Source organism: Electrona antarctica, assembly GCF_951216825.1.
Source record: "Electrona antarctica genome assembly, chromosome: 20".
In the NCBI taxonomy this organism is placed as follows: Eukaryota; Metazoa; Chordata; class Actinopteri; order Myctophiformes; family Myctophidae; genus Electrona; species Electrona antarctica.
In genome coordinates this window covers 17,810,472-17,882,560 of record NC_136801.1, presented here as the reverse complement: position 1 = coordinate 17,882,560, position 72,089 = coordinate 17,810,472, and the positions used below count along the sequence as shown (strand labels likewise).

The following is a 72,089-nucleotide window of genomic DNA, read 5'->3' as shown; positions in this document are numbered from 1 at the left end:
CCCAGCAGCGCCCAGTGCCCCCCAATTTAACATGTCTTTTCTCCCCCCCCACCCAGTGTTCCCCAACCCCCCCCCCCTCCTTCCTTCTCCCTTGCTACAGCCACGCCAGCACCCGTCCCGCCATCAGCCATCGCCCTCAACGCCCCCATGGTCTCCTCATCCCTCCGATCCCAAATCCTCCAAGGTATGGACACTGACCTTTCCTCCCTCATCCGCCCCTCCGCCAGCACCGCCCAACACCGATCCGTCACCGTAGAAGGAGTCTCCATCACTCTCCGCGACCTCTCCCCATCCACTTCCTCCGTCCTCACACCCACCGAGTTTGTATTAGCCTTCTCCATTTTCCGCGACATCCTCTGCACCACCTATCCTTCCCGCCGCCAAGAGCTCGATGACCACCTCTATCTGTGCATGGACCTTTGCGCCCGCTTCGGAGGCAGCCTTTTTTATGAGTATCATCGACAATTCTCTGCCAGGGCCGCCTCCAGACTCCAGCAATTTAATACAGGCACGTACTGGGGCTCCCTCGACCTGGAGCTATACTGCCGGATTTTTGCAGGAAAAACCTCCGAAGCTTGCAGTCTTTGCAACTGCCCCACCCACCCCACCACCCTCTGCACCTTCATAGCCCCAGAACCCCGCCCCCATGCTCCATTCCAAACCAGCTCCACCATCCCCTCCCTCCTAAGCGTCACCACCTCCACCAAACCCCTTCCCTCCCCCAGCCACGCCAGAGACAGGCGCAGCCGTCCGCTCCTGTTCATAGGGAGCAAGATGCTATGTAATAACTACAACGAAGGCGGCTGCGACATGTCCTCATGCCGCATGCTTCATATCTGCACCTTCTGTGGCAAAGCTCACACCCGCATCAACTGCACCAACAAACAGGCACCCGCGTTGCCCAGCTCAGCAACAGCGCAACAACAGCAGCCTGGGCCAGCAGGTCCATCCTGATCCACTCCGACAACCTCACTACAGTGCACATCATCAACAAAGAGATTCAGGAGCTTGGCCCCAGAAGCCGACCCGACACCAACCCCGGTTCCACCCTTTTCGGAGATGACCTTCCCCTAAACCACCCGTTTCACCACCTCCTCACCCACTCCCGGCACATGATCCTGCAAGGCATTGCCCCATCCACCCTCCCCTCCTACTGGACAGCCTGGAAGAACTTCCAGTCCTTCCACACCCTCTTCCACGTCCACTTCCCATCCTCGGACCTCATCACCCTCTCTTCCTACATCAGTTACCTCCATTCCACAACCGCCAGGTCATCAACCATCCGAGTCTACCTGTGCGGCATCAACTTCTTCTCAAAACTCATAACCGGCTCTCCCCATCCATCCATACAACATCCTCAGACCACCCTCCTACTCAAAGGCTTCCAGAGGATCGAGCCAAAACTCCCCCCCCAACGCCAACCCCTCACAGCCGAAATCCTAACCAGCTGCATCCACATCCTCCGCACAGGCTACTCAGACCCCCACACCGACGCCACGCTCGAGGCCATGTTCCTTTTAGCCTTTTTTGGGTTTTTGAGATGCTCGGAGTTCACCTCCTCCAACTCCAGGTTCGACCCAGCTCTCCATCCCAGGCTGGCCGACCTAACCATCCACAGCACTTCCTCCCTCATCTTCACCATCAAGCACAGCAAAACGGACCAGTTTGGTAAAACCACCCCCATCTTCCTCTACAAACTCAATGCCTTCCTCAGCCCCTACGAGCCCCTCGCTAACCACTCTCTCTCCCGACGTGCCCAGCGCGCTACACCATCGGATCCCCTCTTCATAACCAACAGTGGTTCAGTCGCCACCCGCACCTGGTTCCATTCCCACCTCCGCCTGGTCCTCACCAAAGCGGGAATCTCCCCAGAACACTTCTCAGGCCACTCCTTCAGAATCGGAGCAGCATCCACGGCTTCGAGCAAGGGAGTTCCCGACCACGTGATCCAGATCCTCGGCCGGTGGTCGTCCCAGGCCTACCACGGCTACATCCGCACCAACGCCCCGGACCTGCACAATGCCCAGCTCTCCATGGTCTCGTAACCCGAGGGTAAGATACTTTTTGGGGTTCCAACACAATCACACAGGCGCTCGCCTCGACCCCTAAGCCAAAGTACCTGGGTCCACGCCCCCTCGAACCTGATCCCTGTCGCCGACGTCCTGTGCTCACGTCGACGTCATTCATGCTGATCCCTGTCGCCGACGTCCTGTGCTCACGTCGACGTCATTCATGCTGATCCCTGTCGCCGACGTCCTGTGCTCACGTCGACGTCATTCATGCCCCACGCCCTGATCCCTGTCGCCGACGTCCTGTGCTCACGTCGACGTCATTCATGCCCCACGCCCTCACCTGTGCTCTGACCATCTAAGCCGCACACCGCACTCTTGCAAGAAAGCGTGTGGTGCTGACCTTCGATGATCAAGCACCCGATGCCATTCGTGCCCCGCGCCATCTAAGCCGCACACTGCACGCTCGCGTGCGGTGATGACCTTCGATGTTCTTGCTGAGCACCTTTAATGGCATCCCCCCCCCGACCTGACAATCCAAGCCGCATGCTACACGTTCGCGAGTAGTGATGCCCCTGGATGGTCACGCCGGCGCCCCATGTCTTGCGTGCCCCGACCACCCAAGCCGCACCCTTCACGCTTGCGTGGGGTCGTGACCTTGGATGATCAGGCCCGCTATGGCATCCCCTCCCGCCCCTGGCCATCTAAGCCGCACACCGCACTCTTGCAAGAAAGCGTGTGGTGCTGACCTTCGATGACCATGCTGGCTTCACCCTCACCTGTCCTGCCGTGGCCGTTTATGCCTCACGTCCCATGCTCCTCCCCCATGCGACGAGTACATAAACGTCCACGCGCCACATCTATTCAATAAACCATCTAAAAGGTACTCATGTCTGATGTTTGGTCTTTCCTAGTGAACAATAAGTAAATAATGACGACGGCAGCTTTATAAAACCATAAAAAAGACGCCCGTATCCGCTCGCCCGAGTTAACTGATGACATATGTCACCCTGATTGTCATTGTCATTTCATTTTTATTTTGTTTGCCTCCTCTAACTTTTACAACCCACACTAGCAAGCTGGAAGAGAGGGGGTATGTTTTCACAGGAAATCTTATATCAGTAAATTCTGGTATCATAATCTGATCACACCTGCTGTCAGTGGGGAAATGGGTTCACAATACATTGTTTGTTAGTCTCAGTGAGACTGTGTTGGAGGAAGCAGGAGGAGAAAATAGTTGATTATGCCGTATTTTATAGGCCTATTGTCGTACACACACACACACACACACACACACACACACACACACACACACACACACAGAGAGAGAAATGAGATACATACATTAATTTATGTGTATAGATAGAATGAAGGAACATTAAAATAGGTGTTAAACAGGAAATTGCACAAACTGTGCCCAAATGTTCACATTATGGCCGCAAAAGGGAGCATTCGGGCATGATGACATCAGAGATCTCCATATGGGACTAAAAGCGACAATGACCTACAGCTAAAGAGATATCATATGGTCATGAAAGGGACAAGGACTGATCTCCATACGGGCATATCAGTCGAATTGGCGGTGCAGCATAGGTGTGGAAGTAACACTGCTCTATTTAACACACATAACAATATTCCATAGATTCAACATATTCCACAGATTACATTATATTAAAAACTAGGTTATGCTTTCCCTCATGATATTTACTCAGGGGGGCAATTTTTCAAACAGTGATCTGACATGCACGCATCCCTGGAGGTCAGCTCCGATTTGCACGTATTAGCTCTAGAATTACGACAGTTTCACTATATAAGCTGCTTGTAGTTAGACATGGATGGCTTTAAGACGGGTATGAGCTACATTATTATGGCCGCCCAAGGCGGAAAATAGAGGCTTGAGCTGTGGATGTCTGATCACCCAGCCCCTCTCTAAATTGTATTCATTTACCTATGGGGATGGAAATAGGACCCATCCCTGTCAGGGAGAGCGAAGGAGTGAGTGACGGGAGAGAAATAGTTGTAGGATGGGAGGCCGAGAGGAGGACAGAGATGGAGAGGGAGAGGGGTGAAGAGTGCATAAATACTTATTACACCTCTACCGCCTGTCTGCTGGTGTTTATGTGGTGATCCTCCGCACTTGTAACCCTCCGTGATGTGAATTCACGGAAAGTTTGTAGGACTCTCATTTTGTAAGGCGCTTCGCTTAACCAATCCGTCAAGCTGCTTCATATGAAAGAGAAAAAACATTCTACCCCGCCCTGCTTAGTTCTCGACACTGTTATGGCACTGGCTCCTGTTTCATGATCGTTATAGGTCACAGGAACCTTGTCTCTGAATGTTTGGCTCTGAATAATTTACACCGTACTATTGATTCCTTACACTTTTTGAGCATCCAGGAAGTGATGCTAAAACCTGCTAAGACCTCCCTACTCCAAACAAAGCCAAACAAACAGCTCTAAGGCAGGGGGGCTTGCCTTAGAGGTGTTTGTACCTCCTAACCTCCTCACAGTCCTCAGCCATACAGCCTCTCTTCAAAACAACAACAAAGATCTTTTCTGGTAGAATCAATTAAGCCTTGGGCAGGAAAATTAGAAATTATTGGAGGTGCAGTTACTCCCAAACAGAACATCGAAAAGGCATTTCCGAAGCTGAAAAAAGTTTGTGTTTGGTTGGTGTATTATGCTGCAGCCTTTACTCTGCAGTTGTTTTGCTGTAAGTCAGTCTGCATGTGCAAGTCAGCTAAATGTTAAATATACATAGGCCTATATATTTTAGCATAGAATATCGTATCTGGTACCCAAACCAAACCTCTGCATTTCCATGCCAGTTAAAATATGACCACTGTGCCGGGTTGATTAAAGTGGTTGCGGAGTAGCTGATGCAGTGCATATTCAACCGGGTGGTTCAGTCAAGCCTCTGGCAACACACAAAATGCAGAGGGCCTGTCGATGGCTATGATGGGGCTGTAAGAAGAAACAAATTATTTTTTCTACCCACCCCTCCCAATCTGTCAGTGGCTCACTTTACTTGGAAGCTGATATGTACACATTGCCATGACCGAGGAGGATGTCACACACTTTTTGAGGTGAAGCATTTTCTCCCTCGTCTAATTGGTTATCCACTGGGATTTGGGGGATGCTATACAAAAACACAGGTAGACCCATGCATTTTTCCACCGTATAGGTGCAGTGTTTTTACGTGTTCTCATTTGCATACAGGAACTGCAAAGTGTCTTCCAACAACTCTCACAAACACCCCTGCAGACTAATACTTGTCTTGAGGTATATGCAGTAATGTAAGATAAGGCAGAACTTTCTCTCTCTCTCTCTCTCTCTGCCAACTCACAAAAGTCACAATAGTAAACTCGTACTGTATGAGGCAACACCTCCTGGGTTTAAAGAGGTTGACTCTTGCTATTGATCTGCAGGCGCTGACCTCCGAGGCTGTTTGGGAGAACAGTGAGCTGTCACCATGGGCTCTAGAAACCCCAACATTTCATACTGTAGTAGTGTACACTGTACTGTACTGTACTGTAGGTATCGCAGGCCAAGGAGAGGTGAGCATGGAAGGAGGTGCTCCGGTATCACAATCAGTGATCAGGTGTGGTGGTAGTGGTGGTTACGTAAAAGTATCAATACTGCAATGTAGAAATACGCTGTTACAAGTAAAAGTCCGGAATTCAAAATTGATTTGAGTAAAAGTACGAGAGTAGGCCTATTGTATGTATTTGCATTACTAAGCTGATAGTAATGATGATGATTATGATTAGCTCGTTTTATGGGATATTATAGAATTGTACTCGAGGTGTTTCCACCTCCCTTCTCTCGCTAGGTGAGCTTTAATGACACCATCACTTTCGTCTGTGGCTGGCATGGCATGTCCTCAGCCTTTATTACGCCCTGGGGCTACCGCGAGGAGGTGGAGAAGGTGACTGCTTGTGTCAAAGGGACAAGGTCCCACGCGGTGCCTCTTGTAGTAGGCACACTGGCATGCGGAACCTGCGGGTGAGTCATCCCCCGGCCCCCTCCCTGATTATGGTGAGTTTTTCAAGAAACATCAAACAAGAAAGATTTAAAAGAAAACAAGTACCTGTAACACAGGGTGCAGTGGAGACGTTTTGCAAATGTGGCGAGCGAGACAAGCGGGGCGAGGGGGTCGATTCTTCTCGCTTCAAACTCTGTGACAATTAAAGGTGTAGTGAAACGGAAACGGTGGGCAATTTATTTTGAAGTTTCAGCCTCAAACGCTAGGACCTTAGTTTCTGAACCAATCAGAGCACCACATCCCTCCAGGCTATGGGACCTCCTGTCTGTGACTTCCTCTCACGTGCAGTGTCGTTTGTAAACAAAGTGACAGAGAGACGTGGAGCAAAGCCAGGGGATTATTTCTAACCTAATACCTATACACAACCTATATACATATTTTAGCGTGATGATTATCACGCTAAAATATGTTTAAAACGAGTCTGGATGTCATCTTGAATGGGAGTAGTTTGTAATCAAAACCAGCTGTGTTTGGAGGATGATGTAGCAGTGGGACTCAAACAGGTGAGCTTCATTTTTATTGGCTTTTATTGATGTGGTCCTCGACAGGTCATCACGCTTTCGTGATGACGTTTTCGTTTTCAGGAAGTAATTACAATTCTATTTTTATGGACTTTTTATATAAAAATACACAAATGAAATTTTTGCCAATTTTTTGGCATCCATTGTTAGGTATGCTCATATGATGACCAAGGATGTGGTCTAAAAGTGTGAAAAACTTATTTTTAATTTCACTACACCTTTAAACCCACAGGACTGAGAGGGCTGGTTGTGGCAAAAGTTGACAAGTGGTCAACTTTGGTAGCCTACTGCAAGCTTGGACTCCCTAACCTTTCATGCGGGAAACCAACCCCCCTGCCTGCAGCAATGGGGATATTTGGCTTCTGGAATTTAGGCAGGACTTCTCCGCTACAGTACATTCACTATTCTTTGACCCCTTCTGCTATTTGCTTTACAATTTTTTTAAGTTAAAATTTGTTTTACAAATGAAAAAGATTTTCTGACTCAACTACACCCGATCCATTACACACAGTACAGGTTCTTTTTTTCCTCCATTTTCTGAAAAGTATTGGACATACAGTACAAGGAGCACCTGACAGCAAAGACTTGCTGCTACTGTCAAATGATGAATAATGGTTCTCTGAGTTATACCTCGTTCATTAAAGGAGAATTCCATGCTAGAAGGCTTTCTTACCTCTATTTGTAGTTGTTATACCTGTTGCACCAAAGAGGTCCAGGTGTTATTTTGTGCAAAAGCGCATTATTGGCTATTTCCCCTAATATAAGCCCTCAATGAATTGCATTGAATTGAATGGGGCATTGGGGTGTTGTGCTAATTCGCTTATTTCCATCGCTCAAAAATCAATTATTTTTGTCGTCCTCATAATGTAAATAGTATACCAAGTGGCACACTAGCACAAAAACTGAACCCCCATTGAGGGCTTATATATAGGGGAAATAGCCAATAATGCACTTTTGCACAAAATAACACCTGGACCTCTTTGGTGGGGACGTAACAACTACAAATAAAGGTAAGAAAGCCTTCTAGCATGGAATTCTCCTTTAACATCTTTTTAACCTCCCTCCATAACGGAGGGAGGAGTGCGTTGTGCGTGTGGATTCACTGGCTGAGCAAACACGCACGCACGCACGCACGCACGCACGCACGCACGCACGGTTCTTTAAACTCTTTGTCTATTCACTCGTTTGACAAGCCAGAAAAGAAGCACTTGGCCTTGGCTCGCTTGCATTCTGGGGTCAAGAACGTCTAGGTTTTTATTGTCGGAGCTTTTTATTATGCGCCTCACCAAGGATTCAAAGTTTATTCCTTCAGGCAAGTGCTGGCATGTGCTGCCACTGTGGAACCTGCATCTGCCATGTCAGCCACTTAGTTCCAGGGGATCCTACATGTGAGGTTTGTGATCCTTGCACAGTACAATACTGAGTACCTTCCAGCTACAATGTATCCTGTGGAGGGCTGTCCAAGAAGGCTTGTCTCCAAGGGAGTGTGAGCTGAGCTGTGCACAACTCAACCTCTCCTTGGTGGGGAAGGCCAGCTAGGAAGTTATAGGAAATAGACACACAAGGATATCACTGCTTCAGACAGGGCAAAAGGGTCTCTGTCCATGTTAATGCAGCCCACAAACGTGCTGTTCCCTTATTCGATTTCCACGCTGATTTCCCGCGCAGCACTGAACATCGGGAGGTTCAGGTTGTGGGTTCGAATCCACCATGGTGTAACTGGCTTTGTCGGGTGTGTACATGAACACAATTGGCCTGTGTTCGGGGGAGGGTGACAATTGTCACTGCACGTAATCCTACAGTCTGGGGCGACACCTGTTACTGTTAGCAGTGCTGGAGGAGTAACAAAGTCTCTATGTCTTCCCGGTGGGTGCTCCTATGGGCGTCCAAAATGTTCTCCCTCTCAGCAATACAAAACCACTGAGTGGCAGTTCATGAAGTCTGAGCGCACTCGTTCTATCCCTCGCCCATATATACGTTTTAACAATGCAAGGGAAATTCCAATGAATCTTAATTTCTGTGCGTCCCCTTCTCGGAGACTTCTGCTTTTCATATAGCCATTTTCAACCTAAAGAGAAAGAAGACAACACAGCCTTTAGAATTATGGGAACTAATGGTCGCTTGACACTTGAGTTGCTATGGATGTATGTTAGTTTCTTAATACTTCCTGAGAGGCGCCTATTTCTGGCCTGGTGTGACAGCATGGGGCTTTTTGCCCTGTGAGAGGATAACTATTATACATTGTCACAGTATGTACAACATGTCTGGGTATCATGTTGGCATTGATTGAATGAACTGCTTCATGTGGTATTCTGTTGGGAAGACAAAATACAATTAATAATGTGGGTCAAGTGTTCAAGCATAGACAGACAATAACATAATATATTCAGCAAAACTATATTATCACACTATGCCATAACTAATTGGCACTTTTTAAGATTAATGATATGATTAGACAACAATATAATTGAAGAGGATATAAGCAAAGGATATCTCAACAGAAGGATATTCCAACCAAAGTCCCCCTTTTCACATGGGTCTCCCACGTGAACTCAACAGCAGGGAGTTACACTCCTCTGCCTCGTTGGCAATCTGTCCTCAAATGGTGGAATGATTGTTCTCCTCATCCTCTTCCTAGCACTTCCATTGAGGGCTGGCTCATTGAGGGCTGGCTCTCTACCTGTAACAGTGGCATCTGATAGGGAGGGGGTACACTCATCTTTTCGGTCAAGGCACAAAGCACGTATGCAGGGAATACAACAACACCCACACAAGATCAGGATAGAAGCTGCAAGAAAGAAAGAAAAAAAGGAAGGAAGATACGTAGATGCAACAAAGCCCTTCCATTTGCCAAACCATTTTTCCATCCACTCAGTTACTGGGTTGTTTTCAGCTCAGTGGACAGAGCTCTGAGTCCATCCAGCGCCCTAGACACGGACCCGTCGGGTGCAATGGTGTTGGGGATGAAGACATTCATCGTCTGAAAATAGAAAACCTCCCCCCCTTTCAGCAAGCAGAAAGTCAACAGCTAGCCTGTTTTAAAAAGTCATCAGAGAGTTAACATGCAGTTCTTCAGCTGTGCCAGTAATATCATCACAAGTCAGGTTAGCAAGGCTTAGTTTGGACATTGGAATAGACATAGTTTATTCTATCTTGAAATGAGGTGGGCCTTACTGTCAAACACAGCACATTACTGGAGGATGTAAAAGAATGTGAGAATGAGTGGATCTATTACTGAGCGGTTGTTAAGTGGGAACAAGAGATCAAAGAGAAGATATCCTAGCATTTAGAAACCATACAACACATAATGCTTGCATACAAAATATTATATCCTTGCAAACCTTAGTGAGTGTGCGTTGTTCAGGTGGGAGAGCTGGAGCACACTAATTCAGATGATACCACGTTACACCTGACTGGCTCTTCTGCCGCCTCCTGGTCAGCTGTCTCCTGTCATTTCGCCTGTGCCTGTTAAAAAGACAGACTTCCAATGCAGTTAGGATTTTGTAATACATTTTTTACAGATTTTGCTTGTATCCAGGGGAGTCCCCCTTAGAGCTGGTCCAGGAAATTGTCTCCCTGTGGTTAGTTCATATGGGGAATAACCAGTACTGCGGTTAACAGATGCTACTGGGCTGATGGGCCTTTTTCAACCATACCACATGACATTGTTTCAAACTTGCTTTCACTTTCAAACTTTTGCTTTCTTGTTTGACTTCAGTCTCAGTCGTGTCTGCACAGCAGTGCATAGGGTTCATGTATGCTCTGATCTGTCAAAACCACAAGGATGACAAACTCAAATGCAGAGTGGGCCGAAAATAAAAACATTGTACACTCCTTACTGGCAGGTAAGCAGTGTATACAAGAGCAGTGACAACAAGCAAACAAGAGGTAAAAAGCAAAAAAACAAAAATAAAGTAAAAGTATGTCAATTGGTCAGATGGTGCCCAAGTTATGGGACAAACACCCACACAAACAGTTTTCTGAATTTCTAGATGGATGTGCTTTTCCTTCATGACATAAAAGGTATTTCCCAACGGAGCAGTAAAAGGAACGAATCGACCGATCCTGCTGTCCAGTAACCTTTCAACGGCTTTCTTTCCCTGTCTGACAAGGCCTTGGTGTGGTTGCGATCACGGTGGTCATGTCATTGTCTGGCATGGTTTTGGCCTTGGTGTGTCTTTCCTGTTGCTATGGAAATGAGTCACGGACATCGATGGGTGTAAGTAGCTTACCCACTTTCAGAGAAAACTCAAAAAGAGGAACTGGAACGGAGTGAGGACGGTTCGGCCTGCCAGTGCACAGCCCTTTTACTCACTGTAAGGCTGTCAATATTTGTCTGTTTTTTGGCTGCTGTTTGGAACAAAGGAGCACACATGTGTTTCGTGGCTTGATGATAATGGAGCATACTATAGAAGTCCTGATGTCCAACAAAATCTCATGAACGTTGTTTTTGAGGGATGCTAGCCCCCCCTATATTTAGCTATTAGTATATATTTTCGTCCTACACAAACTAAATTAAATTCCCATTGACAATGAATGGAGAATTTACGTCATATGTGGACGAGCAAATCGGCTATTTCTGTCCTACCATTGACAATGCATGAAAAACTTTGTTTTACCTTTTCTTTCAACTCAACAATGAACTGTTGTCAGCAGTATTATTACACCTGACTCATTCTCCTTTGATCCTAACTTGCTATTCTTCTATCTATAAATGCATGGGATCTCGGTCTGTTTGTCTGTTCCCAGCATATCTCAAGAACCGTCCAACCGATTGACTTCAAACTTGCCATGTCTGTCTGTCTGTCTGTCTATCTGACATCCTATAACTGGCGCCATGACTCTGAGGAAGATGTCTTCTTAGACATTGAAGCGTCAGTCACCCTTGCTATCACCTTAAAATAAAAAGGCTTAAATGTCCGAGCTGCTCCAGTGTCATCTCCTTCCCTGCATCGTATAACTGACATCATAGCAAGTACTATATGCATATTCGGTAGGCTACTGTACTGCATAACGATGACCATTGGGAACGCATATCAACAGGCATCTAACTATACGTTGTACAATATATTCCCCCCAGACTCAACATTATTTTGTGCTAGTCTGTAGAGTGGTCTTTTATAAACCCCCCTTATAAAATAAAATGAGCATATCTATGCTGGCACATGGTTAGATATTGTTATTCAGGTCTCAGAAGGAAGAGAGATGGCTATTTGAACGCCCTGCATGATCCATTATTATGAATGCTGGTGGTGAATCAAAGTCGAAATATTAGATGCACCACCACTGCCCTCTAGAGGAGAGGAAATGGTACTTTCGTCATTCCACATAATGACAGCAATGAGGGCATGTTCTCTCTTTTAGATTCACTTCATCATACAGTGTGGCTCATAGTAGAAGCTACTTTTTATGGCTTTATGCTAACAGAAAAGCCCTGCCTCTGGTGCACCCATGGTGCTTTCATGGTTCATCGGAAGGCCTTTGAATTTACCATACAGTGAAATCCAAAATGTGGAGTACTGTTACTTCCTTGCACAGCTTAAATTTACAGCAGGCTAGGAGAGGACGGGGTATAATGGAATTGCAGTTCACTGGTGCGTTACTTGGATCGGATCGTGTAAGCGCAGTGAAACAGTGGGGGACTCTCAAATCTAAATGGATATTTGGGTTTCATTTTCTGCCCAACAGATGGCTGCTGATGACCTTGCTGGGGGAGTTTAGTAAAAGCAAAATTAATCATAGCTTTACTCTCTAGCCAAAGGAGCCCCCTCTCCCCTCTCCCTGTGTCACAGGACAGGCTCTGACTCTAACAGTGGTTGCAGTGCATTTGGTGAAGCAGAGAAAATGACTCCATATGCCTCTTCCGCCATGCTGCATACATTCCCTCTCATCTTTGTCCTGTGGAAAATGTGATCTGTGTGAATATCACAGTCTCGCCCATCCCAGTGAAGAAAGGGGAGTAGCCTAGGTAGAGGCAACCCTGCCTCGCAACAAGGCTATGGAAGGAGAATGGGAGGGAGGGTGGATGGGCAGTTGGGCACCAGGCAGCCAGCCAGCCCAGGAGAGACACTTATATAATAAAACGTGCTTGGAAGCACTGTTGCTATTGCTTCTTGTGACTGAGCGTGTTTTGCCAGTGAGTGGATTGATTAAATTACTCCTACTTAATGTGACTGTTGTTGAACAGTCTATAGCCATGATTCACATGAGTTTCCTTCGACGGGTGGCTGGCATTAACCTGACTCTGCTAGATCGAAGACGTTTGCTTCACAAGTAGGTTTCACAGCGTACTCCCATCTGGCGGAGTCAGGTTAGGCTGGCATCTCCCTTAGGGATAAGGTGAGAAGTTAACACGAGAGACTCGGAGTAGAGTTGCTGCTTCTTCGTCTGGAAAGGAGCCAGCTTAAGTGGTTCAGGCATCTGGTTAGGATGCCTCTCGAGCGTCTCCCTAGGGAGGTCCTCGAGGCACGTCCCTATGGGAGGACACCCCTGGGCAGACCAAGGATGAGATGGAGGGCTTGCATCGACTCACTGGCCTTGAAATGCCTCGGGATACCCCAGGAGGAAGTTACTAATGTTGCTCTGGAGAGGGAAATGGAGCTCTCTGGTGGAGCTGTTGCCCCCGCGACCCGACTACGGATAAGCGGTTGAAGATGGATGGATGGATGGTTCACATGACGCTCGTACTTCACAAGCGTCATGGCGAAACTTCAGCCTGTTTTTGAGACCACTACATTTACAGAGCAAACGTGTACATAAACGTTCAGATTTCAAATACTCACCACGGGTGCCACGATTGTTAGAATTTTCCTAGTACGGCTATTAGCACCTGTGCATTCTGCGTTATTTAATAAAAAGCATTTTTATCTGAGCTGTTTTTTTCGCCATATTTCAACTACTCGCCCCTATCGGTTGGGAGTTGTGTTGCACTCTGACACACTGGGTGTGTTTGTAGGCACACTGACCGCACTGGTACCAGGTCGTCTCGCCCCTTTTCCAACTCGCCCCCGCGAAAAGTGAAGACGGCTCGCCACAGAATTTCGAAAAGTGAAGACGGCTCGCCACAGAATTTCGAAAAGTGATGACGGCTCGCCCCGAGCCGTGGAGACAGGTGGATTTTTGAAAATGACTAAAATCATGAAGGCAGCGTGCAATTTACGTGGAATCTTTCAGCTACTATTGTGAATCAGTGGACCATGACAGCTTAAACACAACTCTTCTTTACTTTCAAACTCAGAGTCAATAATAAGGCAAAGCAACATCATCACACATCATGTTGTATGTATGTCAAGACTGAAGGGGCGACCGCTCTTCCCGTTGGGGCGACCGCTCTTCCCGTTGAGGCGACCGATCTTCGCCGCTTTGGGCGAGTTGGAAAAGGGGCGAAATAGGCGAGTGTGCTCCCGGTGTGCAACAGTGAGTTTTTTTTCCGAACGCACGTATTAAACAACGCGGAATTTGACCAGAAAATGTTTAACATCCATAGCACCCATGGTGAGTACTGAGTACTTTATTTCGTTGCTGTCGGGAGGAAACCTCATTCCTCATAACTCTTTTTTTTTTTTTGCATAAATCAGTGCTAAAAATATTGAACCAATGGAAAGTATAGTAAATAGTGCTTTGGACAAAACCTCTTAACTCCATTGGACCCTCAAAATGTCAGCTAAAGCAACTAACTCCTCTCCCCCTCTCATGGAAGTAATTGGCATTATATAAAGTTACAACGCCAACTTTGATGAGGCTGTATTTCTTTGTTTTAAAAATATAAGGTTTTCTTTATTTCCTGTAAAATGTATGTTTTTAATTTCCTGAAAAATGAACATTTTGGAGTTATGAGGTTTCCTCCCGAGTCCCGACAACAGAGATATTTTAAATCTGAACGTTTATGTACACGTCTGCTCTGTAAATGTAGCCGCGGTCCCAAAAAACTGTCTGAAGTTGATGCATGACTGCCATGATTATAGTCATGTTTCAGGGCTATATTAATAGCCTATAGTTAGTAGTGACTCGTGAGTCAACAGAAGAACAGAACCTTTCATAGCCAAAACTAGAAAGCATGAAAACATTTATGATGATGATGATGATGATGATTTAATTCATTAATAAACGGGTTCGGGTCATAAGAGTTGATTCGGGTGGGAGGGGACCATCGAGCTCATCTCCGCAGGTGATTGGTGGCTTTCATCGTCCAATCACAAGCCGTCTGCGAAGTATCTGCTTGGTGGTCAGTTTGAAGCATTTTTTTTTAATGTATTTGTAGAAGTAATGTTCCGTTATCGAGCCTTCTCAGCCTTGTGTGACTTTCTACCCGGTAAACACATTAACCTCTACGCGTTGAAGGATGTCTGTTGACCAGTGGCACTCTCGGGCGAGTTTATCGTACTTTAAAAGAAAAATCGGAAAGCGTTTTCCTCGGAAGCGTCTCAAAGGGAGCTAAGCAGCCCTTAGCAAAAGCTAGCAATGACAGCCAGACGAAGAAGTGCCATCCTCATCCCCAGCGGGTTGGAGCAGCAGCCATCAGGTATAAGTTGCCACTCAACTTTCTCTCCGTTCGTTCCACGGAGTCGACATCCGCACTGGTTAACTTCTTGATAAAGTTCGTGTTGTTGTGTGATTGATTAGATTAAACTGTTTCTGCTTTTGTGTCTGTAAAAGTGGTAGTTGTCAAGCTAATGGCGCAGGGTCAACTGTTGCATCGCAATCGGCGACCTATTGAATTCTGTGTCGCCAGGCGTTGTCGCTGTTTGCTTAGTTTGGTGCAAATGTTCTGTCTGGAATGTGGGCGAACATAAAAAAAATAGAAAAGAATTTCATTTTCCACAATCACAAGTGCTACTCTCTTATGCTATAATAATTGTTGTCTGTACATTACCAGCAGGTATCTAGCATTATTTGCAGCAGCGACCTCGTCTCACAATTCAATGTGTCACCTATTTCGGTGTACCATAGGGCTAAATAAATGGCTAACGTCATACAGATGGCTTCGGTGGCGCTGTTCCCTTGACAAACAGCTGTGTACAACAAGACAAATCCACGGTCTGTCGCGTTGAATCTACATGAGAAAGCGTAGCCTGCTGGTTAAAAATTGGTGTTAGTTTTCCATTAACGTTAGCACCTTGTTGTTTTCGTCCATGTTTTTTTTTTCTCGGTTGTGTCTTTGCTGTAATTCTATTGCTTTATGTAGGCTACTGTTTGCCTTGAAGTGCTCGTGTCATGAATGTTGTTGCGGAAAGTACTTGCACACAGGCTTACATACAAGAATAAATGTGATTAATGTCTCTTATTGCCTTTGCTGTATTCACTATTCAGAGAGTCTGAATCGGACTACTAGGCCACATGAAAATAGGCCTGTGCTTTTATACAATGTACAGATTGCATTAGTAATGTTTGTTTTGTTTATATGTCCCTTTTTTGTCACAGGTGACTGTGTTCCTAACCAGACCTGTGCAGTGCACTACAGTGCTCCCCTGTGGATGATGGACATGGACTACCCATACCTTATTTGGATTAATTGCTGGTTCCCATGGCAGCAGCTGTCACCTATCCGATTCCTCACAGGTTATTTGCACATTATCTTATTGTTTCTTATTGCCTCATCCGGCAGATGTGTTCCCTGTGACCTCCCATCCAAACAGAGTAAACATGGTAGCCAGGGAGCCACAGGCCCAAAATTGGACGGGACCTGTGATGTCATGCCGTACTTTTTGAGTGGTGTAAACCACTCCTACAACTGGCTTTGTTAGTTTACGTGTCTGTCCGTACCAAAAAAAATGAGCATGGTTGCTATGGTCACCCAGTTCACCCGGGTGTGATTTCAGTTAGTTTACGTGTCTGTTCGTACCAAAAAATGAGCATGGTTGCTATGGTCACCCAGTTCACCCGGGTGTGATTTCAGCTTTGATAGTTCACGTGTCTGTTCGTACCAAAAAATGAGCATGGTTGCTATGGTCACCCAGTTCACACGGGTGTGATTTCATTACGTCAGACATTACGTCAGACCACAGCTGATCAGTCTATATAAGACCTTACACCACTCAGTTCACACGGGTGTGATTTTTATTTGTGTTTTTGAGTGGTGCAAACCACTCCAATAACCAGCTTTGTCTGTATCTATGTATGTGTGTACTGTGTACCTGTACGTGGTGAGCATGGTTGCTATGGTTAGTGTGTGACGTCACTGCACCACTCAGTTCACACAGGTGTGATTTTTTTTCTATTCATTTGGTCATTAAGGTCCACATAATGAGAGGCCTGCTCTGCCGGAAACATCGCAAAAAAATAGTTATGGCCATTTTTGTATACCACACCATAGTCAACCATTAACCAATATAAGGCAAATTTCATCATGCTTTAAGTAGCATGTGACAATTGTGACATGTCAAACTAGGGGGTTTTCATGATTCTGAATCCATTCCAAGCATTATGCACGAAAAACACTCCTTGGCCTAAATTCGGCCATAGCCACTTTCCAAAATGTGCCCAAATGTGCTGACCTCATCACATTTGTGATGACGGCTATGGCCATTTTTAGGCCAAGGAGTGTTTTTTGTGCTAAACAAATGCTTGGAATGGATTCAGGATCATGAAAACCCTCTAGTTTGACATGTCACAATTGTCACATGCTACTTAAAGAATGATGACATTTGGGACATTTTGCCTTATATTGGTTGTCTATGGTGTGGTATACAAAAATGTCCATAACCTTTTTTTTTCGCGGTGTTTGCGGCAGAGCAGGCCTCTCATTCTGTGGACCTTAATGACCAAGTTAATAGAGAAAACACAAATAAACTACGGCATGACATCACAGGTTAATCCTTAACCGTTGAGCTTTTGGGCCTGTGGCTCCCCGGCTATGGCCTGAAATTCATGTTGTTTAAATGGGGGGGGTAAATGCTGGCCTCTGTAACATACATGACAGTGTTCTACCCTGGATTCTAACCTCGGTCTCCTGCGCAAGTGCTTAACACATTCCATCCGTAGGACGTGGAAACGTCATAGGGAATCCAATCGACGGATGCATTGGACGTGTGTACACGTCCTAGAGCAACCTCAATGATGATTTTTCAGTCGGGCTCTCGGCCACCGTAGACCGCACGCTTCACTCTACTACCATATTAACTTCCCGTTCACTTGTCTTAGCTGTTAGCACGGCAGAAAGAATGCCTCGTCTCTCCTAATCCAGGGCGCTGTCCGTGGTTTTGATCTGATGGATATACTAGCGCTTCATTTCTGCTCCTCATCCGCCTCTCGTTCTAAATATGCTATTTTACAACGCTTTTTGGATTCATGTATCGTATAAATTAAGTAAGTAAGATAGCAAAATATTTCTCTGTTTTTTTTCTGGATTGTTGCCGGGGGGGGGGGGGGGGGGGGGGGGGGGGGGTTCAGAGTAAAAGCGGCCATGTCTTTCCGGCACCCCAGAGCTCCTATTTTGAAGGAATCCCGGGAATGATTGTGTTAAAGTTCGTCTTTGGTGCATGAGCCGGTTTAGCCCGCTAGTGTTTTAAAAGTGTATTTTCTCGTTCTATAACCATAGAAGAATATATAGAATGTGAAGAAATGGAAAAGACAACGGACTGCATTGTGATGAGCTGTGTTTTGGACTTTTTATATACATCAAGTTTTCTTTTTTGGATTCCTCATTCACTGTTTTTTACAAACAAAAATTATATGTTGGTCAAAGACATCACCGGGTAGGTAAACGATAGAAATGAAGTAATTTCCTGAATGAACTATTCCTTTTAGTCTTAACATTGTCATTTCCGATTGCATGCTCTGCTCCAATTTTAAGGTTGGGTGTGAAAGCAAGAGAGCACAGGGGACAGTAACTGTAGTAACCTACAGTTCTAATGTAGGTTAGAAGAGGGGCTAAAAATCTGTAGAATTAGGTACAGTAGGTTAGGCTATGCATTTCTGTGCCCAGACTGCAGTACATGTCTCCTACTTTACGTCTGCCTAAATCAGATTGACATGGGTTAGGAGCTAGACAAGGGCAGGCTCTGTGAAGAATAATAGACGGAACTGAGAAATTAATATTCATTGGTCTGGTGCTTTAATTTTTACAGAGTGGCATTCCTTTCGGATAAGGTATTTACATTTTAAACTTGAATTATACTTCACTGTACAATGGTGGCGTGCGACCAGGGCTCCAGCGTGCGACCTATTAGGTCGCATATGCGACTTAATTTATTAAGGGTGATACTTAAAATTGAATGAGGTCGCACAGGTGCGACTTGCTGGAAGGATGAGTGGAGGAAAAAAAAACATCTCGCAGTGCTTGCCCGTTCCATTGATTGAAAACATTGGACGTTCGCCTGACGCCCAGTGTTCAAAGAACGATCGTTCACGAAAACCCACAAATAAGCCCTTCAGATTTGGATGGTCAGAGCGGCGCGATTACATACAAAGTCAATTCAAAGACGAGAATTGCGCAAACGGGCGCGGCGCGACCTGCCGCGGTACAAACTGGACGAACCGAGGCGAATATATATTCAGGTCTGAACGCAGCTTATCCGACACAAATTAACTAATCTTTCTCAGCTGTACAATTTCACTGGAGCGCGCAGCGCGCATATCTAACTGCATGATGATCAGTCATGATCTACACAGACAGCCGACTCCCGACCCAAACACTGAGTGAAACTTAGTAAACGTGTTGTTTGATTAAACATGTGCCACGAAAAATAGCTTCCAAAGCTTGTTATGTTTGCATCGAGGAGGTAGCCTATGTGTCCATACCATACGTGAAAATAGCTGATCTACAAGCTCACAACGCGTCGCGTCTGCGACGCGTTGTGAGCTTGTAGATCAGCTATTTTCAGCACGCGGAGATATGCAGGCTCTGAGAGCATTCCGAAACTTTTGCCTTCACAATAAAAGCATGCAGCTTTCACAAGTTGGCCCATAAAGACAAGGAAAAGGATTAAGAATTTGGTGGCATTTCACATTGCAAAAGATTTTTTCCAAAATGTAGAAATATTATAATAAGGAATTAATTTGGATAATGGTAATGGAGATATTGTACAAATTGTCACTTTATTAATCCAAAAGGTTTGGACTGCATTTAATTTTCAACACAAAACCTTAAACTGACTTTCTGTGTGTGGAATATAAATATTGCCTTTATTGACTGAGTGACTTTGTGGTGGGTTGAAACCATCTACAGTGTTTTGAAGTATAACCAGGTAGGTTGCTGTTTTTTACACAGTGACCTTTGTAGGGGGTTTTATGATTCAAACCTTTAATGGTGGAAACCACTACATAAATAAATGGCGCCCGATGTGGGGGCATGATAAGATCATGTATTAATACCACGCTATACAAAGAAAGAAATGGTGCTACCTAATTTGTGGTGGCGCTACCAAATGAAAAGGTAGGTGGCACCAGTGCTACCTGTGAAAAAGTTAGTCTGGAGCCCTGCGTGCGACGAAGTAAAAATAAACATAACCAGCGAAAGGGGAGGTGCATTGGCTATAACGATGGGCAGATGCTCTAGTCTGTAGAGTGTGTATGGGGTCTGTGCCATAGATATAAAAAATCACCCGTGTGAAGTGAGGGGCGCTAATATATTAAAGTCTAACTCATGTTGATTAGGTGATGTAATGATGTAAAACAAACAGTCCAAACACAAACATTAAACGCCATTAACATTAAAGAGGCAATATGACAAATGACGACCCATGATGTAAATTTTCCCTTCATTGTCAATGCGTTTACAAAACAAACATTGAACTAAAGACAAACATTAAACCTGTGTATAGGAGGGGCTAGCGCCCCTCAAAACCTAGATGCCTCGTTCACCGCTACAGTTCATTGGAGCGACCTGTATTGCACGGGTAGGTGGAAGTCATGCGGAACACACACTGGCACTCAAAGTGACTACTGGCCAATCACAGCGCATCTTTTCCAGGACTTGTCAAATCAAAGGAGCTTTATTTGCATTAGAAACCATACGTTTACATTGCCTCTTATTGCCGAACGCCCCCTTCTGTGCATCACAGAAGCTTGCCTTCCCTCGAGATACAAACGCCCCAGAGCCGAAGGAGGCGTCTACCTGTATTTTGTCTGTGCCAGTGCCAGCCAGTACAGAGTCCTGCATTCATGTTGGCTTTGATTTAAACATCACTAGTGTAAATATTTGCGGGAATATCCCACATAAGTGCTACATTTGCAGTAATCAAAATATGCGTAATTCTCAAAATCCTGTGCCAAATTTCTGCTACTGTACTGTACTTTCGTTACTCAGAGGCACTTTTGGATAAAACTGTCCATCCAATGGAGATGGTCTCTCCAGGGTTGTAATGCAAAATACATGTTTCTTATATGTGCCCAAGTATCTTAGCATGAATGAATTGAATGTCATGTGGTCGTGACAGTGGCCCATTTGTGGCGGCCATGGTAGTGGTTCCCCAAAGTCCCCATCTTCTTGGCATCAGGTTGAATTGTCCTTGAGCAAGAGTCAGACACTGTACCCCTAACTGCTCCCAACAAGCAGGTTGCTTTCAGACGCTGTAGAAAGAAATGCAGAACATGAATATTGAATACATATATATAAATAAGCAATCTGTTTAATCCCTTAGTCCAGGGATTATCAACCTTGAACTAATAATCGCAGTAATTAGCGGTTATATCATTAAAATCAGAATTCATAATCTTATAGGTTTAATTGTATTTTCCACCCAAAATGTGTATTTTCATTCAAGATTGAACTTTTATTGTATTAATAATTAAGATGCAATTTGATTATTAATGTGGAACTTTATTGTGGTTAATCCACCCACTGTTATCCATCAAGTTTTTATGAGCTGTAGTTTGATCATTGTATAATGCCACAGGGTGGCGACATTTGCACACAATAGATTCTAATTGTCAGCGACGTTTTACTTTGGTTGTACAATATTTCAAACAACTGCCATTAGTACAGATTTCTTTTTTTTAAGTGATTTATTTAAGGATTGCAGAAGTCACTTGCGCGAGTTTTACAATCCATAAAAAAGGATGTTTTGTTGTTTTGAAAGAAAGTCCCTGTTCTATGGATACCAAAGTGGCTGACTGGGTAGAACCCCGGCGAAAATAAACGTGGCACCCTGCAGGTTTGTATCAACTTTGGGCAGCCGCATCAGGCATCACGCCGCATCACACAGCCACAGGAGTGGAGTCAGTGAAGTGAGTGGGACAAAACTGGACATACCTTCATCTGCACCTTGCGCGCTCCCTCGCTCGGTCCTCTCCATCGCTCTCGCCCACCCCGGCCCGGAGGCTTCGCGAGCGCGCACGCGCGCCCCATTGCGTGGGAATGGCTGTAGTGTAACCGAGGGGGCCGGGCCGCCAGGAGTGAGCACTAGGATTGCTTGCGAGAGTTTGTAAATGTCCGCCATGTTGGCCATGGCGCACTGAGCCGCGGAGGAACAGCGGAGCCTGCGAGAGAAAGAGACCGACTGAGGGCGACTGAGATCCGGGGCCTGCCCGGCTCTGCTCGCCGCTGCTGCCGCAGAGCTTCCCCGCCTCTTTAGATCGCTCGGTGTGACTCGCTAGAGAGCGCGAACGGCTTCCTCCATGAGAACTCTCAAGAGAGCTGCTGTTGTTCTTGGCAGACATACTAGATTTATGCCGCATCTGACGTTATAAAAATGAGTAAATTGTCGTTTCGGGCGCGGGCGCTGGACGCTACGAAGCCTATGCCAGTCTTCCGCTGCGAGGATCTGCCCGACCTGCATGAATATGCCTCCATCAACAGGGCAGTACCGCAAATGCCAACGGGGATGGAAAAGGAGGAGGAATCGGTATGTTTTATCGCTGCACGTCTTATGCTGGGATGTAGATTGACATTTTTCACATTTTCAAGGGGTGCCACTATCTTTGCCTGCGCAAGCTAGTGGAAAATGGCCGCCATGTCTCCTTTTTTTCGTGCACACGACGGATCTCAGTGAATACTGTATTTAACGACTGCGCTGTGCCGTGGTGGTTGTTGTAATGTTGCGCTGATGTGGTATTTAGTTGACATGTCTTGTTGTGTCAATTTGCATCGCTTGAAATCGCAGCCGAAAGCACAAAGGAGTCACGTGACATATGTCGCTTCCACCATTTTGTTGACTTTCTCTTTGGTAAAGGCAACCGGGATGGGCCTGGGGGTGGCTGTACTTGCTGTGAATGAACACCACGGGGCGACTATGAGCCCCGTCGTGGTTTTGACAGCTAGATGCTGTGAGAATGACAGCCATGTGTGCAGTGGTGGAAAAAGCGACACATTGTGAACATGTAGATAGACTATTTTCAAATGGCCGTAATGTGTATATAGGGCTGAAGTGGGTAATGTATGTTTTGTAATAATAATCCAAATTTACAAAGTAAAGTTTTCAAATTATTGTAGTGGAGTAAAATTACAATATTTGCCTATGAGAAGAAATAGTACTCTGAGAAGTAAATGTATTAAACTGGAAATACTCCAGTAAAGTAGAAGTACCTCAAAATTGTACTTAACCCGTTTTAGGCAGGAACCCCTTTTGGTGTTTTAAGCATTAGGTTATGCTTTAGCTATTGAAAAATAGCAGGTCTACAAGCTCATAGAGCTTGGTCTACAAGCTCATAGAGCTTGGTCTACAAGCTCATAGCTTGTAGGTCTGCTATTTTTTTTTAAAAGTGAAAATGTAGCGCAAATCTTTGTGTGTGTGTATTTATATATATATATATATACACACACTTCTTTCACAGCGAACGTTTTTAACTCAAATCCTTGCTTCTGGGAGGGTCCCTGAAACATATTTTCAGATGGGGGTCGGTGGCCAAATACATATCATTTTATGAAAATGCAGAGAACCACTGACATAGAAACATGAGGTTGTTCAGAAAACTGTCATGATTTAGAAGACATTTGTAGAATCGTCCTCGGGTCTAAATGGGTTAAGTACAGTTCTTGAGTATTTATGTACTTAATTACTTTACACCACTGCATTTGTATCTGTTGTACGCTGCGCTGCACTTTGTATCTCCTTGCTGAAGATCCCAACATCTCTAAACACGTTTGTTTACATTTGAGATCAGAGGTATACAGCCAGAAAGACTTGAGAGGAGTGCAATGTTATATCGTTGGTTTAACTTGATGCCGTTTTTTAATTCTCTTCAATATGATTGTGATTGAAACACTTTGGAGGCGCTTTCTGATATTCTCACATATCAAGGTGTTTTAGCTGACGTTCTACAGACGTGCAAGCCGGAGTTAATGGTCTTTCTCAATAATACTTTTAACAGGACATTTGGCAGCAGCATCAATGGTCTAGAATCGGGGAATCATTCAAATCAGCCTTTATTTATATAGCACATTATAACGCAACCAAGGTTGACCAAAGTGCTTCACAACAAAGAAATTAAAGCAAAATACAAATACATCAAGCAGAGCATAGAACAAATATATAGCATATAAAATCAAATAACATTGAAAACCAACGAAAAAAGGTGCGTTTTGAGTAGGGACTTAAAAATGGCAATGGCAATCTAAATTGTCGACATTAATCCATTTAGAACTGAAGCCGACTGTTGCTATATACTGTAGATCATGGCAACAAAAACCCCGAAAGGGGTTCCTGTCCTGAATGGGGGCCTGAATACAATATACGACGACAAAGAATACGTTTTGTTAACACAATCAATCCAGCACCCGCGTCCACCTGTGCTGTGCTCTCATTGGCTGTAGCACACCACCTCCACCTGCTCTCAGTGCTGGTTGAAACTTAGTTCTTACTGTATGAATTCAAGTTGGCCCAGATATCAAACATGCTAGATGTCTGGAGACGCTCCCCAAGCCATCTCCCGAGAGCTGGAATCGCCGTCTATCAGCTGTTTACACACAGAGCAAAACCTTGGGTAGCGAAGCCCAATTTTGCGCCAGTCGGACTTGTCGGCGAGCGCCAAAATAGGTCGGCGACAGCATAGCCTCTGAAAAATGACAGTCACCGGCATGACAGGACATCGCAATGAAGTCAGCAGAATGACTTCGTCATTCAGCTTCCCACCAGACTCATCTCCCCTCCTCCTCCCCCCACCAGCTGTACACATACACACAGCAGTGTTGCATAACGAGGTGACAGACAAGATGAAGAGGGCAGTTTTACTACAGGTCGTCTATGCACAGCTTAGCTTCTTGACCCACATCCTGCACAACGAGATTGCTCTCCATCTGTACTAAGCTGTCTGAGTGGCCACATGCTGGTCTGTGACATAACAATGAGTGCTGCGGCAGTATAATAATTGTATTTGGCCGACACTCCTTCAGAGGGTATGCAATAATCGGGCAATTAGAATGAACTGCTAACTTGTAGCTCAAAACCTTACATGTGACTAACTGTAATGTGTGATAGAATGATGACCTTGGTACAATCTCTATGAGCTGAAAACACTGACTGGGAGCAGTGGGGGCCTCACGTCAGTTGCCACGGTAACTTTTATTGGAGTCATCTGCTCTTCAGGGTAACGTTGAATGGAAGGAACATGTGGCAGCGTGAACATATAGATTTATACATTTTGTCTCCTCAGGCGTGCAATGCCGTGCATCTGTGCCAGTGAGGCGAGCACAGAAGCAGCACTAACACGGTGCGGAGTCATCGCTTTATAGATGAATTTATTTTATTTATTTTAAGCAGTGCTAGCCCACTTCTGACTTTGTATGTCTGTATTCTAAGGCTGAGCGATTAATCATTTTCAAACAAAGTGTGATTTGAATTGAAACCATGTGATTAGCGAATCGCAAAAGCCGCGATTTATATTTATTTTATCATAATATTCAACAGGAGCAAGTCTGATCCAGTGTTTATGAGTACGACACCGCTGTGCTCTCTATTCTAACCAATCAGAAGTGTCCCTGCAGTGCAGTGCATGTAACAGCACGCGCCCAGTGCCCAAAACAAGACAAGTAATCCTTTACCACTCGCGTTGGTGGCTGGCTGCTAGTAACAGCAGCGGCAAGCATGCATGCCATCTGCAGAGCCTGAGCCCCCCGATTCAGTCCGGTGCGGCTATTCATGTCGGTCTAACCAGACAACATCCATGCTGAAATTAAATGAAACTTGTTTGATTTAGATTCCATTTTGACTGGTGTGGCTTCATGCAGTGCATGCACAAGTTAGAGAGAGTGTTAGCCTAGCCTCCCTCTCCTGGTCTGACTGTTGTGGGCATATCTTTTAGCCTGTGTGTGACTGATTGTGTGCATGATGTCTTAGCCTACTGCTGCTTACAGGCAAACTAGCCTCGCTTAGCGATACGCAATATGCATTGCAAAGACAGTTAAAGGCTGGCTAGTGGCTATGCGAGGCTGCAGGCAAACCGTGTGTGTGTGTGTGTGTGTGTGTGTGTGCAGACGGGGGTGGAGAGGAGTAAAAACAAGGCTCACATGGCTTTGGGGAGTTTGGGCAGCAGATTTACAAGCTCTCAAGTCATGCTGCAATGCGTTGTGGACTTCTAGATAAGCTATTTTGATAAAAATGGATAAAATAAACTTTTTTTAAATATTATTATTCCATTTCCGATTTTCTTTTTTTAAAGTTCGAATCCCGTGCCATCAAACGAAGCTTCGAATATTTCATGTTTTTGGGGTCAGGCCTACTTAAAAATATATATATCGCGAGTCAAATCGCAATATTGGTCAGAAAAAATTCAATTAATTTTTTTTCTCAATCGTTCAGCCCTACTGTATCTGTATGTATACTACATTACTATTTAGAATGGAAGGAGAGGGACAGCAGCAGCCTGCCTGATCCTTTCACCGCTTACTTCACATCATGACACTACCTTTCAAGGATTTGGCTTGACAAGCTGATAAATATGTTCATTGCAGTGGTGCGTCAAACATTTCCATTTGGTGCACCACCATATCATTTAGGCAGCGGTGAGCTGGCGGTAGGGCTGCCCGAGGTGCCTCCCCGGTAGTTCTGAAGCTGGATGCACGCACATGCACGACAATGCGCGTTGACAGCATGCTCAACACCTAAAACAAAGCAAGCGGTGGCGCCGTCTATCTAGCTGGCAGGCTCCTGATGGCATTACCTGATGTTCTGGTTTTTGTGGAGAGGTTACTTACTTACAGTAAACAACATTAAATGTCCAGCCCAGTGTCTTTGCCATGTTAACACTGTGTGTTTGACGGCCCGTCGCTTGTCGTGTTAGAAGTAATCATACCTCCAGTGGTTGTCGATCCTCTCGGGGGGTCTTTTGGCTACATGCTAGCACAACCATTATGTCGTCTGTCTCACCTTGAAATGGGCTCTGAAGATGCAAATTGCTGGGCGTACTGATTTAATGGTTCCAAATGACCCTGGGCGATAAGAGTGTTAAGTTACAATGTCATATCCAATTTGTAGCATTAGCATAAATCAACTGATGTCAGTGTTGACCACAATGACCAGCATCAGTTATTACTTGTGAAAGCAGAGCACGCAAGTACTGCGATCAGCTGTTGACTATGGTACGTTTCAAGGTTGGTATGATGTCAAGGCTAGTGGTGAGCGCACCTCATGGCGCGCTCTGCTTGCGCACATGTAGGCCATACATGGCCTACTTGTGCGTAAGGCGCAAGTTGGGATCTCGACAGAGTTCATTTGTAATTTTCACTGATAAGCCACAGATCTATGAGCACTAACATGTTGTATAGTTTTGAGGTTTCTAGATCTGGAGACTAAATGTCAAACTGCGTCTTTCTCTTAGTATGTTTCAGTTTCTATTTTTCTCGCGCTCAGTCTTTCTCACTCCCCCCTGAGTCATTTCATATGAATGAATGACTGCAGGTCGCCTTTGGTGTGAGTGCACCGCAAAACCTTGAGCATTCTGTCATACACTAGTAACGCTACAGACCTGAAAAGTTTATGCCGCGCATGTAAACTCTATAGCTGGAGCTGTGCTGAATAATACCATGATGCAGCTCCATCCAGCCTGTACTCAACGCCTGTCTGTACTCTCTCCTTTATCAGGAACACCATCTCCAGCGGGCCATCTCAGCGCAGCAGGTGTACGGGGAGAAGCGAGACAACATGGTCATCCCCGTCCCCGAGGCAGACAGCGACATCAACTACTACGAGTCGCTCTACCCCGGGGACTTCAAGATGCCAAAGCAGCTCATTCACTTACAGCGTGAGTAGACGGAGGAATCTTCCATTAGCCCTGTGTGTGTCTGTGTCCATTATTATTGTCATGAGGGCTGTCATATTGAAAGAGTAAATGATTAGATTAAATAAATATGAATTAAATAAAAAACATATTTCAATGTTTTTGCCCAATAGTAACTACACAAAATCTCAAACTTTGTGTTTATTAGTGTAGTTTTCCCCCCAGAAACATTCAGCAAAATGTTGCAGCCTCAGCCAGTGAGCCTGTGTTATGATTTGGAAATGGCTTGTCAGTCCTGTGCTTTTTTTTCTTCTCTGTATTGAGGAGACGTCATATTGATTACATCCTCTGCTGTGTTCAGTGGCCAGTGGGTGTGCTGTTTATCTTGGGATCCAGAGAGCTGCATGGGGCTATATTGGGATGTGTTTGGCGTAAAAACTAAAGGGGAAGTATTTACATAGACGGCAGAAGCTGCATTTTGTTTGTGTTTGTTGTGTGTTTGCACTGTGGGCGTGTGAGACTTTCAGTGATGCTAGAGACACGTGCTGCATTTCTGATAGGGCTTGCCCTAACGGTTTGTTGGTTAATTTACATTCAATTAAAAGGCGAAGATGTTCGGTCATAAAAATAATAATAACCTGGCTAGCAATCCTGTTTAGAGAGGATGCATGTTTTTGGCACATTACCAGATACAGTAGGCATAGGCAGGTTCTAGACTGGATAGAAGCACTGAGCTGTGAGTTTCTATTGACCTGGGGCTGCGTCGAGACGAGTGGAGAGTCACAACGTAGGTTAATTAATGCTCATTTATTAATCTAATAATGCTGCCCGCTGAATATACACAGACACAAATCTACACTTCATGGAGTTCTTTTTTTTGCACCTGGTGGTCTGATATAAATGAAAAAATACTTTGAATGTGCTCCTGCTAGGACAACTATAACTAGCAACATGATTTATTCATCTGATAGTGTTGCCCGCCGAATATAAACATAGATGCCGATGGATCTCCGTTCTACACTTGTCAGTTGTCATTTATGCTTGTAGATCAGCCGTTTTGGGCGCTTTGCTCATTTTGCTGCCGTGTTGGGTCAGACTTGCTCCCGTTGCATTGAGAGTTCAGCCTAGTGTCAATTGAATGTTGTAGTACTCGTCTCAAGTATCGGGCCCGATTCCGATACAGAGTACGAGTACTTTAGGGGAAGTATCGGCCGAGTATCTGATACCAGTATCGGTATCGGCACATCTCTATTGCAAATGACAGGGCAGATCCGGCAGACATTAACTTGATTAGTACTAGTATTTATACACTTGACTAAAATGTGCACAATATGCCAAATGGAGCAAATGTTAATGGCTAGAAATAACCCACATCAATCTCTGCACAGACAGCATTGTAGGTCTGCTGGAAGACACGATTAACAAGATGGCTAATTGCTTCACTGTAACTTCTGTCATCAAAACCTGTGATTCAGATGACCCACGGCCTACACTACCTATTCTGTTTTTAGTGTTTTATATTGTGCAATTGTATGCCGTTTTGAAACCAAATGGGGCACCTGTCACTGTGTGATTCATGCAAATCCGTTGAGAAACGTGTTGGGGGGGGGGTTGGTCGTGGCCCCCGGATGATATTTCTGACAGACCGTAATGACATCATTCTGCTTGCAGCCAGGCGAGCTGCACACACACGCATGGTAATTGTCAACAAACTACAGATGGGTTTCCTCCGAGGTGGAAAGCCTGGTGACGCGAGGTTAACGGCTAGTCTGGTTGAGTGTAGGAGCAGGTTGTGCATTAGCATATAAAAATCGGCAACCTACGGCTGTGAGTGCACTGCAAATCAATGTATTAATCTCATCAGGGAATTAATATTCATATCTTGCTCAATGCTGAGTGTATAGATTTGTACTGATTGACTCAAGTGTAGTATAAACTTTATAGTGTACCCCCCACCCCCCAAAATGTGTTTTTGCACCCCTAAACCCCCCCCGTGGGCTTCGTAATGATGACCGATGCACGCTTAGCAATGATGGCCGGTGTGTGCTTTCACTGCTTTGCAATGATGGCTGTTGCATGCTTTGGGGGTCCCGCATACTGTCACCTTTTTCACCCTGGGCGTGTTTGCATGCCTGATTACTTACTGTCCTTATCATTTAGGCCACTTCTAAAACGTGGGGTGGAGAGAGAGACACACACAGGAGTGTAGCAGTCCCTGGGGTATATTTTAGCATCTCTGTGATCCCAGAGGGGTCTGAAAGCATTTGAGCAAACTGGTCCAGAGAGAAGGGTAAAACAGGAGGTGAATTATCGGTCAGGCTGTCAAATTGAGCCAGACTAGAGGTGCTCCCTCTGGACCAGCAACCTATTTATCTGATGGAACCAAACACTCTGCTCCACAAAACGATGTTTGGCGTTTCAACTCGGTTGTATCCCCTTGAAGATGGGACCTTTTTTTTGGCATTTGATTCGCATAGGGAGATCAAGGAAAGCTGTATTTGTTTTCCGGGGACTTTCTGGATGGGTTAAACCCAAGGGGGCAGTGAGGCTATTCAACGTTGAAGCTCTGGGTCCTAGTGGTAGGAGGAGGGACTACAGGCGGACCCGTGGATTCATGACCGGGAAACCCCGTGCAGCTGGGCTTTAACGTTGAGCGCTCGGTTGCCCTACGTCACTCAGGACCTCAAAGTTGAGGTCCGGGGAGGGACTTCCGGCAGTCTTCCGGGTGCTTCAAAACGCCACTGAGCAACTTCCACTGACATGAATAGCTGGGGGGGCGGAGCTTCGCGCCAGTTCAGTCTCTATTATATATATACTCTATGGTTAAACCGGATTTGGATCTCCATCCCTAGTTTGGAGTCCCGCTCACACAAATACTTGGATTTTTCTCAGCAATAGTTTATTTTGTATAGGACCACTAAAGTTAGAATTATTGTCCTGTTACTTGTCTGATAGTTGGTTGAAATGTAGCCTTGTGCACCTGCAGTTCACTCCTCACTCCTGCGTTCACAACAGCCTGCAGCAACATCAAGTTAAAGTCAGAGTGGTATTTCTTTGCAGTTAAATGTGATGCGTTGTGGTCAAATGTTGTATCGTATATCACATCCCTAGGGATGAGAGAGATACTATATGATTGTCTGTTACAGTGTTGCAAATAGGCTGCGTTTTGCATCCTTAGACACAATAGATTGATAAAGGATCAAAAGGCCACGTAAGGACAATGTGGCTGAATTTATGCAAGCTAAGGCTTATTGCCACTAAGAACTTCCCTCTTCATCTGTCTGTCTGTTTCCCTTCACAAATGCAGCTTTCAGCTTGGACGCAGAGCAGCCCGACTATGACCTGGACTCGGAGGACGAGACGTTTGTGAATAAGCTGAAAAAGAAGCTTGAGATCACGGCTCTGCAGTTTGAGGAGATGGTCGACCGCCTGGAGAAAGGCAGCGGGCAGCAGGTAACGTGTTCTTGTGACTGGACAAAGTAGGAAAGTTGCTAGAAAAGGCTGCACGGTTAATCGAATAACATTAACACGTTTATGTATTTATAATGTAGGGTACACACTGTAGATTGTAATGACCGCAGGGGGAAAACGTAGTCTAGGTGGAAAGTACTGGACTATAAACACGTATTAGGTGAAAGTTTAAGTCATTGTTGCTCTTCTTTTGAATTCCACCCACCGGCAGTCAAACGCATACCTTCCGACAATTTGACTGCTCTGCTTATTTTGAAGTCCACTAACCAGAAGTCAAACACTTTCGTATGGCTTGACGAACGTGCTAAGATTTTCAGTGGTCAGAGCTTTAGAATTTTCTAAATTGATTTGGTCAGTTTCTGTCATTCCTACTTTTCATAAGGAAGGCTCACTACATTCAAGTGTTTTCAGACATCGCCTCCTAATTTATTATCAAAGATAGGCCAGTGTGCAGGTCCTCTGAAACTGTCACGGTCATCCCTGCCCGTGCCAGAGTTGAAATGTCTCTTTAACTTTTAAATTACTATGCAAAGTGAGAAAGTGGGGTTGAATGAGCTGAACTTGAAACAAGCCATTAAAGATGCCCCAAGAATAATGAGACGAGTTGGGGATCTGTATCAACATTGCAACAGGCAACCATGTGACGTTATCTTGTACATTCATATGTAGATTGCAGTATAAAGTTCAGCCATGCTCTCCTGTTAGGGTATTGGACGAGTGATTGGTTGGTGTCGTGTACCTTTTAAAACCTAATTACATTATACTATTGTGGGTTATATTGTTTTTTTCAAAACATTTAGTCTCTGGCTAGTGTTGGCTAGAATATTTTTTTATTTTATGTTGTCATAACTACAGATCAAATATAGAGAAATCTCTCATTTCCTGCCACACTTGCTACTAGAGTAATAATCTAAGTAATGGCACATCTCACTATCAAGGCTATAATTGAGAGAATCCTGTCTTGTGCTTTTGACTGTTGACAGGACCAGCCATTTCTTTTGTCAGTGAGGATAGGCAAGGATGTCCAGGTTTACTTGACGTCTTGTCTTTCCATCGTTTCCCCTCCTGTAGCTGGTTAGCCTGCAGGAAGCCAAGCTACTGCTGAAAGAGGATGACGACTTGATCAAGGAGGTCTTCGACTACTGGAGCCGCAAACGGAAAGGCTCCAAGAAAGGCTGCCTCGGCGTCAATGTCAAGCAGGAGAAGCGGGATGGCTCCAGCACCAGTGATCCTTATGTGGCCTTTCGCCGGCGCACAGAGAAGATGCAGACTAGGAAGGTGCGAGTCCATAGAAACTGGCCCACCAGCTTACCAAGAGAATAACATTTTCCCCTCTAGGGGAATCATTTGTTTTACAGCATTCTAACTCGATTCCACGGTCCCATTTACTTTTGCAGAACCGTAAGAATGACGAGGCATCATACGAGAAGATGCTGAAGCTGCGTCGGGACCTGAGCCGAGCCGTCACCGTCTTAGAGATGATCAAGAGGAGGGAGAAGAGCAAGAGAGAGCTGCTGCACCTCACATTGGAGATTGTGGAGAAGAGGTAAGAATGTTAACCAGGCAATGGGACTGTAGTACAACCATCCATATATACTTAGGGAGCATATAGTGATGCTTCTCCCCAAATGGGATGCCTCACACATGTGCAGTCCAACACGTACAGACAAATGGGAATAATGCTGGCGTGAATTAGAGCCTAATTTTTCAATAAATGCTAGCGGGCTAAGTGTTAAGGAAGATCAGCATGCATGTCAACGTGTTCTGTTTGACTTTTCGCTGACGAGAAAACCCTCAAACACAGATAGCACATGGCTAACTTGATAGCCGTAAGCCGTGCCAGTGTGGGGAGACAGATTGGAGGAGGAAGAGGCGGCGGCGGCGGCGGCTATAAACTTTCTCCCTCCAGGCCAATAATGGATTTAATAATGCCAAGTAGCTCTCTGCATTGATACGGTCGACATGTTGTGTTAATCTCGTCTCGCTGTCACTCACTTTTAGTTTTGACTACTGCAAAGCTACCGTTGTAGCTATTGAAGTACAACAGAGAACCTTGCGCCATTGAGGGGGCAGAAAACAGCGCTTGAACGCTGTTCATGTAGCCTGGAGTGTGACAAGCTGGAGTTTGAAATACCTTGTTTTCAACGAGGGTGGCGCAAATATCAGCAATTTTAGGCATGTGTGCAACATGACAACTGTTTTAAAGTATTGTACAGTGACAACTAAAACTAAAAACGATCTAAAATAAAGGGATTTAAGATCAGAACACGCATTTATTATTATGCTAATTGACCGTAAAGCTGATAAGCATACACAGATATTTCTTAACGGTCGGCTAACCGGCTATCCAGTTACCCGTTGACATCCCTAACCTACACTGGACTCTTTGTTTGTCCTGAACATCTACCATATGTGCCAATGCCATCATCATTTTTCGACTGTGGTCGAGATCATGGATTTCACAATGCCATGCCAGACTTCCCGGTCCTTCATTGCCATCCCCAGTTCCTGCTTACTGATGCATGTGTCCCTAGCGATGACATCAGGGAACGACAGTTTTCTACCTCTGGTCTGGTTTGAGGCAGGACTCCAGATAAGAAGGGAAGATATAACCTCATTGTCAGCTCTGTAGCAGTGGCCGGCAAACTGTGTTCTTCTGGATCGGACTAGTGAAGAAACACGAGGAAGGTTGCCGTATATTAGATTAGTCGATGGGTGGCTCTTCCAAGACAGATTTTGCGCTCTCATTAGAAGGCGGGTGTAAGTGCCATCCAACCGTTTCTCTAGTTTCTTTGAAAGTGTCCATGTCTCGGAGCCATAGAGTAGAATCGGCTCAACGGTCGTCCTAAATATTTTTTACTTTTAACATCTTACTAAGCTGGGATGACCAGATCTTATGCATGTCATTGCAGGCTGACCAGGCCATACCCTTCCTAGTTTGAAAGTAATTTTGGGAAGAAGATATATATGAACCCAAATACTTGTAGTCATCAACCTGTTGCCAATGCCATAGGTATGGACCAGGTGTTCAAGGTGGATGACATCTGTGCTTAATCCTCATTCCCTGGGTAAATAAGGTTTAAACAAAATAATAAGCTAAAGCCTAAGGAGAACCGCTGGGGATTGGGGATGTTGTCGTATGATGGCTCATAAAGCATGTCGTTTTAATGGAGTCTGGCACTGTTGGTCGTGTTAATTTGTGGTGGCAATTACGTTCTCGCCCTGTACACCGTTTGGCACGTATTGCCAATTTATTGAGTTCACCTTATTTGTGCAGTAAGGTCAAACGGAAATGAGCTCATTGACTTTGAGCTCCCTCCACAAACTTGGACCGCTCGCCGCTAGGCAGGGCAATATACCAGGTGGTAGCATTATATTATTTTGTGTTCACCTTTTTTTTAATATACATTTTAGAGCTCCTTTTTGAATTGTTCCGTTTTCCCAAGTGCCAAACATACAATCCATCTGGACATGACAGCCGAATAGAAACGAGTTTCCTCTGGAAGTAGCTGTCAGCGTGAGCCCAAATTGAACGTCCTATCCTTGGAAGTGCTTTTGATTTGTAGTGACATTTCAATTTCCTCCTGTTAGCGGCGGCGGGGAATCTGTGCCTGTGCATACCTTCACTTCCACACTGCTCGTTTCTCTATTTTTGAAAGATTGTTCCTCTCACCTGCTGCTCCAATGTAGTTGAGAGAGCCTTGTGTACCTCCATTAGGTGTTGTCTGCAGACAGCCAAGTCATCTTTCTTTCTTTTTTTTGGGGGGGGTGCTTTTAACCCCCTTTTTTATGTCAATTGATTCCTCGCAACACTTGTGTGTTCAAGTTGTCACTGCTGTTGTATCCTACTGCCTCACCTGCCAGTGAGGAGCCCCCACCGGTAGGATGTAGAGTCTTTGCCCTACTCCTCCCGCCCAACACTCCCTGCTGACAGTTTTCCACCCTAGCTGGATGGTACAGTTTATTTTAAAGTGAAATAACCAAATGCTGTTTTTTTTCCCACACATCAGGAACACGTTGCCTGACTTAGGCAGTGAGGTGATGGCTGAAGCCCTGGCCCAGCAGGCCCTGGCGAAGCCCGTCTACACCATCCCTATCCTCCCCCTGCCCAGCAACAACCAGTACCACCTGGACATGAAGGACTATAAGAAGGTAAGCTTGGGGACATCTACATCTATCTATTCATGAGAGAGTGCTTTTGAGTCCTGTTTGTATACAATTGATGGGACCTGGGAACCTTCCATCATGGATCAGCTTGCTACCCAGTAGAATATAAGCATAGAATACGTCAAAACCCGAAATGGTTAGGATTCTAGGGTCCCAAAGAATACTGTGTGGAAAGAACCCGTAGAGCCGTAGCGATATATACCGACACTAGACTCTTGATAATCATAAGTTATGCACCAAACAAGTAAGCAACACGTAATGTATGCAGTAGTGTGCAGCTGTCACCCTTGAGTTCTCTTAAAGCGGCGATGTTTCTTCTTGCACAGAGTTAACTGATGCAATGCATGTTTCAGACTGTCTGTGCTTCATTTAGAGACTGCTGACAGCAGAGGCAAACTCCCATGTCACCACCAACTATTATAACTTTACCTACAGTTTATTTCACATACACCCCTTTCCTGTTTCTCCTACTGTTCCATCTGGTTGACTCCGGCATATTGTTTCAGGACTGTCTCTTCTCTTGCTGTAACTTTTACTTATCACCCTGGCCTCTATGTTGCATATGCAACATGCACCCGAGTCGATGTGCGCACATACATACTAAAGTATAGATGCTCCACTGGCGTATGACTGGTATGCTGTAGCCCACCCATGTTGGAGGCCCCAAATAAGACTTGCTTAAATCAGAGAGTGTGCGTTCAGTTGATTAGGGGGGATTTTCTCCAATAATGGCAAGGCGTTTTTGCTTATTAGGGGTGGGACTTGGAGTGTAGCAGCCATCTGGCTTGGCAGTGGCATCTGTCGTGTGCCGCCATCTGCATATCAATGACTATTTGCTCACTGCTGTTTCCAAACATGCACACACTCCTCAGCATGGACAACAAGGGCCTTTTGTGGCCTTGCAAATACCATTTGATGAGTTTCCCTGCATACCACATGTGCACAGATCAAGTGTGGCATGTCACAGGATTGAATGTGCCTCAGGACGTGTCATTATGTTTCCCCCACCGTAATGTCAAACAGAGATGAAAAAGTTGGTCGGATAGGCAGTTTTCCAAAACCAACCGATATGGACGTATACTGATTACATCAGGAAACTCCATATATGGGGATAAAACGGTCACAGACAAAGCAATATATGGGCATAAAAGAGAGACAGACAGAACGTACAACGGGTGCCATTCAAAGGGATTGTATAACAGTCTGGGGCACACATTTCAACTTGCATTGTTCCTAACTTGCATAGTTCCTGTAGTTCACTTATTGACATTACATTTATTTTATTTATACACCATTACACTTATTACCTTACATGTTGGGCAATGGTCCTTCACTAGGATACTTGGCAAAAAAGTTCAGTGTGTAGATCACTGGTTCCCTTGAGACCCAAAAGATACATTTGATATCTCCCCCAGGACTCGAGCTAGTTAAAATAGCAGATCTACAAGCTCACAGAATACTCATTGTGAGCTTGACTACACAGTGGTGTGAGATAGTTGGATATAGTATTGGTGCTCCCTGTATTTGGAGACATACAGTATGCACCCCTGCTTTCTCTGGGTTAAACCCAACCAGAGCTTCCCTCCATCGGTTCTCAGCTGTCCTTGTATCACAAATGAATACATTGGGAAGGGGGGGCAGCCATAATAGTAAACCTCATTCTGTTTCGTCAACCAGCCAGAGAAAATGGAGGTGGTCCGAACCAAGAGGAAATACGAGAAGAAGCCCAAGATCCCTCCTTTGGTGGCAGCCCAAAATTCAGGCCCCTCGGTGTTCAACCCCAAGGACCTGAACCAGTATGACTTCCCCAGCTCGGAGGACGAAGCCTTCTCTCAGGTAAAGAATAAAATGTCACGTTGGTTTGCGTGTCGGTTCTTAGTAATAGGCAGTGTAGAATTATGATTATAAACGCCGCCTTACGTATGTTTTGCTTACTCTAGGAACACTTCTTGAGGGTTCATAATGTGAAATCATGATAGAATCAGATGGGTTTTTGGCGCTAAATCCCAGAGTAGTTTAACCCATTAAGACCTGAGACCGATTCTACAAATACCTTCTATATCAGTAATTCTCAGACGTTCAAGATTTTCAACAACTTTCTAAAATTGCTTTAATGGGTTGAAGACGAGGACCTATATTTGATGATACTACTTCTTTCTTATACTGTTAAAACTATAGCAGATGCATTCTGAATGAGTCGAATGAGATTTTCACAGAGGCTGGGTTTTCTCAAAATAGTATGAACAAGATTATACTCTTTATGTATTGTGACATAATTTAATTTAGGTCCATTCACAGCACAAATGAAGCATTTTGACTGGGCTGAGCTCTGTCAGCAGTCATTTCATCTCAATTTGCTGAAATATGCTATTACAGGCCATCGGATCTTTGTTGTGATTGGACTGGTCTCAATTCCTGTAGATGCTAATTTATTGATTGGACAATCAGAGATCTCCACCTACCGAAACACCTGGGGAAATCTAAGTTCAATGTATTGGCTAGAACCGCTGGGCAAAAGGGTCTACAACCGACTGTTAACAAATCATAAATCCATCTTAATATGACGGACCGGAGTCTTTGCATTGGTCCTGCAATGTAGTTGGTTATCCAGCCAGCTAGTGTTTTCCTTACTCATTTTGACAGCTAGAGTGAAAACCACCACTCAACATGTTATGTTCCTCCTTTTTATTAGATCCATTCAGGTTCGTCGGAGGCAGAGGAGGAGAATGACCCAGACGGCTGCTACGCGTTCAGGAGGAAGGCAGGCTGTCAGTACTACGCTGTGAGTGCATTTGTGAGAGACGCACACACACACACACACACACACACGTCTATTTATAGAACCCCAGGTCGCTTGCCTGACCAGACTGGCTGGCCTGCCTCATTACTCCCAACACCCTCTGATCCTCAAATCAATGGCAGTAACCGGAGACATCCCCTGTATTTATTTAATCTCATTTCCCTTCTTTCTTACAATACTTATAATACTATCAATACACATTCCAATATACATTTGTTTGTGTGTATGTTTTTCTGTTGTGTTTTCACTTCTCCCTTCTTTCACTGTGATTTCCTATCTAGTTTATCCTCCTGCCTGCTCTTTTGTTCTTTTAAATTCTAATGTGTTCTAACAAATGTCTACAGTTTGTTTTCTGCTTTCTTTCCTTTCCTACTCTTAATTCTCAATATTTCTCTCCTGATTTTCCTATGCTTTCTGGCCTCTTCTGGCTTTTCAACTTTTCCTTTCCTCTCCCTGGTTTTACTGATCTTCCTCTCTCTCCAGTGTCGTGCGGACCAGAGCGGAGGCAGCTGGCCCTGGGTCTGTCCGTCGGAGGGCGGCACAGGCGACCGCCGCTTCCGCTACTGTCTGACGTCGTTGATGTCGCCGAGACGCTGTGTGGGACTGGCGCGTCGCCGTGTGGGCAGGGGGGGCCGGTGAGTGAGTGTGTTGCATGGCAACTCTCGCGTTTGATGCCCTCACAGCTTTCCCCTCCCATTCACACGCCCATTTTCATTTGTCACCATGAAGAATAATCTTCAGATGCAAGCAGGTTAATGGTTTGAGAACTTTGTGTTGACTGCTACCATTGCCCTGTCCATATCAGGATGCGTCCTCTCGGTACATTAGCCACACGTTAAAATCCACCTAAGGAATTGTGATGGTTGAATTGATCTACTTTAACTCTGTGTTAAACAAGTGTACAACCTCCAGACATTAGCTATTGCCAGCCAATGTTTCAATAGAAGATCTAGGTAGGCCACTCTTCTTTATTGACAATATCTAACAATGTTGTGTACGTAGATGTACCATAAAGCAAGGATCCAGTGAGATCTGATTCCGTAGAGAAAACATCTTGACCACTTCACCAGCACAAGTACAGGGAAGACGTTAACTATCTATAATGACGCTTGTGTTCTTTTCTTGCAGGGTCCTGCTGGACCGGGCTCACACAGAACTGGATGGCATCTTTCACAGTTTAGACTCAGACCCGGAACCCGAGCCCGAACAACTGACCGCTGCCTCCTCCTCCTCCTCCTGGTCGTCGTCACCTGTACCCGCTCCAAGCTGTCAGCTCCGAAACCCCAACGCCAGTACCTCAGAAACAAATACCTCGGACCCAGCCGGCACCCTGCGTCCCCCTTCCAACTCTTCGGCGGCGGCATCCGTGGACCTCGGTCAGATTCTGTTGAACATTAAAACGTGCCGCTGGAGGCACTTTAGACCACGGACACTCTCTCATCACCCCCTGGGTGGAGGGGAATCGGGGGCTAGAGGATTTAGGGGTTTTGGCCGGTCGGGGATGGCCCGGAACCAGGCCTCTGGGGGAGCAAATAACCAGAATCGTGCCGGACCGCCACCCACCCCTGTTAACTGTGAGTTAATCCTGATCTTCATTTGTATAAATCATGTCCTTTTGCAGGCAACACAAATGCATGTAAATAAGACAGAGGAGACTGAGGAAACTATAAGAAGGAAATGTTGGTATGGACAGTGGCTGCTCACCACCATCACCCATGCATACAAAGGCGATAACTATAAGTTGGTTTCAAAACATGGTAAACTAGAAAAAGTGCCCTTCTGGGCACAGGTCTCCACCAGGAGGATAGGACTGTGTGAGATGTTTGGCAAATTGTTTAGGATTAATATAAACATGTTTTTGAGGCATTTTGTTCCAAAAATGTGTTTTGCAAAAATCAACCTGTTGGTGGCGCTATAACAGGCCAATGTGAAAAGGGTGGGATATATTCCTCAGCCTAGTAAGAAAATGTGTGAAAGATTTCACGTAAATTTCATGCTGCGTTCCTGATTTGAGGCTTTTGTTCAAAACGGGGCAATCTTGCAAACTGTGAAAGCTAATTATAGCCAATTAGGATGGAATATGAAATATCGGACAGATCCGACTTGAGCACATGACCATAGAGATAGTGTGTAACGATTTGTGATATTTTTGGACAGAATCTGGAGGAGTAATATCAAAAAATGTGTTTTACAAAAGTCGGCCTCCTGGTGGCGCTATAAAAGGCAGATGCGGAAAATGCAGGTCAACGGTTTGTCCTTGGCCTCTAGGGAGTGTGCATGCAACGTTTCACGCAGATCGGTGCAGTTTTAGGTAAAACATGTGAAAAGCTGCCTCATGGTGGCGCTATAACAGGCCGTTCTGGAAAATGTGGGGCAGAGGTTCATCGTTGGCATCCAGGGAGCGTGTGTGCAAAGTTTGGCATCGACCGGGTTAACGGTGCCGGAGATTAGCTGGTAACGGACGGACGGAAGGACACACGGACACACGGACGGACACACACACACACGGACGGAGTGCAAAACATACTCTCTCCCCATGCCTTCGGCCTGGTGGAGACAAATAGCTGCAATGAAGAAGCATGTAAGATCTGCACCATCTACAGGCAAACTGGACCTAAAGCTTTAAATTCCACTGTGCATTAAGGTATTGGCTTTGTGAAGCAGTGTGTAGACATTGAGCAGTCCATCATATTGAGGCAGCAGCAGGGTACTGCCTCTAAGGTGAGAGTCTGGCAGTTCATTAGAGTAGTCAAACGAACACCCACCCCCCCCCCCCCCCCCCCCAGCTCTTATATTAGTGTGAAAGCCAAATTGTGAGTAACCTTTATAGACTGCATGGTGTGTAGAGGAACCAACATAATTGGAAAATGTCTCCATGCATGAAATTATGTAAGGTGCCATTGTGTGTGTGTGTGTGTGTGTGTGTGTGTGTGTGTGTGTGTGTGTGTGTGTGTGTGTGTGTGTGTGTGTGTGTGTGTGTGTGTGTGTGTGTGTGTGTGTGTGTGTGTGTGTGTGTGTGGGTGTGGGTGCGTGTGTGGGGGGAACAATTTGCTTTTAACGCCAACCTCTACTGTTGTTTGGCCAACGTCTGCCTTTTTGTATTGCATTCTGATGAGGCATTTCAAAGGTTCATTTCTCTGCTACAGACTGAGGCGCGCACACACACACACACGTATGGTGGTAAATCAAATGAGCCCTTTGCTTTCAGACCCACTTTCGTTACTAGAATACATTAATGCCTGCACTCGCTCTCTCAGCTTGAGGGAGACTTAGAAACGGTCTTGTATAAATAGATATGAGAGGTGCACAACTGAGTCAGTAGTGCTGGCTGCTAACGGAGTGCTCTGAATATTAAAAGAATGCCATCCAGGATGGAGAGCAGAGGTTCAGGATGTCGCAGACGAGACGCAGGCTCTGAATCAGTTTCTGATATTTAGTTAGTTTAATTTATTGTCCATGTGTGGAAATTTGTCTTCGGTCTCAACAACAGCAACAACACTTACACAATTATTTTCTCATGGCAAAAAGTGCAGGACAACAGTGGCAAATACATTGGAAAAACAACAAATCTAGCGAGACATGGTATCCTTTAGTGCCTTAATGGCATTTGGGATGAAGGAATTTTTTTAAATGTTACGGTTAGCTTTTGGTACTTTGTACCGTCTACCAGAGGGAAGTAGTTCGAACTCCCTGCAGAGTGGATGAGAGGGGTTGTTTGCTATCTTGACAGCTTTTTTACGAAGTACCTCCTTGTAGATACAGCTTAATTGTTTCTGTCTCTTCCCAATGATTTTTGAGGCTAGGTTCACTATTCGCTGCAGCTTGCTTCTTCCTTTTACATTAAGATTGCCATACCATATTGCCATGTTAAAAGTCAAGATTCCCTCCATCAGGTTTTTATAGACTGTTTACATGATATGCTTGCTCACTCTAAAGGAGTTGAGCTTGCGTAGTAGTTACAAGTTTTAAAAATCTGGTCAGTATTTTCACTGAAATTGAGTTTGCTGTCAATATATGTGCCTAAGTATTTAAAATTGTCTACTACTTCCACTATTTGTCCACCAATATTGTAATGGACTGCACAGGTTCCTTTTCATGAATGACAAGTTATTTTGTTTTTGTCACATTGATCCCTAAGGAGCTTTTATTGCACCAGTTCTGAAGAGATGACACATGTACTCTGTATGCTTCCTCCCCCGCTGTGTCCCCCTTCCTCAGTAAGGCAACCAGGGCCATATCATCTGCATATTTGAACAAATGAAACGTATCCTGGTCTAACTGGAATTAATTTGTATATAAGGAGAAAAGTAAGGGGGATAAGATAGTCCCCTGCGGAGCACCGGTGTTAAGCACAGTGATGTCGGACAGAGTATCATTAACACGGACCTGTTGAGGACGGTCAGAAAGGAAGTCTCTGACAAGATGGATAATACCTCCATTTACCCCTATGTCAATGAGTCTCTGCAGAAGGGTGTGTATCTGCATGCTGTTGAAAGCAGAGGTAAAATCAATAAAAAGGACCCTGGCAAAGTGGGAGGGGACTTGGAGATGCTTTGACAGGGTGTTAAACAGGCTGATAGTTCGCTGTGATTTGTCTGCTTACAACTCTTGTGTGTGTGTGGCGCGAAAGAAAGACTTGGGGTATCCCTCTGCAGTGATGTAAATAGGGTGCGTTTTGCGTCCCAAAACGCACTTTATAGTTATGGGACGCATTCAACCAAAAGCCTCTGCATCCATAGGACGCAACTTTATACTGGCTGCACTGAAGACTATGGCACTCTCTCGGTCACACACTGTTCTACGTGGAAGTCTAGCACTCTTTCGGTCACACACTGTTCTACGTGGAAGTCTAGCACTCTTTCGGTTACACACTGTCACTGTCCCCCGTCCCCCCCCCCCCCGTCCCCGTCCCCCCCCCCCCACACACACACACACACACAGAGAGAGAGAGACACGACATGATGAGCCCTCGATCGTCTTAAACGTATTTCTTGGACCACTCTGGAATAATATTGATAGTTATACATATACAGGTCTGCTTGTACTAACCTTTTCATCTCAAATTGACCGGCCAAAATAAATCCACGACCGATTTTAGTGTGTTGCTCCGCTAGCTTGTCACTCCAACATGCTTTGAGCTCGGTGGATCCCCTATATACTCTATGCGGTGGATGCGCTTTCAACGCAAATATGAATCGGCTGGTTAACGAGCCTCGTTGACCCTGACCCTGGTCCCTGACTTGACTTGACTTGGCAATCAACGGCACTATTAATGGCAGCTGTATAAACGCCTCTTGTCTTGTGTGTATGCGTGTGTACTGTGTAGGGCAGGCCATTCTTCCCTGTAGACAGGGACTCAAGTGACTTCTAAGTTCCAATTTTCCAAATAAATTATTTTACATCCACAATGGCAAGCCTATTTGCATTTTGGCTAAGTACAATAATTGCAACTGCAAACAACTTTTGATTGGTATATTAAGCTATGTTAAATCCACTGTTGCCACTATTAGTATTTCTTACTGAGTTGTGCTTGCTAATACTACTAGCCTACATAAAAACATATACTGTAGGCCTATTTGATATTTTAATATATATATTTTTTTAATAAAAAATAAAAAATGTTTTATTATTATTTTTGAGTGGTGCAACCACTCCCTTACGGAGCTATGTGTGTGTCTGGGTATGAGCACAACAATAGCATGGTTGTTTTTCACCATCTGTGCGCAACCTAACGCACACACAAACACACACGCACGTATTAACTGGATATATGATGCTTTCGGGGGGTGCCAATACATTACAGTACAGTAGAGGGTACAGTAGAGGGACCGCCACACGGTAACTCTGTCATTTCTCAACCGTTTCGGACGCGGCGCGGCACGCCGGAACCGGCCCGGCCCCCTGGGCGCATTCCTGGGGGTCTGGAACTCCCCCCCCCCCCGCGAACCCCCTCACGGAGTTGCACCACTCACTTCACACAGGTGTGATTTTTTTTGGGACTCATAAGAATTTTTTGGGACTCATTCGAATGACCACCTGTGCATCCCGGGACCCATTACATTGAAAACCTATTTACATCACTGCCTCTGAATCTTGGATGATGTTCTCATCTCTTTGAAATGTAATTGATCAGACCTAACCTCCTGTCAAAGTTGCTTCAAACGTAACTATTTGCTAACCCAAATCCATGCCCTCCAGTCTGGACCAAGTTTAGTTCTGGTGAATTGCATTGTGTAGAAACTCAATACGCAGGATTCCCAAACTTCTGACACCAATTGACGTGGCTAATTTGTACACTATAACGGTTGAGGAATAAGTATTGCAAAAGCTGTCTCAAGTGATTCAAAGTGACATTTATTACACGTATACACTGATGTTAATTGACAGATGTGCTCATGGCAGGATCTTCAAGGAACATAACATGAGAAAGCAGGACACAAGTATTACATTGTCCCCCAGTTCAACCCACTCACAGAGAGAGAGACAGGCAGGCAGGCAAAGGGGTTGAGGGGGAGAATGAGGAGAGAGGAAGAAGAATGCAGGGAGGACTCACCGCTATCTGTGCGCAAAGACCTTGACAAGTTTCCCATAGTCGGAGAGAAAACATTAATATAATTGCACAGAATAATATTCAACCTTTATATGAAAGAAATGCTAACTCTTAGTGATTATAATTGGTTGAAGACATGCACAGAACCAACACAAAGTAGACAGGCCCTCGAATAGCCATTCTGGGGTCAACATGACTCAACGGGCCCTGTGGGTGCTATATGAAACAAACACAGTAGTAAGTTCTCCGTCGGCTATGTTGTATCAAGTCTTGATTTTGGTGGTGCTGTGTCCCCTCTGACCTGTGCAGACTTTAACTGGTTTGTCAGCTTTCACTTCAGGGTTTTCTTTAGCACACCAGAATACCCTGGTTGCTTTAAAAGTTAATGTGCCAACCACATAATCATAAGTTCCATTGACCTGCGCTCAGGTGCAAATACGGGCCATATTTCTTGTTCATCTTCTGTGCCTTCCTCTGTTTTCATACTGTAAAGTCTAAAGATCTAAAAAAAAAAAAAATGTTGACGTTGAAGTCCCCCTGCTGTAAAGGACTTAGGAGTACTAGGGCCGCCCCTACTCTGTCTTTGTGCCTTGGATTGTACTGTGTATGACTTTTCAAGAAACATCACAGTACTAGCGAAGAGAAGAATATAGTTGAGTTGTACAACCACTCCCTTACGGAGCTATGTGTGTGGCTGGGTGCCTGGGTCTGAGCACGAAAACAGCATGGCTGTTTTTCACCACCTAACACACACACACGCGCACATTAACTGTATATATGATGATTTCGGGTGTGCCAGTACAGTACAGTAGAGGGACCCCCACACGGTAACTGTCATTTCTCTACCGTTTCGCACGTGGGGCGGCTTGCCGGAACCGGGCCGGCACCCTGCCCGTGGTCCTGTGGGTCTGGAACTTCCGGGGTGTGATTATTTATTTTTTTGTAATTAAAAAAGAGATCGGAACCTAGTTAAAGGTAGCGCAAGTGATTTTCGTTAAGAGTGTTTGTTCAGTAACATGAGTCTCCATGTCTCATCAAGATGGAGACCTCATACAGGATACATATATCCTACATACATATATACATATATATAAATAAATGGAGGGACAGCAAGTGCATTTTCCGGCAGCAGCCGCGGCACACCCGCGGCAGGCGGTAGTGTTTCACGCGGCAGGACACTAATCCTAACCATAACCGCAAACACGGTGCAACGCATGTCGGCAGCGGCATGAGCCGCGGCAGGCGCCTAACCTAACCCTTACCCTAACCTAACCCAAACACTTACCCTAACCTTAACCGCAAGCACGGCACAACGCATGTCGGCACCGCCACGGTTGTTGGCGGCAGTTTACCGGCTACTGCCGAACGGACTTTGCCCTGTGTTTACTTAACAAAACAATATATACATTTATAATGTATACAAAAATGTACCCCTCATTTCCTTCTATACCAGCCCTCGTATTCAATCACACGCAAACTATTGTACTATTGTGTTAAGAGTTGAGGAGAGAAGAAGATAAAATCAGAGCAGAGTAGGCTACTGTGAATTGGGAGGAGTGGTGCTGTTGTATGGTGTGTGTGTGAGAGAGTTTGCGTCTCTGAATGTGGGTAATCGTCTATAAATTGCAAAAATCGGTCTTTCCGTCCCATAAGGTGCCTTGCTCAATGTCACCTAAACGATGGGTGTTGATGGAGGGGTGGGTGAGTGTTGGTCAGTCACTTCATGTTGATTGAGGGGTGGGTGAGTGTTGGTCAGTCACTTCATGTTGATTGAGGGGTGGGTGAGTGTTGGTCAGATACGAATCTATCGTCAATCGTGATTTAACGAGTCCAATCGCCCATTATTTTTATTAGGCAAGTGTGAGCAAAATGCGAATCAATTTGGGCCAGCAAAGTCTGGTGGGAAAGTGGAAACCCCCTCCTCTCGTTTTAATGGTATGCTCCCAGAGTCCCAGCGGGGTCGGGGAACGGGGGAACAGCGCACCGCTCACACACTCTCACTCTGGGCTGGCTGCCTGGCTGGGGCCGAGGGAGGCTAATGTACTGTACCCTACATGTTGTTTACGCTCCGGAGTCCGGACAGCTCCGGACCCATGCAGTTTAATAATATACAGTCACACCAGAATGCACACTGCTGTCTCGTGTCTCATCACAACCCAATGCGTGACCCGTGAAGTCGGCGATTTTGGGCCAGACGATGGCCAACCTTATTGGTCAGTCACTCCATGTTGATTGAGGGGTGGGTGAGTGTTGGTCAGTCACTTCTCCACCTAGATTGCAATTGACCTATAGCTAAGCCCCTCCCCAAACTGCTATGGTCCAATCACAGCATGACATGGGTTAGACAAACCTCCACCAATAGTTGTCCTATATGATAAAACATTGTTTTAAAAGCGAAATGCCACGCACATATTTTCCCAGTGCATATGTCAGGCCTTGTTGATGGATTTGGAAGAGATTTTGAAGGTCTGGTTCGAAAAATGAGCCAGTATTTAATGTGTAAAATCCATGATATTTACATTGGAATGAATGAGCCCGGCTGGAAGTGTCCAATTGGGAGTGTCTAAGTGGGAGAGGCCGGGTCTTAGCTATAGGTGAATTGGGAGAGGCCGGGTCTTAGCTATAGGTGAATTGGGAGAGGCCGGGTCTTAGCTATAGGTGAATTGGGAGAGGCCGGGTCTTAGCTATAGGTGAATTGTATCAGCATAAATCTGTGTGAAATGTAATCATGATTTATGGACTCCAGTCACATGATGGATTTGTTTTAAGTTCTAGGCTAGGCTTACTAGTTTGACAATCCCTTTCTCATTTCAAGATGGATTGCAGGAGTTGACACTAATGGTTGCCTACCTGCCCCTGGCAGGTCAATAAAACTTTTCAGCCTGTAGAGTTTGCATTCAGGTTGCCCGATGAGGGAAGTGCTCGTTTGGGAGGGGACGCAACACAAGTCTTCTGGTCTGTAGAATGTATATTAAGAGCACTGTTTACCTATAATATGCTGTTTTCACTGTTGCTACACTTAAAAATGTAAAGTGTTAAATTACTAAAATTGTGCCTGTCATTTTATAATGGACAATTTACTTTTTTGCCCAAATGACCGACGGGCAAGTGCCTCCGAGACCTTAGTGTCATTCCCTGGATTGTTAATGCTTCTGTTGTTAAAGTAGCCTAGTCTACCTAATGTTCTGTTTCATTTTCATATTCTATTTGTATTCTCCAAAAATGCCCGTTTTTCAAATGGCGAATACTGGTCAAAGCAGTAGTATATAGTATTGGTTTCTCATCATTCTTGTTCCATGTTTATACTAGTTCAGATTTCAAATTTTATTGAAGGGAACAATAGCCCCTTGAAATGCAGCGTCTCATTTTCAAGGAGCTCCCATAACATTGGGGTCATACAGTAGATTCATACAATAAAAGTATACAGATGCATTCATACACAGATGGCGTGCTCGCCCTCTCCCACGCACCGCACCAACCACCCCACCCCGCCATCACCTGTAAAACAGCAGAAAAGAAACGAGTGTACAGTACAAATTAGGCATGTAACGATATATCGATATTAATCCAGACGATATGAATCGATTCGAATCGATTCATTGAAATAAAAAAATCGATTTAAAAAAAAAAAAAAAAAAAAAAGGGGAGGCTAGTGTGTGATGTGAAATGTGAGCTTTAGTCATATTCCATCACATTCAAGTGCTTTTGGAGAGCAATGATAGTCACTTTCAGTAGTAGAGCACTGTAGAGGGGAGCTATGTGTGTTTCTGCACTGTCAAAAGTAATGCTGCTACTTTTGCAATGTAGTTAAATAAAACATCTCAGGGGGGAAGATAAATTATATAAAATTTAAAAAACGGTAATTTTTCTTTAAAAAATATATATTTTTAATATCGTGAAAAATCGTATCGTGATACGAATCGTATCGTGAGTTGAGTGAATCGTTACATGCCTAGTACAAATGCATCGGTGTACGACATACCCCTACAACTTAGTCAATTTAGAAGCATACAAGTTGTATCAAGATGTGAATGTAGAGAAACCCTGACGCGACATAAGGTTGTAATGGATCTAAGAGATTGAGAAAGATTGAGTTCAAGTTCAGCCTGGAGCTATATTTTATTGCAGTCTCCTATATACTGGTTCAGATCAGACATTATTGAGGTCTGTCAGTGCTCTGTTATTGTACTATTCTGGTGTTGCATAACGTCTACCCTGCGGAATAGTAGTGTGGATTTAGTTTAGTCTGTGATCCTGCCTGCTCAGTGTCTGATAGCGCTGCACAATATATTGACAAATGCACATTAGTCATAAAGGAAAAGCTGTGAAATGCAGAACTGAGATTCAGTCATAGCACCAGACTATTATAAATAGTCCATAATAGTGTACTTCTTAGGAAGCGATACAAAAGTATAAATTCCTGTGTGCTATGGTCCTATGGACAATAGTTAACCACTTTCAACCTGGTGTCCTTATTTTGAGCAGGTCTCTTTCAATATTGTTAAGATTTCTGACATAATTACGTGCACATTACAAGCAAGACACACACTTAGGACGACATACACACAAAAAGAAAAACGCAAGTCGGAATTGTCAACAAGCCAGCAACCAACAATTGTTTCAGAGGCGGTACTTGCACGTTTTTGAGCAGGTCAAATATATTTTTGTCAAAGTTTGTTTGAAAATGGCAGATCTACAAGCTTGAGGGTTAATTATGTGGTTAATGCTGCCATCAACTATCCATGTTGCAGGGCTTGTGCTGTGTGTTAACACCAGAGAAAGGGGTTTTAATTTTTCATCCATCACCTGTATTTGCCCACAGTGTTCACGGCAGAGCAGTATCAACAGCACCAAGAGCAGCTGGCCCTGATGCAGAAACAGCAGCTGGAGCAGTTCCAACAGCAACAGCAGGCCAACAGCACCAACATACAGGTTGGTAAAGGATGGACACACAAACCTAGCCTGGAATACAGTCGTTCAGCGGACTTATTGCGACCACAGGTCGCATTTCCTATGAAATCATACATTTCCCGTCAGTCACTCAATATCCCCATACATGGGAATTCCCGCCAGTCACTCATTATCCCCATACATGGGAATGCCCCCAAATAATCCCAGGTGTCGTGACGTTATCAGGGATGGAGATCCCTGATGTCATAGTAAATGCGACTTGCTGTCGCAATTAAGCCTATATATATATATATATATATATATATATATATATATATATATATCTCAATATTGGCCAGCAACTCTACAGCTGCCCACAAAGAGTCTCGTTGAAGCGTGCACTCCATGTACTTTTTTGGAATAAAGTCATTACCCGAAATGTATCATTCAGTCTTGTCCTTTTGCTAAACCAGTGCGCTGCCAGTTGTTTTACCAGCCAGAAACCTTGTAGAACAGAATAGCAACTGATCAATTGCCGGTCACAATGTCTTGAGTGAACGGCTTAACGCACATAGAAGCCGCAAATCACATTTATTTGGCGGATGGCCAGTGTTAATCTCCCACTATTGGGCTGTGTTTAAACAAAGGAGACGTAGTGCGTAGTAGAGTAATAGTGAGAATGGAGAAGAGGGATGGTATGGGCGTGAAGACTGATCCTGTGGAGTGATCTCAAAGCTGTTGCTCAACAGGCTGCTCTTGTAAGCATGTTCAGTCTTCTCCTCCTAGCATGCAGTCATAATCATGCCAAAACACGAGCAGCAATGAGCCAAATATCGTAGTGACGAGTCCATTTCAGGAATCGTACCCATCAGTGGAAAATGGGGTTCTGCCTTATTCTCCTGAACCCATTAGAGTGACTCTTGACTCAATTCCTGCTTGGCATAAAATATGCTCTGTTCATCAGGTTTCAATTTCATGACTTGAGCAATCGGAGTGCAGTATTACTATTATCTATATGTGACTTCCGTTCCCTCTCCCTGCAGGCTCTGGTGTCTACAACGTTGGACCAGGCAAGTGCCCAGTTTGCCGCGTCGGCGCTTGTCAACACAGACCAGCTGTTGGCCTTCAATGCCAAGGAGGAGCTGGTGTTGGCCGGTGGAATTAACGGGGTCTTGTCGCCCACAGGTCAGTTGGGCTGCAGCCAACCTCTGTGCTTTTTTTGTGTATTTGTATGCACAATAGCACTTTAATCAATCAGTTTATCATAATATTCCAATGCTGCACAGGTAACCTTAATGGTAAATCAAACCGTCCTACAGGTGTCTTCAAAGGCCTACACCTTCCCAGTCCCACCCTGGCCCCTCACCACCACCACCACCACCACAACAATCAATCGACGACAACCACCACCACTTCGACCCCGACCTTCCTCCAGCCCTCCTCCCACTCGGCCCCTCCTTTCCACAGCACCGTCGCCACCCCTACGTCCCTCTCCACCGTCACACACAACTCCAGCGCCGCGGCGCTGGGGCTCCTGGGCTGCAGCAACCCCGCGGCAGCCTCCGCCGCCACTCAGGTCCTGATCGGGAACAACCTCCGCTTGAGCATGCCGTCTGTCACCGGCCTGGCCGGCCGCCACCACCACCTCCCGCGGGCCCTGGGCAGCGTGCCGGCCTCTGCCTTAAAGCTGGCCACGTCCCACAACCTCCAGATGCCCAAGGTCGTCGCTGCGCCGGTCATGGACATGGGCTCCAGGTGAGAGAAGTTACTTAGCCCATTAACCCATTTTGGGCGGGAACTTTTGGTATAGCATTATGTTATGCTTTAGCTATTGAAAAATAGCAGATCTACAAGCTCATAGCGCGCCACCGAGTGGCACGCTATGAGCTTGTAGGTCTGCTATTTTTGAAAAATCGAAGAACGACTGACATAGAAACATAGCTTTTTCAGAAAACTGTCAGGATGTAGAAGACATTTTTAGAATCTGATCTCGGGTCAAAATGGGTTAAGTGCCGAGGCCGATTCAAAGTCTTCTTAAATCCTAATAGTTTTCTGAAAAACTGCTCAAACCTTTTCATGTCAAGGACCCCCAAAATGATGCCTGTGGACCACCCCCCCATCTCAAAATATTTTGTTCCAGGGACCCCAGACGCAAAGTGTTTGAGTTAAAAATGTTCACTTTAAAATATGTATATATTAACACACTGCTAAAATGTTCATGCTTTAAAAATAACTGCAGATCTAAAAGCCCATACGCTACAAGACATAAAGCTTGTATATCTGCTATTTTTTAATAACCAAAGTAAAAAATATGGTTAAAGTGGTTAAATAATGACACATGCTTTTCCGATTTTAATGGGTTAATGGCTGGTTTACATCCACGGGCAGGAGGTGAGCTTCTGGTTGGTCTAGGAATAACCAATAAGATTTACGCCTTGTGTGTTTCACTAACAGTCAGAGGGAGTGGGTGATTTGTGAAATGGCTAGGATAATTGAAAACATTATACGTGAATGTGTGATACGAGACCCCGACCGATTATATTGACCTGGCGTCCCTATTATGGGCATTATACTCTGTTTTAATTGAGTTGTTAAAGGGCCATAGAGTGCAAATTTCAAGTTGTGCTCCTGTTATCTACTACGAATACTATTAACATTGAGTGATTGCAGTTTCCTCCAGCGGTGAAATGGCCCTTTAAGTAGTTCAATAAAGTAAAATACTATCTTATTTACAAAATATGAATAAGCAAAGGTTAACCCATTTTGGGCGGGAACCCCTTTTGGTGTTTTAAAGCATTACGTTATACTTTAGCTATTGAAAAATAGCAGATCTACAAGCTCATACTAACTTGTAGGTCTGCTATTTTTGAAAAATCGTGAAAATGTGCCTCAAATCTTTGAATGTATAATTATTTTTAATTTCGACGTCCGGCCTAAGTCCCATTTTTTTTTAATCCCCCCCACAGGGATAACCACGACCAAGACACGCCGTCACTCAACAGTATAGCAGACAACACAGTGGCCATGGAGGTGACGTAGTGACAGCCCTCCCCTCTTCAGGTGCTGTGCATCGTCCCCACAGAAATGCACAAAAAAAGGAAGAGCAAAGGGACAGCAGGACTCCACACGGACAGACAGCTAGTCTCCACATTAACACCCCCCTGGGGACTCTGTTCCACTTCTCATCTCTCCCATCTTGTTTTGGCATCTTTATTTTGAGGGTTTTGTCTTTTTTCCCTCTTTGTTTTTTTTTGTTTTTTCCATTACTCAAAAGTAAAAATAATATATATATAAAAAAGATTGAAATCTGTAAATTATGAAGAGGGAAAAAAAGGCTAAAGTTCTTAAGAATCTGTACAGTGGCTACATATTTGTAATTCCCCCCCCCCCCCCAGCCCTGCCTTGTATATAGGTTACTTGAATCCAGACCTGTCCATTTGTGATGTTTTGCACTTGGGAGTCAAACTTTAAAGAAGAAACCAGTAACTTATGGAGAGTGAGAGCTGTGAGTTTTTTTCTGTTTTTTTTTTTTTTTTAATAGGGAATTGTTTTTTTATCACATGCATGGTGCGGAGCCTGCTGGTTTTTTATCTATTTATTGTGCTGTGTTTACACTTGTTCATATTATTTTTGTTGGTTTTGTTTTTGTTTTCTTTGTACACTGTACCTTCATGGGTTCCTGTGCTGTAGTAAATGATAGGTTGTGGTTAACATCTACACGGAGAACACAATACAGCCCCCACCGCCACACAGAAAAACATGCCAACACTGCAACCATCACCTACATAGTCTCGCGAGCCAGACTGTTGCCGCCCACAATTTTCAAATGCTTCCGTCATACAGTCTGGAGCTGAAAGTTATCCGGGGATGAATCGGATGCAACGCATCCTCTCCGTTTTGTCTTTACAGTCACGCAAATTTATCCTAAATATGAATCAAAATAATCAAAGCCCACATAGTTTGCTGCATATCAGAAATGGAAAATCAAAAAAATTATATATATATTTTAATATATATTTTCGTAAGCGTAAGTGGCAAACCAACGATGGCTTCCTTTCTCGGCTTTTGGAAGGTGTATAGTTCCAGACGAACTGTGGAATAGTGGTCTGGCTACGTGAGATTATTCCCTGTGTGCGTGTGCGTGTGCGTGTGTGTGTGTGTGTATGTATGAAATCATGTAGAAAGTAAACCAGCGGTGACATCCATCCAGGATTGGAGTCGTGGTGGTCTTGTTCTCTGGAGGAGTGTGCGTTGTGGGGGGGCTCGCCTCTCTTCCTGGGTATCACCCTGTTGCATTCTGCCCTACAAAGCAAAGGATCAAGTGAGCATTTAAGCACTTCACATCTGTTTATCAAACGAATTAATTTAATCCAATATTAAAAAAAATAAAGTTTTCAAAAATGAAAAACACAACTTTGGGAAAAAGGCAGATCTTAGCAGCTGTCGATCAGCTGATTTAGCTATTTTTGCGATACACTGGTGTATGATGAAGTATAAAATGGACCATACTTTTAACCCATTAAGGCCTGATGCCGATAACTACAAAGGCCTTCTAAATCAGTAGCTCTCAAAACGTTTCCATGTCGAGGACCCCCAAAGTATTTGGCCGCAGACCCCCATCTGAAAATGTTTTGTGCCAGGAACCACCTAAGAGAAAATCCAAATTATGCACTGCATTGTAGAAATTCCCCGGAATTTATTTGAGTAAAGTATTACAAAAGTAAAAGTACTCATTATGCAGACTGTCCCATTTCACAAGTTATATGAATAAAATGTATTAAAATCTTTGGAGAATAGCAAGCTCTACAAGCTCACGTGTCTCGAGTTTGAAAGGGTCTGAAATGGTTAATGTATGTTTTGTAGTAATCGAAATCTACAAAGTAACTAGTAACTAAAGTTTTCAAATAATTATAGTGGAGTAAAAAGTACAATATTTGTCTCAGAGCAGTGGAGTAGAAGTAACATTAAAAATACTCCAGTAAAGTAACACAAAAACATCTCATAATGGTACTTCAGTGCATTACTTGAGTACATGTACTTATTTACCACTGTACTAGTGGTATAGAGGTGGATGGAGTTCAACCCATTTAGCACTGAGACCAGATTCTACAAATGTCTTCTTAATCTTGACAGTTTTCAGAAAAACCTGTTTCTATATCAGTGGTGCTCAAACTATTTCATGTCAAAAAAGGACCCCCAAAAATTATTTGTATTTGGCCGCCGACTCCCTTCTGAACATATATTGTTCCAGGGGACCCCCAGAAGCAAAGAACGTTTGCTGTGAAAGAATATATATATTCAAAGAATTAAACACATTTTTCACGATTTTTCAAAAATAGCAGATCTACAAGTGCGCTTGTAGATCTGCTATAAGGTGACACATGGTCCGCGTCCTCGGGTCTAAATAGGCTAAGTGATGAAGTAGCATTTAGTGCTTTGACCTTCGTTATACTGTTCACTGCTCTTTGACCTTTGACCTTCGTTATACTGTTCACTGCTCTTTGCATTTGTAGGGCGATGTTGTCCATCAAAACACGGATGAAGTCTATTCCCAGAAGCACTCAGTCGCTTCTGACTCAAAGCACTATTTCTTTCTGTTCTCGTTTTATTTTTGATAAAAGAAAATATCAATGCTGCTTTTGTATTATCGTTTTAATTGTGTTTTTGGTTTGTCTTTTTAAGGAGGGGGGAGCTTCCCAATTTTTCATGCGACGGGAGCACGCCATTGTTTATTTTTTTAAACCCCACACACGACACACTTTTGTAAAACAAAACGGGGAAAAAAAGTTATTTTTGTATTTTCTCTTGTTCTTGTGGTTAAAAAAATAATGATTGTAAGCTTGTCGTGTTTGAAAGATGTTCATTCTTTCGTTACTTGGATCATGCAGAGGTTGAAAAAGGGAGGTGAGAGGCAGTGATTGCTGTTTTTATGTATCATTCCAGTTTTTGTGAAAGAAAAAAACGTTAATGATATGGGAGGAGCATGGAATGTGTTTTTCCACCTCTTCCCTTTTTCGTCTTGTTTTTATTTTTTTGCATTATATTTTTATTTTAGTTTTTCATTTTGGAAAAAAAATTAGATTCTCCAGTCGGCTGCAAGGCCAAAAACCACAAGTATAGAGGCCTGCATCGGAATGCTTGGAGATGGGTTACCAATGATGACGGCTGACACAACGAAAATGTATCAAAAACAATATTTAAAACCAATAACCCACTTCTAACCAAATTATTTTCGTATGTCAACAAATGGACCAGATTGATTAGTCTGATAACCACTTCACCTTGTATTCTAGTTGTTCTAGTGGTGGGGTATAAAATAGTGAAAAAATCACTTCAAATGGATTCAAAGTCGTATCGGCCAGCTAACACTGCCATGGTCGAAACACTTGGTTGTAATGTTGCAGCCGCCTCCTCTCTTCAAAGGTTCAAAAATGAAAAACCAACATTACAAGTTAGGGTCCAACAGTTAATCGAACTAATTTATTTAATCGATTATTTTAAAGAATATTTGAATAAAAAATGACTTTTACATCTGCTATATTAAGTATTTTCTTCAAAAACGTGTGGCTTTTGCGACAAATGAGCTTCTAAATTGGCCATTTCCCAATGATTTGTTTTATATAACAAAGATATCCAGAAATAAATGCTTCTCTTTTATTAAAGTATTGATAAGTAATAAATATTATGATCACTTGGAAGGTAGCTGAGAATTGCAGCCCTCGTTTTCAGGTCTGTATCAGGCAACAATGACGTAAGCTAAGGTTTGGTGTTGGTAACCATTTGTTGAATATTCCGCGTCAGGCCTCTATTGGGTGCCTTCCTTTGGGAATTAAATGTATTCTCTTCTGTGAAGAGTCGGGCACAAAGACAGCCCTACATAGTAGGGCTACAGTGCTGTGTCAGAATCTGAATGCCCAGTCCAATGGCAGGATATATCCATGATGACGTTTACTTGTCCCACCTGGAGGCTGAAAAGACTTACAAAAAAAATACAGAAAAGAGAAAATGTGACAGAACTCTCACAAAATGATGACAATAAAGCCCAGGGCATTAAATGTGAATTGGTAACCGTATTAATGTTTTGTTTGTGTGAGTGTGGGACAACGGCATGTTTGCATCAAAATGTTTTTTGTGCGAGTTCCGAGGAATGGCATTGCAGAACAGCTGAAGAAAGAAAACCGGGGGGGTCATAAGTGTTAGAAAAACAAGATGACCTACTAATGGCATGGCCTCCTTGTCCGATCCTTAGTTACTGAATGTGGAGTTTGCTAATGATGCCACACAAATCACAATGTAAGTGTTAAAGACTAATCATTTTTATAGCACTTTTCTAGATATGACTTGTAGGATAAATAGATAACCATGAGTTAAAGGTACTCATTACAGGCTCACTTCCTGTGTGTATGTCCCAGAGGTGCTTCTGTTTTCATCACCACGAATGTAGTGGCATATGTACTGTTATTATTATAGTTTTGCAATACTCGACAATCAGATCTCTGTGTCTGTGACTTTATGTACTTTTATTGTTACCAATGTAGGCTACTCGGTACTAGATGCAAAAATAATACATTTTAAATGCTGAGGAACAGGGTCGCTTCGCAGCTCAGATGGTTAAATTACACCAAGGGCTTCCACTGACGCCACCTCAGCCAGAGGCAGTCTCCAGCTGTCCCCCCTTTGGTTTCTGGTGACAGCCTGTCTCAGTATAAGCATTCAGAGTAGAGCAACGGGTGGAAATAAAAAGGCATGGCTGAAAGTGGGCTGCTTGTTAAATGAGCTGCAGCTGTTGACCACCACTGGATTAAATGTCCTGGTCAGGGCTGTGATTGGATGGGCGGCCAGCGCTGTTACACCTTAATATATGCTTATATTATACTTTGTTGCATGGCAGAGAAAACTACTCTGTCAAATGTCGTCAATGGTGCATCATGTTTTTGCTTGAAAATCTGTTATTTTTAGCAATCAATGTATTAAATTAGCCCTTTATCTCCCGTCCCATCTTACTTCTTCCTCTCGCTCCCTCCATCCCTCTCCTACTGCTCTTTAAAATGCCTATCTCTCCATTATATGTCTCATGTGTTATAGACCAGTGATTCTCAAACTTTGCCATTTCAAGGACTCCCGGCTTTATGTGAATTAGGCAGGGCTAGATAACCACTAACCAGTTGTGGTACCGGCTCTAAGTGTTCACGTCCCTTCACCAGCGGGGTGATTGTTGCTCCGAATGCATTTTGCCACTGTACTATCACTACCTCAGCAGCCCCAAAAAACATGTTTTGGTGCTGTTACTTGCAATAGTCCAGTCTTGTACCCCCACTAAAGCCCCTAAAGCCTGCATTAAGCCAGGCCTGGCATTGATACCAGATATTTTTCATCTCTAGGACCCCAATCTACACTGTACGGTTATCAGTGTTAATTGAAGTCTGAAAGTATATGGTTCCATGTGTACACTCTCAGAGTTACAGACCTGTAAGCCTTGTAAGGGTCCATTTGGGTCCCTGGTGGTGGTCTCCGAACCTGACGTTGAGTAACACTGTTATAGTGTTGTGGGGGTGACTTTACTTGCCAAGTAGGCCACGGCAGACCTTGGAAGCTAGAGCATGGAAACAATGTTATGAAATGAGATCGGGAGGGAGGCACACAAGGCAGGACAAGACAATGTTCTCATACAAAGAGAGAGATAAGACCAGAGAGGAAGAGGAGATGCAGCCAAGGAGAAAACCTTGGTCGAGTCTTATCTGAAATTACCGGTATATGCCATAATGAACCCTTGCAAAGTAGATTGACTTGCAGGCCTACTGTGTGTTTTGTCATGGCATGATGAGAAACTTTGGATTGTTTTTACGCATGTCTGTGCAGGTGTTCCTTTGCATGCAATCCTTGCATCCTTGCATGTATGCACATGTGCACGAACACAACAAAGCCATGCCCAGTCAATGGCAGGATTAGTTTTGAGACTTACTGTACTCCAAACGTTTCACTTAACCAGTCAATCAGTGTTACACTGATTACCGGGCACCTATAGTTGTATTCTTATTCGGTCCTCCACTACACACACTTCATATCTTTTCTCTGGCTTCATCCGGTGTCAGAAATGAGCTGCCGTGTTGATTAAAATATGTTAAAATGAGAAAACCGAGGAATCCGTCTCTGCCTCTCTGATGGCCTTGCCCTAGTGGTGGTGATAGAAGATGACGAGTGTGGGGAATGTCAATGAGTGAGACGGGCCCCTTGGCTCGCCTCCATTTCCTGTCCAGATCGGCACTCCTTAAAAGGACCTCAGTGCATTCACATATTAATTGCTGTGATGGCTCACATTCACGTCGTTTTCACAACATAATGTTAATGTGATGGAGAGGCCCCTCAGCACTTTTACTATTTTGAGGTTCTTCATGGGCTATTCTTTTTGGGGGGGAAATGGGGAATGTTAACATAGCACGAGACAGATGGTTCTTTCTTTCACAGTGTGGTGTGGTCGACCCCAGGTTTCAGACTGGGTTGAAACAGGAAAGAGAGGGATGCGATAAGGAGTACAAAGGGGGAGTGTTTGAACCTGTGGTCATGCTCTAAGCGGGGTGAGCTGTATAGGATCAGGAGGTAGAGCAGGTTGTCCAATCGATCCCGACTCCTCCTGTCCACATGTCGAAGTGTCCTTGGGCAAGGCACTGAACCGCACATTGCCTCCAATGAGTCGGTCGGTGTTAGCTTGCAACCATTGGTGTGTGAATGTGGGGAGTGAGGACGCTGGCGTAGACTGTTTGCCGCTTCACCTCCCAATGTATGAATGCATTTACCATTCTAAAGTGCTTTTAGTGCTTAGAATAGCACTATAAAAATGCAATCCATGAATGACCTGTGAATGTAAACAAACAGGGTCCATTGATTTAATGGAAATTGAATGGAAAGCAACCTTCTGTAGCATTCATTATTCACTTGTTTTGTGAGGCTGAGTATATGACATTGAATGCAACCACACAGGAGCCCTCTCAGCAGACAAGAGGTGCACTGCAAACATGTTGGCATCAAATATTGTTTTATTATGTCAACTGTAATGAGGGAGAAGATGAGCTTGGCATATTGCCCCGGCAGAACAAATGGTGGCAGACATTATAGCACCAAAGCCTGCAACAAAGGGTTAGTTATTTAATAAGTCTGGAAAATGTTTATTAAGAACCTGACACCATCGAAGCTAGGAGAGGAGTTGTATAATGTGACATTGTGACAACGTGTGATATGCTCTCATTTGTGCGTGTGCACAGTATTACAGACACATGGAGAATATGTATAATAGCCCACTGGCGGAGGACTATGGATAGGACTATTTTATTATGTGGACTGCACACTGCCTTACTAACGGCCAATGATAATTGGTGGTAATGTGTAGCATTTCGTGCGTGCGTGTATTGGGGGGGGTAATTGAGCTCAGCTGGAACAGAGCACTTCAGTGGATCATGTCGTGTGTGAATGTGTGTGCGTGATTAGTGTGGTGGAGAGAGTATTGATTCAAACAACCATGTCGGCACACAAAGCCACCTTGCTTCAATCATGAACCATAAAGAGATCATCACACACAGACACACACACACACACTCTGCACCAACATCCTAGGCATACGCACAAACACACATGCCACCGGCTCCAACTACTCCACACACACTGTCACTGTTCAGATGGTATTTGAGGACATTGAGCACATAAGTGAAGTGCTGATGCTTCAATCACTCTCAGCGGTGAAAAGTAACTATAGACACTACATTTACTCAAGTACTGAACTTAAGTAGGCTACAATTTTGAGATACTTTTACTTTACTGGAGCATTTCCAATTTGAAATGCTTTTACTTCCACTCCACTACATCTCGGAGGCAAATATTGTACTTTTACTCCATTACAATTAGAAATCTTGAGTTACTAGTAGTTACTTTATAGAGTTAGATCATTGCCCATGCATTAACTGGCTGTTTGAAAATAGCCAATCTACATTTTATAACTGGGATATGCTACGTAATGGTAATTTACTTTTGGTACTTTATGTTGTGATGCATATACTTTTGTACTTTTATTCAAGTAAATGTTTATTTACACCACTGCACACCACCAACTCTAACTACTCCACTCACACACACCGACAGCGAGGAGAATCTATGACAGACAGACAGATGGACAGACGTGAAGAGGATTGGAATTACGTCTGGTTGCTAGGCAGCGAGGCCTCACCTTGGCATTATGTCAACAATGAGAGCGGAATGAGACATAGATTTGGGATTTGTTTTGCCACCGGAGAAAGATGAGATGATTTTCGATTGGACTTTTTAATGTGAAGCAGACATGTTATTAAACCTCGTATCTTATCTATCGCTTATGTTATCTTAAAAACCAAACCTCAATGAGGTTTATTATAATAGGAAACTGATTATCATTTTCATTGACTGTCAACAAAGAGCAGCTTTGCAAACCACATACATGCAAAGCAGAAAACAATCGGTGCTTCACAAACAAATTCAACAAATGATGTTCTTGTTTGTTGGACATGTTGAATGTTGATTGAAGACACCTGGCAATGGAAATGAGTAGGGAGAACCTTTTAGTGAAGTTAGGTTCCTGGCTATGATAGTTTGCTTTTGAAATGAAAAGAGATGCTTAATAGATGTATTCTAACCGTGCCCCCGAGGCCTTAATGTTAAAACCTTTTCTTTGACATTGTAGAGCTTACCGTCTAGCAGCTAGATTTTATAGAGCCAGCAGTATTATTGTTCTCTTCTACATGTTTTTAATACTGTAAAGCCCAGGTATAATTTATTGACATGATATGTACATTGTTACACTTCCAGTTACAGTTATTCCACCTCCACTCCTTGCAGTATATCTGGAGCTATAGGAATATTTGGTATCAGGCCTTTTGAATAGAATTAGCCAATGTTTCCCCTTGTAGCTGTTTTATCGATTATGATTGTATCATAATCAAGACTCTGCATTCTTCTTCTGACGACACCTGTCATTTTTCTAATGACACTTGCTATTATTTATTTGTTTTGTATTATTTGATAGGAAAATAGCATGTTAATGAACATGAGTAGTAGGCTATATAATGCTGGATTTAGTCACTAATTGTCTCCACCAGGCCGAAGGCATGGGGAGAGAGTATGTTTGTCTCCACCAGGCCGAAGGCATGGGGAGAGAGTATGTTTTGCACTCCGTCCGTGTGTGTGTGTGTCCGTCCGTCCGTGTGTGTGTGTGTCCGTCCGTCCTTCCTTCCGTCCGTCTGTGTACAGCTAATCTCCGGCACCGTTAACCCAGTCGATGCCAAACTTTGCACACACACTCCCTGGATGCCAACGATGAACCTCTGCCCCACATTTTCCAGAACGGCCTGTTATAGCGCCACCATGAGGCAGCTTTTCACATTTATACCTAAAACTGTACCGATCTGCGTGAAACGTTCCATGCACACTCCCTAGAGGCCAAGGACAAACCTTTTACCTGCATTTTCCGCATCTGCCTTTTATAGCGCCACCAGGAGGCCGACTTTTGTAAAACACATTTTTTGATATTACTCCTCCAGATTCTGTCCAAAAATCTCACAAATCGTTACACAATATCTCTATGCTCATGTGCTCAAGTCGGATCTGTCTGATATTTCATATTCCATCCTAATTGGCTATAATTGGCTTTCACAGTTTGCAAGATTTCCCCGTTTTGAACAATAGCCTCAAATCATGAACGCAGCATGCAATTTACGTGAAATCTTTCACACATTTTCTTACTAGGCTGAGGAATATATCCCACCCTTTTCACATTGGCCTGTTATAGCGCCACCAACAGGTTGATTTTTGCAAAACACATTTTTGGAACAAAATGCCTCAAATCGGTACACATGATCTCTGTAGTCATGTGATCAAGACGAGTCTGTTGGATTTCTCAGATTGTACACTGATTGGCTAAAATTGCCTTCCAAAGTTTTCAGGAGTGGCCCGTTTTGTACAAAATGCTGCACATGTCCTGCTCATCCAGAATTCTATCCTCAGAGATGCTATGAGTGATCTGGCTCTGCATTTCCTCAACAAAATGAAGAAAAGAAAAACATTCTCCTAAACATTTTGCCAAACATCACACACACTCCTATCCTCCTGGTGGAGACCTGTGCCCGGAAGGGCACTTTTTCTAGTTTGCACTCCGCCCGTGTGTGTGTGTGTGTCCGTCCTTCCGTCCGTCTGTGTACAGCTAATCTCCGGCACCGTTAACCCGGTCGATGCCAAACTTTGCACACACACTCCCTGGATGCCAACGATGAACCTCTGCCCCGCATTTTCCAGAACGGCCTGTTATAGCGCCACCATGAGGCAGCTTTTCACATGTTTTACCTAAAACTGCACCGATCTGCGTGAAACGTTGCATGCACACTCCCTAGAGGCCAAGGACAAACCTTTGACCTGCATTTTCCGCATCTGCCTTTTATAGCGCCACCAGGAGGCCGACTTTTGTAAAACACATTTTTTGATATTACTCCTCCAGATTCTGTCCAAAAATCTCACAAATCGTTACACAGTATCTCTATGGTCATGTGCTCAAGTTGGATCTGTCCGATATTTCATATTCCATCATAATTGGCTATAATTGGCTTTCACAGTTTGCAAGATTGCCCCGTTTTGAACAAAAGCCTCAAATCATGAACGCAGCATGCAATTTACGTGAAATCTTTCACACATTTTCTTACTGGGCTGAGGAATATATCCCACCCTTTTCACATTGGCCTGTTATAGCGCCACCAACAGGTTGATTTTTGCAAAACACATTTTTGGAACAAAATGCCTCAAATCATCCAATTGCCATCAAAGGCAAACATGTTTATATTACTCCTAAACATCTCACACAGTCCTATCCTCCTGGTGGAGACCTGTGCCCAGAAGGGCACTTTTTCTAGTTTACATCTGTACAGGTAACACAAACAGGAACATTGCAAATGAGAGTATGCAAAAATAGGTAGAATGGGTAAACTTAGAAGACAAATTCCATGTGTGTGCAAATGTACTGCGTGCTTCTCTTTTGCATTGTATCTGCAAATGTACTGTGGCAAAATACCCTAGCAGCAACAACAACAATATACAAATACACAAGACAAATATACAAATACACAAAGAAATGCAACACAATGTCATTCTCTGACTATCTGCTACCAACATATATTTACATAAATCTGATCATAAACGGTGCGTCTCTGTTAGCTCATGTGTCAATAGCATGGGGCATGAAGGGTGAAGGATCTCATCACACATATCCACTGACTAGAGGAATAGGTATGTACTGTATCTGCTTCCACTGTCTCGACTCTGCTGTAAAACAATACACTTGCAATGTTAAGAGTACTTCCTAAAAGACTAGTCCTATTTATATTATTTCGTCTGTAAATTGTATTTGTAGTATTGCCCTTGTTGTAAAACAACTACATGCTTATCTCTTTTTCTATTGTAGTGCTTCTTGTCATCTCACATCCATCCTGAGTTTCCTCATCATCGTCTCATCTACGTTTGACAATGTTACTCCGGCAGCATCCTTTGTCTCAAAATGTCACCACAAACTCCACCGAGACCCTTGAAGCAAAATCTTTATGGTGCAATGGCATGAAGGAAGGTGCCATGACCTGGGTATTTTTCTGTGCAGTCAATATTCTCCTTGGTTTTCCCACCTGTGTCGCTGCCATGTGGGAGCAATTTAAGAGATACAGGAACGGCAACCCGTTCACCCCACATGACATCTTCCTGCTGAACATCACTGTGATGGACCTCATCTTCTTTGTGTCTATCTTGGCCGACATCGTCAATTTTCTCTTGGAGTACAGCTCAACATTATGGTACATTGTTTTAGGTACTGAGACGTTGAGCCTGACTGGACGACCTCTACTCATGTCTTGCATTTGCGTGGACTGCTACCTGGCTGTGATTCATCCACTCGTCTACAGGGCCAAGAAGAGTCTCATTCCCCGGGTTGTGGCTGCTTCAATTGTCTGGCTCGCCGCTGTGGCTAATGGCATTCTAGCATCAATGTACGACAAGTTCTCGTTCGAAGGGTTTATAGTTTGGCCAAATTTGATTTCCCTCCCCATTATTGCTTTTTGTGACTTCTCCATCCTCTGTGCTCTGAGGAGATCTGACCCGGGTGGAAGAGACCTGAATCCCCAGAAGAAGAGAGCTCATAATATCGTTGTCAACAGCCTGATCATGACCGCCATCGTCTATCTTCCTACAGTACTGATACCTCTGATTTATCTGCTTCCATTGTCTGCAGATGTGTTCATGTGTCAAGTGATTCTTCCGGTAATAATTCTCCCGTATTGTGGCAGCACACTCATGTCCATTCTCTACCTGGAACACCTAGGCAAACTGGACCATTTAAAAGTCTGGATGATGACATGGCTGAAAATGAAAAAAGAGGAAGGGGTGGTCATGTCTTAAAGAGACTTCAATATACTCCATGTAACTTACTTACTGAATATTCAAACAAAGTTTTAAACTAGGAACTAGGTGTAGATGTAATCAAAGCTGAGCAACTAACTGTGGCCTATTTGTCACCTAAAATCGACAAGCTTCTAAAGACGACAACCGAGGTGTCTGTTTCTCCTCCCCGCCTGTCAGGTCAGCTTATTCATTGCAAAATATGAACAATTAACTCCATAGTGAATACAGCTAATGTAATCCTGATATACAGGTAAATCTCTGGCCGTGTGTGCGACTGCATGTCTGCATGATCCCGACCTGAATATGTTTGAATACGTTTAATAAATAGCTGGAGACTCTTGTTACTGAACAAACACTAGTCTATAATGTTATTCGGAATATAGAGCAATTGAACACTTATTTCAACAAGGAAATATCACTTATAGGGTCCATGGCTGTGTGTCACCCTCAGCCAATGAACACATGTTAACAGAACTTCCATGCTATGAGTCATCCACTTTACTAGGATCTCATCCCCTTGTGTTTCTGAGTACAAGAACATTGTCTGACCCTTGTAAACCTTAACCTTTGTTTGTTTGTAATGATCTATCTTATTATACAGCTGATTATACAGCTGACCTCGGCTGTAAAATGAAGAGGCAGTGGTGGAAATTAACTAAATGCATATTGTACTCAAGTACTGTGAATAAATACACTTTTGAGCTATTTTTACTTTACTGCAGTATTTTCAATTTTCTGTATGTTTACTTCTACTTTACTACATCTCAGAGGTAAATAGGCTATTTGAAAACTTTTACTTTGTATATTTTCATTATTTTGATTGACTTTGTATTATTTGAAACATACATTAACCACTTCAGCCCTATTTAAACGTTGGCTATTTGAAAATAGTCAATCTACAAGCTCACAACGTGATGTACACAAGTAAGTCATGTTGTGAAGTGAGCTTGTAGATCTGCTGTTTTAAAAATATTTTAAATGCATTTTAGACATGATAAATTCTGAACATTCTGCATAATGAGTACTTTTACTTGTAACAGAGTGTTTCTAGTCTACATTGCAGTATTGGTACTTTTACTTAAGTAGCCGTATACAATGTCGGCATTTTTTTCCACCACAGTGACGAGGTGTGTGTGCAATGTGCATTATCCTGAATGTGCTTGCTTTAGGCTTCGTACACACCTACACAACACATGTTCGGTCCGTGTGTGATGTCTGATTGCTGTTTGATTGCTGCTCCAATTCATTTTCAATGGGAGTCACATGGTTTGACCAAACATTTTTGTTTGATGAGGGGGGAGCAATCAGCAATCAAACACAAATGTTTGATCAAACCATGTGACTCCCATTGGAAAAGCATTGTGGTGGCCCAAAAAAACGACCAAACATTGCTTGATTGGTGTTTGGTACGTCAGTACGTGTGAATGAGGCCTTATTGAGCAACGTAACGACCCTCAGTGGTGCAATTAGCTCAGAGTCATGGCAATAATTACCCCATGATGAGGTGTTCAGACAATGTCAAACTAAATGGGAGTTTGATTGCTCTTTAATGCAGTTTCATTGCGCCGTTATTGGAAACAACTACCCCTGGCACTGTTGCCATGGCACCTTGCGAATCAGCAGCCACATGGTCAGATGATGCTTAGATTGCAGGCGAGTGGTGTGGGCTAGTTGGCATTGAAAATAAGATTTCACTGCAGGTCTCATCTCCACAATGTTCACCGTCACAGCAATGGAACACTTCAAGGACAATCGTTTTGTCTTGTGGTTAGAGACCATTCAAAGCAAAGCAGTCTCTTTTCTGGTCAATTTAAATGCTGAATAAGAAGTAAAGCAAGTGGGAAGCCTCTTCGGCTCAAGTTAAGTCCATTTTAATGAGGACATTCATGTCACATTTTGATCCCTGAGATCCTCAAATGCTGATTGATTCCTAAATACATTTTAAATGAAGGAACAATGTTAGTTAGTTAGTTTCTCCTAGATATTAGTTTTATTTCAAATTTAATAAGGATACTGGATACTGGATCTACACCTGGCCTGAATTCATGCTTTTCACGCACGCACACACACAGCGCACGCACACACACACACTCTCAATTTCAATTTCAAAATGCTTTATTGGCATGATAAAATATGTTCTACATTGCCAAAGCAGACAACAGACAACAAAACAAATCGCAATATTGCGCACACAGAGACAACAAGTGATAATAATAACTTTTATAATAAAATAATAACAATAATGAACAACAAGCAATACAGTAACAATGAAAAAAAATGAACAAACGGAGACAATTATTAAAGCAACTTAGTGACCGTTCAACCAGATATAGGGGAGAACGGGGTAAGATGAACCACCCCCTTTATCTAGAAAACTAGAAAACTGTGTTGCCATGTGACCTTAAATCTAGTAAAAGCATCCATCATTTACACCTGGCTGTGAAGTTGGGAAGCACATGGGAAAGTAGAAAACATTCTTTTACACAAAAAAACGTTTTTTTTGTCGGTCAAAGTAACATTTGACACATCATGTAAAATGACTGTTATACAACGCAAAATGTACCTAGGTCTAAAATGTAATATCATACACGTTGATGATTTGCCAATGGATAGGACCATGTGAATCATTTAGCAATTAAATTGTCTGAAGTAGCTTATTCTAGTCATTGTTTTCTAAAATGGTGGCTATGGGTAAGATGAGCCAATGTCCGGGGGTAAATTGAGTCAATGGGAATCACTATTCATATTTTTTTATTAAGTCTTAGCTACTCAAATTATACTGAATGACCTTTAATTTGCATGTACATACTCATTTAAGAGAAGTTTGCAATATTGTATTAACAATATTGCAAATATAAGGTTCTGAATAACAAACTTTACTTAATTGTCTTAATATTGTATAAATAATAAATAAACAAATAAATAAGACTATTTGCAAAAGGGAGAACTGTTATTATTATTATTATCGATAAGTGAATACATTATCTGTTCAAGTTTAAGCTTGTAACATTAAAATATCATGTGGTTCGACTTGGATCATGATGAGTTATTAATGGTGGATTCAAATTCTTTATATTTTTCTTAACATTTTGGGAAGAATGAGTGTCTGATTTTTCACATTGTAACAGAAAGTGTAGCTCTGTTTCCACCTCCCCTTGAGAGCAGAGTGAAGTCTGTCTCCAGTTCTGTGTCTGCCTGTTTCTATTGCCAGGCGGTGGTCACTGAGTCTGTACATTATAGTCAACATCTTTCTCAGTTTTGGATCAAAGAGTTTGGTCTCTCTCTCTCTCTGGCCAATGTTGTTCATTTTAAACAGTGTGACGCACTTGTGTTTGCCTTTGCTGCCTTACACCACCCTAAGCTGAAGAAAGGATTTGAACAGTTACAGCCTCGTGGATAAGGCCATTATTTCTTCTACCATAGTTTGTATCTTTATTGCATGATGCCCCCAGGGGGCCAGAAAAAGGACTGCATGCCCTCAGTGTAAAAACACCTGTGAGGACTGCACCTATACTGTATGTCCGTATATGTGCAGTGGTGGGAAGTACTCACATTTCTTTGAGTGGTGCAACCACTCCAAGGAACAGCAATGTCCGTGTTAACCTATGTGACTATGTGTGTGACTATGAGTACCAGTAGGGGCAAAAGTGGCGCTGTTGTGCCAGAAACAGAGAGAGAGAGAGAGAGGCAGGGGGAGAGGGGAGTTGCACCACTCAGTTCACACAGGTGTGATTTTTTACTTAGGTCTAAGGACTTAGGTTTTATCAATACTGCAATCTTGCATAACAACATTCTGTATAACGAGTACTTTTACTTTCTGTACTTTAAGTAGGCCTACATTTTGAAGCTAATACCTTTGTACGTTTATTGGATATTTTGAATTCTGGACTTTTATTAAATAACAAAAAATGTAGTACTTTTTCCACCACTGTGTATAGAGAAAACAAAAATAATCTTGACCCCATCACCATGATTCATGGCTCATGGTGAAAGTGACTTTTGTAACTACTATAGGCTGCATATTTCTAGGCTGCATATTTCAAAGATGAATATCATTATATTTGATACATTTCTATGAAAGGCTATAGCTTTGAAGTCATCTATTACATTTATTTTATTTTCTGAAACGCGGCCTCAGGGTTGTTTTCCTCACAGGAGCAGGCTACCGCTCTCAGCCATATTTAGCGCTCTCAACTTGACTAACCCGGGGCAGTAAGTGGTAACGGAGACCGAGGTGTATGGACATTGTTTTTGAGTGGTGCAACCACTCCCTTACGGAGCTATGTGTGTGGGTGGCTGGGTGGGTGTGTGGGTGGCTGGGTGTGTGGGTGGCTGGGTGGGTGGGTGGGTGCGTCTGAGCACGAAAACACCATGGTTGTTTTTCACCACCTGTGCGCAACCTAACACACACACAAACACACACGCACATATTAACTGTATATATATGGTGATTTCGGGTGTGCCAGTACAGTACAGTGACAGTACAGTAGAGGGTACAGTAGAGGGACCCCCGTCGGTACGGTAACTCTGTCATTTCTCAACCGTTTCGGACACGGGGCGGCTCGCCGGAATCGGGTCGGCAGCCTGGCTGCGTTCCTGTGGGTCAGTAGAGTGACATTACAGTGCAGTACAGTACAGTAGAGGGTACAGTAGAGGGACCCCCATACGGTAACTGTCATTTCTCAACCGTTTCAGACACGGGGCGGCTCGCCGGAATCGGGGCGGCACCCTGGGTGCATTCCTGTGCAACTCCACACGGAGTTGCACCACTCACTTCACACGGGTGTGATTTTTAATGTAATCATCGTGTACATCACATTGGTTCTCAAAGAGGGGTCTGGGACCCCAGAGGTCATGGGGGAGGTTCCACGGGGGTAGTTCATATAGCATCACAGTCATTTTGACCAATTAAACCATTTATTTTATATTTGGCTATTCAAAAAGAGGAGAGGAGAGGAGAAGAGAGGAGAGGAGAGGAGAGCCACAACAGTGCCAGTGTTCCTGCATGCAGCACCTGCATCTCTGCCTCGACCCCTCCCCCCTCCGCAAACAGACCTCCCTCTTAGAGCTGCAAGGAGAATGTGAAGAGGGGGGGGTTGGAAGTGTGTGCATGCGTGCACGACACGCGTGCGTGCGTGTGTGTGTGTGTGTGTGTGTGCGTGTGCGTGCGTGCGTGCGTGTGTGTGTACCAATTCTCACAAATATATGTGTGTGTGTGTGTGTGTGTGTGTGTGTGTGTGTGTGTGTGTGTGTGTGTGTGTGTGTGTGTGTGTGTGTGTGTGTGTGTGTGTGTGTGCGTGCGTGCGTGCGTGCGTGCGTGCGTGCGTGCGTGCGTGCGTGCGTGCGTGCGTGCGTGCGTGCGCGTTGCACATGTTGCACATATAAGTGAGTGAGTGCGTTTGTAACCTGAGTTCTGTTCTAACATTCTACCATATCTGTAGTATTGTCTATAATCAAACTATGGTTACTTGGGACCCCAAGGGGGTCATGGGAATGTGACATTGGATCTGTAAAACATACTGACAAATGTAGTGCCTTGGACCTTCTCTACTCTTTCTTTTTTAACATTCGTATTCCCTATACCAAACATAACCAAAGAGCACCGTCATCATCATCACACGTATTCACACTGGCTGAGCACCGGTGCAGCTTTTCTGAAGCACTTCTGCAGTTGAAATCAAACAACCTCCTGTAGAGGCTTGATGCCTGTAAGCGTAAATGTGACTTCTATTCATCAAAGATCACCTGCTATCGATGTATAGAAAGCAGTCAGGTCTACTCCCGCAGGGACATTCACTGCTTCTTCATAAAAGACTTTCATTCTCAAATGCAGAACCCATTAAGTGTCATGGTTGTCACTTTGAAAAGTGACGGCCAAAAATAACCTTTGTTTGACAAATGGATACATTTGGATTTTGGAGGCCATTTTAGGTGGCAATTTGAAAAGGAATGCCTGCCTCCCCTCCACTGGTTTCACCTCCTTTCACATTGGTGAGAAAACTATAGAAGTGCTATTGACTCCCTCATTTTCCTGTGGAAATCAATGAGTGGAAAGCAAGAGGGTTTTTGAAAAGCAATTTGCCACAAGGGCAACTGCTGCCAGTATGTGTTCAATCAATGGGCAACAGTGTCTGGAGATTCCGTCCTTGAAGATAATTGAGGCTGACATAACATGGGAGTGGTCCATCCATGAACATGGTTGATGTTGTCCGTCTCATTTTACACAGTTAGCATCCTGAGTGTTTTAACAGGTCAAGATCCTTTAGTCAATAGTTCAACCTTTTCAGACTGTGACCCCAAAAACTGAACTGGGGACCCTCAAGTTGAGACATTCACTCAGTTCCACAAAGTGAAAATAGCAGATCAGCCATTTTTGTCTCCTTATAGACAATTTGGCCGACCAGTTTTCATACTATAGTTTGTATACTTTGATGGCATCTATATTAAACACTTTGGCCAATGTTTGACAAGTTTTCTTAAACCTGTTCCACAAAGATTTAAAAAGAACCACCACTCATCTGCTGAAAAAACTTAAAGGAGGTGCTGGAGTCACAAAGGGAATATGAGATCAGATCTGCGCACAATCAAAGTACCAGTATTTATTTTGCAAGCTTTCGGTCTACTGACCTTCAGGCATTAAACCTGTTCCACAAAATCAGCCATTTCTAGGGGTATAATGATTTATTTGTTTTTTACTGGCGGAAGGCCCACACACTGCATGCGCACATCACATGCATTATATTTTACCCTACCGGTATATGTGTATACATGCACAGTAGACTTAAATGTTACAGCTTGGAACCCACATTTGGTAAATTGTCACAAGTTTATTCAACGTAAGGAAAGAAGGATGACCCAATGAGAACTTTAAAAACTTTTAAGACAGTATTGAGACCATGTTGTAATGCTGTATGATAGGTGTGAGAAAATCATGGCATTCACAGCTGTGCAGTTTTAGCTGATAAGTCCCTTCTAATATGACGAAAACAATTTAAATTTGGTTTAACCTTTTGCATATAGCCTATGCTTTACCTGTTTTTCAAATTTTAGGTTTTTATTCAAGATAATTCCTAAATATTTTACTTCACTCATTTCAA

General features: G+C 43.9%; 1 protein-coding gene across 2 annotated transcripts; it reads left to right on the top strand.

Moving 5' to 3' along the window:
• The first annotated feature begins 14,881 nt into the window (after nt 1-14,881).
• On the top strand, nt 14,882-52,763 carry LOC306913466 (enhancer of polycomb homolog 1-like). 2 transcript variants are annotated; one of them, XM_079490134.1, is made up of 15 exons: nt 14,882-15,095; nt 15,995-16,132; nt 27,529-27,688; nt 30,972-31,117; nt 32,207-32,413; nt 32,533-32,681; nt 35,146-35,287; nt 36,980-37,138; nt 37,995-38,084; nt 38,586-38,737; nt 39,231-39,676; nt 49,475-49,584; nt 50,586-50,727; nt 50,862-51,297; nt 52,509-52,763. In XM_079490134.1, exons 3-15 carry the CDS (start codon nt 27,589-27,591, stop codon nt 52,579-52,581), a joined length of 2,352 nt encoding a protein of 783 aa, XP_079346260.1. In that variant the 5' UTR covers nt 14,882-15,095; nt 15,995-16,132; nt 27,529-27,588; the 3' UTR covers nt 52,582-52,763. The 2 variants fall into 2 exon arrangements, with proteins under 2 accessions (XP_079346260.1, XP_079346259.1); XM_079490133.1 differs by lacking the exons at nt 14,882-15,095; nt 15,995-16,132 and adding an exon at nt 22,188-22,356.
• The last annotated feature ends 19,326 nt before the right edge of the window (nt 52,764-72,089 follow it).

Excerpts from the sequence above, each read along its gene's own strand:
- LOC306913466 (XM_079490133.1), top strand. The coding sequence starts at position 22,204 with ATGAGTAAATTGTCGTTTCGGGCGCGGGCGCTGGACGCTACGAAGCCT. Across the intron at positions 27,689-30,971 it reads GCAGCTCATTCACTTACAGC|CTTTCAGCTTGGACGCAGAG; the intron begins GTGAGTAGACGG and ends TCACAAATGCAG. Across the intron at positions 50,728-50,861 it reads CGGGGTCTTGTCGCCCACAG|GTGTCTTCAAAGGCCTACAC; the intron begins GTCAGTTGGGCT and ends ACCGTCCTACAG.